Here is a 72,089-nt window from a genome sequence, read left to right as displayed (position 1 = left end):
TATTTCTTTGCGATATTAAGCTGGAAATCTGGAGACTCTAAAAATCTTAAGAAAAATTCATAAACAAGCTGAAGATGAGGCCAGGCTGCCTCTAACGTTGGCTCATCCTCCTCTGGGTCGAATTCTGCTCCCGTAGGATTGGAGGAGGGTGGCAAGGTCCGAAACATGTTAACTGCAAACATGTGGACTACTTCCGGGTAAATGGGCTCTGTGATCACATTCCGATTATGGGTGATATATTCGACCATTTCACTTAAAGCAGCTCGTTTTACTTCCTTCCACTTTAGATCACTCAGTGGGTCAGAAACAAAGTCAAAGAGGAAACAACACTCATGTAACTTCTGGATAAAAAGCTTCTCTTGATCTGCAGGAGGAACATCTCGAATATGGAGAAGGGCCTAGGGCTGGAAAGGCCCATTGGAGCTGGCCGCATCCACCACCATCCCGCTGCCAGCCTTATTACCAGTTCTAAGTATATTTTTGATAGGAGGTCCTTGTCTGTTGTGTGACTAGTGAAGATCTTCCCCAATCTGTGGGCTTTCTTTTTCTTTTTTCTTCTTTCTGCTTTTTTGTTTTGTTTTGTTTTGGTCATGAGGCTTGAACTCTGGGTTTGGGCACTGTCCCCCAGCTCTTCAACTCAAGGCAAGCACTCTATAGCTTGAGCCACAGCGTCACTTTGTGTTTTCTGGTAGCTTATTGGAGATAAAAGTCTCACAGACTTTCCTGCCTGGGCTGGCTTTTAACTGTGATCCTCAGCCACCTGAGTATCTAGGATTACAAGTGTGAGACACCTATTGATCTTGCAAGCTATGATCTTTGCCATGCAGAAGCTCTGCAGTTTAATGCAATCCCAATTATCCAAAATGTCTTTGATTCGTTGTGTTTCTGAGTCTTTATTAAGATGTGCCAGGGAACCCTAGTATACCCTCTATTCCTATACACATACACATGCACATGCACATACACATATACATACATATGCATATACACACAAGATACATATACATACAAGATATGAATAAGCTAAAGCAATTAATGACCACTGCAATCATTGTAGAAGATAGTTAAAGGAACAATACGTAAAAATAGGAAGAAAAATTATAACAGATACAGAAATCTAAGAAATAACAAACTTCAAAAGAGAGCTGAACCAAGACTTGAAAATAGCAACAATATCTCATAGGACTGTTCCAGCAAAGCAGCACAATCTAATGATGAATATTGGTAAAGCAAAGAAAAAATAGTATAATAACCTGGAAACAAAGAAAAACAATAGTACTACAGGAAACAAAACTAATAGTTGTCTATCATAACCCTAGATGTAAATGGACTTAATCTGAAAAGACACAAATTGTCTGATTTCATAAAAAGCAGGATGTCACAATTTATTTTCTCTAAGAAACACACCTCATCACCAAGACACAGACTAAACTAATAGAATTGGAAGATATATCAAGCAAGCACAAATCAAATCAGGCAGATGTGGCTATATTCATACTAGAGAAAACATATTTCAAGCAAAACAACTCAAAACTCACAAAGCACACTATAAATTAATAAGTGAAACAATACATCAAAACTATAATGAATCTATCTACTCTCAAAATAGGTATATTCAAATGAAAAATTAATATTACTGATGATAAATTATAATACCGGTTTAGGTAAAATAATAGTGGGTGGCATTAGCACTACAGCTTCCAACCATAGTTATCATATACAGACATTAAAATGTCAACAAAAATGTCTGAGCCGGGCACCGGTGGCTCACACCTGTAATCCTAGCTACTCAGGAGACTGAGATCTGAGGATCATGGTTCAAAGCCAGCCTAGGCAGGAAAGTCTGTGAAACTCTTATCTCCAATAAACCACTAGAAAACCAGAAGTGGCATTGTGGCTCAAGTGGTAGAGTGCTCACCTTGAGCTGAAGAGTGCAGGGACAGCGCCCAAGCCCAGAGTTCAAGTCCCATGACTGACCAAAAAATCTGAGAACTAAGAAATGCCAGTGATGAATAGTCTATAAAGCAGGTGTTATCATATAAAAAATCATCAAAATAGTTTTATATTCCCTAAAGGACCATGATGAAATAGTGTTATACCTACTTGGGAGAAGAAAAAGAAACACAAAAATTTCTTCAATGCATGCTGAACAACTTTCACTTAAATGATCAATGAGTCATTGAAGTGATTGGCGAAGAAATTTCAAACCTGCTAATTCAAATAAAAATGAGTAACATATAATTCCAGAATATGTGGGGTGCAGCAAATGCAGTACTAAGAGGAAAGTTTATAGTTATGAATGCCTACATCAGAAAGTCAGAGATCCTAAATAACAATGAAAACTTTCCCTATAACTCTTAGAAAACTCCAAGGCTGCTTATTCAAAGAAAGCATAAAAAATAGGACTGGCATTAATATCATGGATCTCAAAATAACTCTATAATGAATCAATAGAAGAAGAGTTATTAGTTACAAAGATAAACATTACTGAGAGATGTACCAAACTAGCTAAAAGAAAAAGAAGTTCCCACGTAATAAAATTAGAGCTGAGAAAGGAACTATGCAGATGTTAATGTTAATGAAAAAAATTAGGGAATATTAAAATACTTATGGTGTAATAGGAAATCAAGAAGAAATAAATCAATTAATTATTTGACCTTAGTAATGCAACAAATTTGAACTAACAGGTATGAAAACCTAAATTAGATCTGTAATTATAAATGAAATGGAATAAATAATAAAAGGTGTCAAACAAAGACTATTCCAGAAATGATTGGATTCATTGAAAAATTCTTCCTGATATTTAGAAAAGCATTAACATCAAAAGTTCTTCAAAGTATTCTAAGAAAAAATCAAAATGGAAACTAGGCACCAGTGGCTCATGCCTGTAATCTGAGCTATTCAGAAGGCTGAGATCTGAGGATCACAGTTCAATACCAGCCTGGCCAAGAAAGTCCATGAAATTCTTATCTCCTATGGACCACCAGAAAACTGGAAGTGGCACTGTGGCCTAAGTAGTAGAGTGCTAGCCTTGAGCTGAATAGCTGAGAGACAACACCCAGACCCAGACCCCCCCCCCAAAAAAAAAGAAAAGGAAAAAATCAAAATGGAAAAAATCTATGAGTCTATGAATCCCATAGCATACTAAATCAAAAACCTCATAAAGACTCAACAAAACAAAGATGTAAATCAATTTCATTGAAGAATATACATGTTTCATAGTGTGTACATATATATGTGCATATAAATGTGGATATATATCTATTCACTGATATCACTAATAAGTTTGAATTTAGCTCATTATGATTTCCTTCAATAACATTCAAGTCATTTGTTTTAAACTGATGATTCTTTGAAAGTACATGTTGTTTTGCTGTTTCAATGTTACTGTGCATATTGTTTGGCATTCAAACATTGCTTGGGGGTTCTAATCACCTGTATTCTTTTAGCTGATGCACTTTTAGTGTTCAGGAAAAAAAAAACAACAGTATAATGACTGTTTTGACTTGCTCTTTCTCACCACTGTGACTCAGAATCCAAGACTTTTCCCAAGGTATCCAAGAACTAAGTGCTAGCACTGCTAAGATTGAGGTAAACTCACTGGACTCCCTTGCAGATGGGTTGGTTCCCTTCTAAATTACTGTCCCTGAGAAGGATTTTTTTCTTTGTGTACTGGGAGACGTTTTTGCTGTTGGGAGTTTTAGAACTTGTGAGACAAACAGATTCCAAACCTAACTCATCTCCGCACACTAGTTTTGTACGTAGGCTAGAAAGCTTCTGAACTTTGGGCCACTGCTGAGTGAGATAGAGGTTTAGGAAAATGAAGAGTGCAGTGAACAGTTGCCCGGGATAGAAGGATGATGGCCCTGCTAGTCACTCTGCTTGCTCATCTCAGTGTTTACATACTCAGTGATTCACTCTTCTTGGGTAGGATTGTAGAAGTTTCATGGAGTCCTGATTTAAATCCTCATCCCTGGTCCACACACACACACACATGCAGAATGTAGCAGGAGGACTCTGTGCTTTAGACCCTTTCTGTCCATTCATTATCCTTGATGGAAGAAGCAGTTGGTCTCAAGTCATTTGTGGGATTAAGAGGCAGGTTCAATGCTCTGATTCACCAATCAGTCAACATGTGGTTCCAGAAGGGGCACTGTACATCAATACTGAGCAGCTACAGGGTAGGTGATGTTTCTGTCTTACCTTCAAGCAGTGAGAATCACTCCTGGCTGGGGAGAGTACAACACCATGCAAGAGGCACCCAAGATGCCATGTTGGGATTCAAGCTGTGCTACATGTCTTTCTTGGTGGTACTTAATCTGATGCCTCATTTTGCTTCTAGCACCTAGCTGCTGATGATGATACTGTAAGCACTCCAGCCTCTGGACTCTAGCTGAAAGTGTGTCAACACTTAGTTTTCTAAAATGCCAAGCTGTCTGAACAGCAATGGAACATTTTAGAGGAGAGAATCGAGAAGGTAAATAAAAAAACAAAGACAAAAAGACAAAAAGGACAAAGACATAAAGGTACTGATCTAATTGAAAACAAAGAGAAATGAAAGAAGGAAAATAGAGGAAGAAGGATTGAAATTTAAATATTTAGAGCCAGGAATAATAGATATTTATATGTCTTGTCTAAAATTGCAGCAACTTGGGAGGCTAAGGTAGAGAGATCATGAGTCTAAGCCAGATCAGATACTCTGGGGAGAACCTTTGCAAACAAAGATCTAAAGAAAACAAGATAAAAATAAGAGAAGTAAAGGGAGAATATGACATGGAAATGAAGAAAAAAATCAAAGGCTGAAAGAAAGAGGAGAGAGCGAGGAAAGGACAAAGGCAATAGAAAAGAAGAAAAGGAAGGAGGGAGAGAAATGGAAGTGAAATGATTAAATTAAAACATGATAAGCTCTAAGATTTCTAAATCTTTGCTTCATAATTAATACTAGACCATTTATTAATGCTTGCTAGGTATTTCTTTCCTAGTAGGGGGTATCTATGATGGCAGTCTTATTTGTTGCTTACTTCTTGTGCTTATTCTGATTGGTCCACTAAATGGATGATGGGGGGGGGTTGTTTTTTTGTTTTTCATGGAGATAATGGTTGAGATGCCAAGACAGAGGAACACTCCCATGCTTTGTATCCCCTGGAACAGATGTTCTTTCCTCTCTCTCCTTCTCTGACCATATAGACTCTTCCCACCTCCCTTGCTACTGTTTTCACTCTCAGTTCTACAGCGCTTGGTGGCCATTATCTGCATCAACACTTTTAGGATGCTGAACTTTCTCTCATCCTTACAGTTGGATATTCCTTTCCTTACTAAACCACTGAGAAGATAGATCCGGAGAATTTTCCCATGTTTTAAATTTTACTGCTAAGATTTACACACGGACACACATGTAACTGTAAAATATTATATTATTATACTCATGAAATATATTAAGCAATTAAGCAATTTTATTGTTTTATTGCTCATAATAGTCTTTAATTGCTTGTGAATACTAACAGCATCTTAAATAATCATACTCTCACTGGTCTTTACTAAAAATAACCAGTTAATCATCACAATTATACAAATTCTTATATTAAGTAAAATATTTCATTTGCTCCATTTCCTTGTCAAAATCAAATGATGGTGTAATGAAATACTCTGCCAATTATCAAATCCCTTATCAGCTCAGCTTCTCAGAATTGATGGATCCTTTGCTAATAACCAAAACAAGGAAATGTTTTAAGTCAATTATTTTGTTAATAAGTACATAACCAAAGAGAATTTAACTGTATCATTGGTATGAAAAAAATCACAGGTACAAAGTTTTAAAGAAGTTAATCTCTCTTTGGGAGTGTAACTGGGGGGTATGAGCTGGGACAGAAATGGAGGGCCTAAAATTTAACAAATATAGTGGTACTCACTAGACTTTATGTTGAAAATAAAATACATAACTTATGGATAAGTATGGCAGGGGAAAACTAGAAAAAAGCAAGGTAAGTTGTAACATTGTCTAAAAAGAAATGTATCTTTTACCTGACATAAGAAACTATAACCCCCTCTCTAAATCACCTTGAAAATAACAGTTAGAAAAATGAAAAGGTTAAATATTTATATGATAAATGTTCAACATAAGGACTAGAGTTCATAAAAGAATATAATAATTAATATCATAAAGGTAAGAATTATCAATGAATGGAATTTCAGTTTTTTCTTGACAAAAATAATATGGGATAAAGACATGATTATCTGCCTAGTTACAATGAATTTGATAAAACCTAAATTAATTCCATAATTTATGTTTAAACCTCAGATACACACAACAAAAATTGTGCTAACATTACAGAATGATTGTGTTGTTAATTTTATTCATAGAAGACAAAGCTGTTTTTGGCAGCCTGAGACTGCTCTGAGACACTAGGTGCACAGGAAATGACCTGCTGGCTCCAGCTCTCTGTCTGACTCCCTGGGGTTTGCTACCATTAAAACTATTACAGGCGCACTGCAGGAGCACCTTCTGCTAAAGAACAAGATAAAGGAACAAACAAGGCCTTGTGTCTCCAGCCATCTCCAGTTCTCCTGGGTTGCAGCTGTCCAGGAGGTAGCCTATTTCCCACACTTCCATAGTTCTCTGACTACCAGGTGCTGAAATTGATCATGTTTTAGGTGTTTTGCCTGGCACATGTTGAGTTTGTTTAATTAAGCAATATATGGAAAACATGTGCCTCAGAGCCACCATGACTATCTGTGGATACACTAGGTGAGAAAGCCAGTTTTATGAAGAAAGCCAGTTTTATGAAGAATATATAAAAGATGTTTTATGGGTATTAAGATGGTTAATATTCTATGTCAAGGATGGTTTCCTGGCTGCTGGTTTGTCCCGGGCCTGTTTTCTATGATGGTCATGCTGACTCTTTTGTGGGATTAATTTGACAAGTTCAGTTTCAGTCATGATGAAGATAATGTCATTGTGACCATTACTACAAGCTACCTGCTAATGTGGAGTTAGAAATAGGATCATGATGTTGGGGATTCGCGTATTATGACACAATGCTTTGAAAATTCAAAGGGCAAAAACAGTTTGTTAAAGCATTAAAAATGACTAAAAAGTAAAATAATGTGTGGATGAGCTGGCTGATTTCAGTAGAAGTATTTTTTTTTTACCACCTCTCAATTACTTATATATATGTCTGTTGCTGAGGATGCCAAAAACTCCTTTCTCTCTTAGAGTGCTGAATGGAAGCAGTTTATCAGTCAACAAGTAAGCAATGTATTTCTGATACTCTTAATTCTGCTGCATTTTTATTTAGTTACTGTAGCTTATCATCCCCTGGTGAGATTTGTCTCCTATTTCTTTGTCTGTAGTGGCTTAAATGCTAATGAACGTATTCAGCAATAAGAATCATACCAATAATTATAGATTCTAATGAAGGTTTCACCTGTGAAATGCTGGTGAGAATTTCACCCCGTCCCCCCCTCCCACCTCCAGGGAGACTCCATGGCATCTTTTGCTTATCTCTCTGGATTTTTTTTCTTTTAATGATTTTGCTTGTAATATCAGCACAATTATCACATCAAGAAAAAATACAATGAGAAAATTAGTACATTTGAACATATAAATGTGTAACAATATCAACAAAATTATCTCAAAACTTAAAGAAATCATTGTATTAATTACTGAAAACCTGAACATAGAAAGGGAACTAATTTAATTATCCTTACTAAAATTAAAGTATATAGTTTAATTTACAATTTCCTATGAAAACCAAATAAAATACTTTAAAATATCTGTGTTTAATGTCATTGGAGAATAGGGATAACATCAATTTAGCAGCATGGTAGAAATATTATGACACATTTGTGCTTATAGGTACAATAATATTTCAGAGCAGGGATGATTTCAGTAGTAACCAGCCATGAATTCTTTTAATCAAAATGAAAATATTAAAACTTAAACAATTCATCAGAAGATCCACTGATATTTTCCAATGCTTGCATCAGTATCATTATTTAATTAATGTTGGAAGCCAAAATGTTCATTTATGAAGAGATAGTTTTAAACTATATTACCACATATGAAATCACTAAATATACATTTTCTAGAAGTCACAAAAGAAGTAAAAGTAAAGTATTTTTATGTTATTATGGATTCTGAATAAATAATACTTTCTTTATTTTTCATTTAAGGTAAAAAAGTTTCTCATAACAAACACAGCCTAAGCAAGATGTTTTCTAATTTCTTTTTAATTTTCATAGGAAAGTGTTAAAAATAATGGTATTCTTTTAGTTTTCACTCACAGGAAACAAAAGAATAACTAGTTCTTTAGGACTTCAGTATTAGTCTTCACATGAGTGCATGGGGCTCATAGCAAAAACAGGGTTTTAGTAGCAGAAGCATCATTGTTCAGTTAACAAGCAAAATTATACAAGATTTTCTTATAGTGCAGTCAGTATAAACCACAAATCTATAGTCACAAAAAAATAATTTGACAATACAAAATGTAACATTTTACCTGATACTTTATCTTCCTATAATTTTTAATGTTCATATACAAGAAATAAAATGATTTGATTTGGAAAAACAAGTAAGTAATCAGTGTGCTGTGCACTATAATTTAACCTCTTATACTCTAAGTGGATACTTACTCAAAGTATCCACAGGTCATTAAACATTTTAAATTAGTTTATTTATTTATTTTTTGGGTCCGGTCATGGGGCCTGAACCCTGGGCCTGGGCGCTGTCCCTCAGCTCTTCAGCTCAAGGTTAGCACTCTATCACTTGAGCCACAGCGCCACTTTCGGCTTTTTTCTTTTTGCTTATGTGGTGCTGAGGAATTGAACCCAGGGCCTCATGCATGCAAGGCAAGTGCTCTACCACTGAGCCCCCTTCCCAGCCCAACATTTTAAATTAGTATCTTAGTTCATACAAGTAAACAGCACACTGTCACAGATACTCCATTCGGAGCTACTAAATTCAGGCAAGCAGATTTGATTATCATGGAAATGATGAGATTTACATATAATGAAGAATTAATGGGTAAATTGTGTATTTTCAACTGAACTAATGTGATATATTCAAAGGGGAGTCAAATTTTAAAACAATTTATCTTTAATTTTTACAACATAAAGTCAGAAAATTGTACTTCCAAAATGAATACAACCTTAAATTGAATTTTAAAAGTATCCAATAGCACTGAAATGTAAATAGGAAATTAATACCCAATTTCACAGGACACATTCATAAAGTACAATTACCAGGATTATGCCTTTTTAATAAAATTACCATACATAAAAATGTAAAATTATCTACAAATATCCAAGCTTTCAGATCATTCAATAGTTGTTTCATGCACATATGTTTATTATTTGGAAAACTTAATAACTTTATGGAAAGGCTTAGTATTTCTATCATAAGCAAATTTAGCAAACCAGATGCCCAGTGATTCTTTTTCTATGATTTGTGTAACCAGGCAACAATGATACTTACAAAACACTATGTTGGATATGAACTTTACACACTTGGAGGGGTGGGGGAAGGAAGGGATAGTGGGAGAAAAACAAAGGAGTGAGAAACAATGTTTTTGACAAGAAACATTAATTGTCTTGCTCATGCAACTATAAACCATCTGTACAGCATCTTTACAATAAAATAACATTTTAAAAAGAAAAAGAATAATAACTAGTTCTTTTACTAATTTTTAAATTTAAGGTGGATAGCAATCTTTTCTGATCAGCCGCAATGTACCCCAATATTGGAGGTGTTTTTTCAATTTTTTAAAAATTTTATTTGATTGTAAAGATGTTGTACAGAGGTATTACAGTTTATTGGAGGTCTTTTTGTGTAGAAAAGAGTAAGTCTAACATCAAGTTAGATTATTATGAGAAAAAACAAGAAACAACATTTGCTTACTTGATATGTTAGGAGTGTTGACCGTAATAAAAGTAATAGTTATGAAAATAATCATGACCAGGAAATCAAGGGTTGGAGTATGAGAATAAGACTTCAGAAGGTAGTACAAGAGTAGACATTCTTGAAATGGTGTCATTTGAGAAAAGACTGGAATTGCTGAAGTTTATGGCATGAATGAGTGGGGCACAGATGTCCATTCAAGATAGGGCATAACAACTATTGTTTATGTAAATTATTATCTTTAAAGCATGTTCCTTTCAAAGACAGATGAAGACACTTTTAATGTGCCTTTAAAATGTGCATCCTTTGTCAGTATAACATGTGGAGGAGATGGGGACAAACAAGTCGTTTAAAGATTCAGGTGGACCTGTTGCAACAATGAGAAGTACAAAATGTCATGTCAAAACCAGCTTTACAATGTCGGTGTGGGGGAGGGATGGAGGTATAATTGGGTGGGGGGAGGGGGGAGGCTGGGAAGGGAGGTGAAGGGTAAACAAAGGAGGAGGCTGCAATGCTTGGTAAGAAATGTATGTATTATCCTGCCCATGTAATTGTAGCCCCTCTGCACAGTATGTTCTCAAATAAAATAAAATTAAATTTAAAAAAATGTGCATCCTTAATTCATGTTATATTATAAATAGGTACTGTATTATAATTATTAAAGCAATTGAAACAACTGGTGTATATATATATATATGTATATGTGTATATATGTATATATGTATATATATACATATATATATATATATATATATATATATATATATATATACTTTCCCATTACTTATGCCATCTTTTTTATTTGTAGCTAAAATTTCATCATGGGACATGGGAATCACACATCCAATAGTGACTTCATACTTGTGGGACTTTTCTCTTCTTCTCAAGCAAGTCTAGCTTTCTTCTCAGGTCTATTTGTCATCTATGTTATGACCTTAACAGAAAATGCACTCATGATCCTCCTTATCCAAGGAGACTCACGACTCCATACACCAATGTACTTCTTGCTCAGCCACCTCTCCTTCATGGATATCTTGCACACTTCCAACATTGTCCCCAAGATGATCACCAACTTTCTGTCTGGCAGCAGAACTATTTCCTTTGTGGGGTGTGGCTTCCAGCTGTTCTGGTCTCTTGGTCTACTGGGTGGTGAGTGCCTCCTCCTGGCTGCCATGTCCTATGATCGCTATGCAGCCATCTGCCACCCACTGCGCTACCCAGTGCTCATGAAGGATGCTGTCAGCAGGCCCATGGCTGCAGGGGCCTGGCTGGTTGGGACCCTCAACTCCATAGTTCACACAGTAAATATCATGCATTTATCCTTCTGTCATTCTAGGGCCATTGATCACTTTTTTTGTGAAATCCCTGCTTTGCTGACACTGTCCTGCATAGACACATCACACTCTGAAAGAATAATATATTTAAGTGGAATTATTTTTCTATTGACCCCTTTCTCTATCATTTCCTTATGTAAAGAAATGAAATCCTCACAGGCACAGAAAAAATCCCTTTCCACCTGTTCCTGTCACATGGGTGTGGTTATAATGTACTATGGATCATGTATCTTCACCTATATGAAGCCAAGGTCCTACCACACTACAGGCCAGGATAATTTTCTGTCCATATTCTACATCATTGGCACACTTATGCTTAACCCCATCATCTATAGCTTTAGGAATATGTATGTTCTGGCATCTATTAAAAATATACTCCAAAGCAACTTACTGAACAAAAAATGAGTAGAAAATTCATATATTTTGTACTGCCTTTTCACATGTAGTAACTTAAGGCTGATTATTGGGCTTGTATTATTTTACATATTTTATGTCAGTACGGTGGCTTAAATTGAAGACCTCAAGCTATCACTAGGCCCTAGGCTGCTCTCTGACATTTAAACCGCAACATCACTGGTAGTTTTTTTTGGGGTGTGTGTGTGTGTCTGTGCTTTTTCTTTTCCCCTCCTGATACTAGGGCTTGAAAAACTAGGGTCTAGTAACTGTGATGTTTTATGCTAAAGACTAACCCTCTACCACTTGAGCCGCAGCTACACTTCTGTCTTTTTGGTGGTTAAACGTAAGTGTCTGATACACTTCCTTGTCACAATGGCTGTGATTATGGTCCTCAGAAAACAGCCTCCTAACTAGATGGAATTACAGGTATGATTACTTGCACCAGCTCACTGCTACTTTGGTTTGCTTAATTTGTGTTTGTTTTGAGCACTTGAGTACTTGGACTGGCTTCAAACAATGATTCTCTGATCTCAGTCTCAGCTTGTGGAGTTATTTGCTATCACACAGGTTTTTATGATGTTTTTTGATAAACCTATTAATATTTTTACAGATAGTGCTTACATTGCTCATTCTGTTCCCTTGCTAGAAATTTCACCCGCTATTAAAGCTTCCTCCAATGCGGCATTTTTATTTATTCAGCTTCGACAGCTAATTCAGGCCAGGAGGCATCCGTTTTTTCTGGGACACATTAGGGCACATTCTGATCTCCCTGGCCCTCTTACACAGGGTAACGTTCAAGCTGATGTGGCCACTTGTTCCATTTTTCCAGTTTTTGTTGGGTTTGTCCAAAAGGCTATAGAATTACATAATCTCCACCATATAAATTCCCAGAGTCTTCGATTGCTTTGTAAAATTACTAGACAACAAGCACGGGAGATAGTAAAGGCATGCCCTGCCTGTGTTGTCTCCCTTCCTGTACAACACCTGGGTGTTAACCCCCGTGGACTGCTACCTAATCAAATCTGGCAAATGGATGTTACCCATTTTCCTGAATTTGGAAAAACAAGATATATACATGTCTCAACAGACACATTTAGGGGGTTCGTTTTTGCTTCACCACAATCAGGAGAAACTGCCAAAGATGTTCTCTCTCACCTTGTTTTAGCCTTTTCTGTAATGGAAAACCAACCCACATAAAGACAGACAATGGCCCAGCCTATACCAGTGCCAAGTTTAAACAGTTTTGTGCTATTTTTCAGATTTGTCATACTACTGGGATTCCCTATAACCCCCAAGGTCAGGGCATCGTGGAACGAGCCCACCACACCCTAAAAACCTGGCTTACTCACCTCAAAGCCTCTGTCTTTTCATTTTCCACTCCTAGGGATTGCCTTAGTCACACATTGTTCGCCCTTAATTTTCTAACTCTGGACAATGAAGGCCACTCGGCAGCTGACAGGCATTGGCACCCATCTTCCAGTTCTGCTTGCCCGTCTGTCATGTGGCGAGACCCCCTTACAGGCAAATGGAAGGGCCTAGATTCTGTTCTTATCTGGGGGCGAGGTTCAGCCTGTATTTTAGATCAAGAACAAGCGGCCCCAAGGTGGCTGCCAGAACGCTTGATAAAACAGGTGAATGGCTTACCACAACCTAGGGGAAACCTTCCCCCTGAGGATGATTCCTTTTCTCTTATAGTTGCAGCTAGAACTCCAGACGTGGACCCTCCTGTTTGAAGTGTTTCTTTTAAAGGGGTTTTGTATACGGTGGCCTTGGCCCTCCAGCTACAAAAAATCTCATGACCACTCTTTTGGTGTCCCCTGCAAATGCAAAAGGGGATTTTATTCGGCCCCCGGTAGCTGGAGCCAAACGGTTGACTGTGGAAACAAAGTGACTTACCTTTGCGCAACAGTACAGACCAACATCAGAGGAATGCTTTAAATAAGCTTGTAACTTTTATTAAACAACAGATTGATCTCTTGGCTTCTAAGTCCATACAGGTTCATCACCATCACCTTGATATGGCAGACCAAGGCATTAAGATCTAGGATTTACCCCAGGCTTTTAATTAGTGTTTTGCCATGAGCTTGTTCCAGGGGGAACCCCCCCCCTTCTTTTTTCTTATTTAGAAAACCCTTCTCCTTATTCATAACTTCTGACCATTCAACGGGCGAGACCTATTGCCATAAGGGATAGGTTCGCCCCTCCTCCTATAGGCCCCTCCGCTTGGGGGAGGATGCACCTATGTGAGGAAGAAAAAATGCTCTAATCAAGGGTGCAGGTAAGACTGCAGGGGGATGGATCCGCGAGATCCCAAAACCCAAGACCCCTGAGTGGCAAGCTGTGGTGCATGATGGTTGGCATGCATACCCACAAGCCGTCTCCTCAAAAAACATGCCAAGGCCTGTAAAATTCCCCTCCCTGAGTGAGGACGCTTGCTCGGGAGCAGAGAAAAACCCTGGGCCCTTAGAGGAACAGAGATTCTGTCACCCCCTTAAAAAGAGCAGCCAACAATTGATGGTCAATTTTCTAAATAAGAAAGGGGGAGATGTCGGGAGCCAAAAGTTGAGTCTCTCAACATAATAGGCTTGACTATCTCACTGGAACATCTTGAGGCTGAGTTTACAGAATCCGACCCTCATCCTGCCCTAAGCAAACATCCTGCAACTGCTAACGACCACCCTTTCCCCCTGCCCTAAGCAAACATCCTGCACTGCTACGGCCAATGAAAAAGCTTCCTTATTCCAAGCATATAAATAACCCTGTGTGAAAAATAAAAATTTGCAGCTTGATTAAAACCCCTGTCTTGCTGTCATTCTTCGTGTCTCTTGTCCCTTCATTTCTTCTCACTTAGGTTCACTGCCCTCGTTGACGTCCTGCGGGTCGGGACACTGATTAGCTATTATTATTGATCAGATTCCTTGGTACCCTGCAAAATATCTCTTGAAAGACATTTTGTGAGGCTGGGAAGGTGACTCAGTGGTAGAGTGCTTGCCTTGCATGCCTGAGGCCCTGGGTTTGATTCCTCGGCACCACATAAGCAAAAAGAAAAAAGCCAGAAGTGGTGCTATGGCTCAAGTGGTAGAGTGCTAGCCTTGAGCTGAAGAGCTGAGGGACAGCACCCAGGCCCAGAGTTCAGGCCCCACGACCAACCCCCCTCCCCACAAAAAAAGAAATTTTGTATTTTTCTTAAGAAAAAAAGTAAGAATTTTTGGATTATTTTGTCTATCTAGGTAAATAACATCCTTGGGATTTTGATGGGGATTTTGTTGAATGAATTATATATATACATATATAATTTTTTGACTGTATGGCCACTGTCACAATATTGATTGTACCTATCTATGAAATGGAACCTTTCGATTTCCTGGTATCCTCTTTGATTGTTTACTTCAGATTTTTATAGTTTCACTATAAACATTTTTACATCTTTGGTTAGGTTTAGTCATCAAAAGGCCTAATATAGCCAAAGCAATGCTAGGCAAAAATAACAATGTGAGTGGTATCACAATACCAGATCTCAAGCTCTAATAAAGACCTATCACAAAAAAAAACAACAGCTTAGTTTTTCACAAAAATAGACCTAAAGATCAATGGAATAGATTAGAACCCATAAATAAAATCACACACATACAGTTATGTGATAATTGGTAAGGAAACCAAAGACATAGAGTGGAAGAAAAATAGCCTCTTCAGTAGTTGGTGTTGGGAAACCTGAGTATCTATACACACACACACACACACAAACAAAAAACCTAAGTGAATCACTAGTGGTCATGATACACTAATATCACATCTAAGTGGATCAAAGATCTCAATGTCAGACCCAAAACATTGTAACTACTGCAAGAGAGCAGGAGAAACATTAGACCTTATAGGTATAGGTAGAAACTTATTCAAAAGGCCCAGGAACAAAACAGATAGGAAAGAGACTTGAAAGTGGGACCACATCAAAATGAAAAGTTCCAGCACAGCTAAAGACATAGTTGCTAAACTAGAAAGACAGCCAACAGAGTAGGAGAAAATCTTTACCAGCCACATATAAGACAAAGGTCTGATATCCAGTATATACAAGGAGCCCAAGAAACTAACCCCTCTCAAATCTAATAAACCAATCACTGAATGGGCAAGGGAGCTGAGGAGAGAACTCTCAGAAGAGCTAAGAATGACAGAGAAACATTTGAGGAACTACTCATCATCCATAAAGGAAATGCAAGAGAATTTAACTGTCATTGGTATGAAAAAAAATCATAGGTAGAAACATTTAAAGAAGGTTAAAGAATGTTAAAGAATATCTCTTTGAGAGTATAACGGGGGAGTCAAAGAAATGGGGGGGACTAAGGAATAAATACAGCAGTGGTCCTCACTTGATATATTGTTGAAAATGACCTATACAACTTACAGATGAGTATGGGAAGGAAAATCTAGGAGAAAGCAAGGGAAAGTGTAACATTGTCCAAAAAGAAATGTACTTTTTACCTGACTTATGTAACTATAACCCCTCTCTACATCATCTTGAAAATAATAATTCAAAAAAGAAAAAAGGCTAAATATTTAGGCAAAATGTACACATGTGGACAAGAGTTCTTAAAATGGTACAATAAATAATATAATAAAGGTAAGACTTATAAATGAATAGAATTTTAGTGTTTTCTTAACAAAAATGACATGTGATGAAGTCATGATTATCTGCGTGTCATAATCAACTTGATAAAATAAAATTAATTCCATAATTTCCATTTTAAACATCAATTATACATAATAAAATTTTGTTAACATTACCAAATGATTGTTGTAATTTTTTTCATAGAAGATAAAACTGTTCATGGTAGCCTGAGACTGCTCTGAGACACCAGATCCACAGGAAATGACTTGCTGGCTCCAGCTCTCTGTCTGACTCCCTGGGGTTTGCTCCCATTGAAACTATTACAGGCACACTGCAGAGCACCCTGTGCTGAAGAACAAGATAAAGGAATAAACAAGGCCTTGAGTCTCCAGCCATCTCCAGTTCTCCTGGGTTGCAGCTGTCCAGGAGGTAGTCTATTTCCCAAATTTCCATAGTCCTCTGACTACCAGGTGCTGAAAATGATCATGTTTTAGGTGTTTTGCCTGGCACACATTGGATTTGTTTAATTGAGGAACATATGGAAAACATGTGCTTCAGAGCCATCATGAACACATGGATACACTAGGTGAGATATAAATTTAGAGAGTCAGTTTACAGGAAGAGTATATACAAACTGTTGCATGAGTATTGAGATGGTTAACACTCTCTGTCAAGGATGGTTTCCTGATTGCTGGTTTGCCTGGGCCTGTTTGCTATGGTGGACATGCTGACTTTTGTAGGATTAAAGTTCCAAGTTCAGTTTCAGTCATGATGGAGATAAAGTCCTGATGAACAACACTTACCACTATTGTAGAGTCAGAAATAGAATTGCAACTCACAGTCATGATGTCCTGATATCATGGATTATATCACAGTGCTTTGAAAAATTGAAAGGACAAAGATAGTTCATTAAAACATTTAAAGGTATTAAGAAGTAAAATATAGATTATATGGCTGATTTAATAAGAATTCATCTTACTACCTTGCCATCTTCTGTATGTTTGTTTGTTGCTAAGGAAGGCAAACATTTCTCAAGTAATATACATCCTTTCTCCTTCACAGAGCTTCAGGGAACAAATTTACCAATCACTATGTAGGCAATATCATTCTGATACTCTTAACTCTGTTGCATTTATTTAATTATCATATCCTATAACATCCTGGTTAGATTTCTCTCTTCTTTTATCCAATAGCTTAAATGCTTAGTAAAAGTTCAGAAATAAGAATCATAGAAATATGATCATAGCAATAGTAGTAAAAATTTAATTAATGTGGTAATAAATATAATAGGGAATACTGCACTGAGTATGCACTATTTAATTAGGCTCTGGCTCCTATGTCTTTTTTTATGTTGGTGTTGTTTTTGATCCTGTCTCATTTAATCTTCAAAATTTTACCATGTGGCATGGATGATAAATATTTATTTCAAAACGAGGAGAGCGCTAGGGAAGAGTTGACATTGTCCAAAAAGAAATGTTACTCTTTACTTGACATATGTAACTATAATCTTTCTCTGTATATCTTTTAAAATAACTAAAAATAAAAAGATATTGCAGATATTATTTCACAAGTGATCACTGTTCCATATACAAGAGATCGAAACTTAAATATTCTCAAAATACATTTTTTCTCTTATATCTTTGAGGAGTATTAGGAAGAATACTGCTTATGTTTCTCTTTTATTATCATACAATTATATAATAATTTGAGTCAATAGCACACTAATTCCTAAGGAAAGTAGAGTTTTATGCATCTCTTATACATATTTTCTGTATGTTGTCTGCTTAAGGTAGTGATTGTACTTCATCTTATTTAGTATTTGATTCAGTCTCCAATATAATTGAGACTTTAGTCAGTGTATTATTATAAGTAACAAATCAGGTTTTGTTTAATCTTCTGGTCACTAACTCAAACTGGAATATGTCTGCTTTTGGAAAAGTATCAATTAGATTAGTGATAAGGTTTTTGTAAAAACCAAAATAATTTTATATTCTCATGTATTATAAAATGTAAGTACACATAGATTCTACTTAAAGTTTAACCAGTGAAACATTGTGAGAATAACTTTTTTTCAGGGAGAATTCACAGAATTTTCCTTATATATTTTGATTTGTTACTTTTATTTTTTTAATGTGTTTTATTGTGAAAATACCATACAGAGGGGTTACAATTACATGAGCAAGGTAATAAGTACATTTCTTATCAAGCATTGTGCTTCCTCCTTTGTTTTTCCATCCCTGCCCTCCCAGCTCCAGGACTGCACTCAGCCCACACCCCTCCACTCCCCCCAAAAAAGTCACCTTATAAATACGTTCGAAACAATAGCAAGCAAGAAAAAAACACTTTTACACGTTTAACCACCATTATTTCTTTATCACTTCGGTAAATAGTGACAGAGAAATTAATGCCAAAACTATATGTATAGACACCAATGTTAACAAAAATAGTCCTGTTATAGCAAAGTTAAAAGAAACAGTTTTTATAAATTATTTTAATTTAAAAAACAGCACAGAAATGGGACTAATTTAATTATAATTACTTAAAATTAATGTAGTTTGGCTTATAATAATATTGGAATTAAAATAAAATAAATAAATAAATCTGTGTTTAAGTCCACTGGTGAAAAAGTATAGATATCAATTTAGCAACTTGGAAGAAAAATCTTTGGACACATCTATGCTAACCGGTATAATGTTATTTCAGAACAGGGATGATTTCAATAGTAAGCAGCTAAGAACACTTCTATTCAAAATTGAAATTAATACATAAATACTGACGTGTTTGTCCAAAAGATCAGAAAGAATGATACCGTCCCATTTGTTAGGACATAATAAAGACTTGGAAAAACTTATATTAAGTGAAGTAAGCCAGGACCAAAGAAACATAGGTCCTATGGTTTCCCATATTTGCAATAACTAGTATATGTCTGGGAAAAGAAGAAGTTCGAAAGCTATGTACATATTATCAGATAAGTTGATGTTAAGGGAAATGAACCCCAGGAAAGAGACACATGTGTTTTTTTTCTTTCTTGCTATCGTGTGTAACCTATTTATAAATGTACCATGTGATATTTTGTTTCTTTGTATGTTCCTCCCCCACAGTATAACCCCTGTTTTCACTGTATTTGATGACGATGCCCTGCATCTTGTATATACATTTCTCTAGCTTGGGGAGGGGAAGGGAAAAAAACAAAATGCTTAAATAGGGATACTGGTTGACTCATTGTAACAATGAGATGTACAAGATACTCTGTTGATAAAAGAACTTTGCAATTTAAACAGTGAAAATAGAGGGAGAATGTAGAGAGCTGCGAGAGGCCGCACCTGGAAGATGGTGCCGGCTTCCGCCCTCCGCCTTCCCGATGGCGAGTGCTCTCGTGGTAAACAACTCCTGATATGGCTAAGGCAAAGAATCTGGCTTGCTTCCGCGCACCTGAACCTAATGGTGGTTCCCACGTGGCGTATCAGGGTTGGCTACCCAGCGGGTATTTAAGGCGGTGGGGAATGCTCCCCGGGGTTGGGGTCACAAGATGTAAAAAAAGGTCCTGAATAAACGGCAGAGAGAAGAGTCCGGTGTCGCGTCTCCTTGCTGGTCGAGGCCGTAGCGACAGGAGAAGAGAGGGGGGAGTGTAGCTGTGGAGGGGGAGGGAAGGGATGGCAGGGGAAAAACAAAGGAAGAGGTAACGATGATTGATAGGAAATGTACCCATTACCTTGCTCATGTAACTGTAACCCCTCTGCACAGTGTTTTTACAATGAAAAAAGAATTTAAAGCAAAAAAGATCCTTTGATTATTTTCTATGCTTAAGTCAGCTAGTATCATTTGTTAAACACTATTAGAAGCCAAAGTGTTCATTTGTGAAGAGATATTTTTAAACTATTTTATCATGTAAGGAATAAATAAACATGTATTTTTTGGAAATCTCAAAATAAGAAGAAGTAAAATATTTTCTTCATCACGGTGGATTCAGAATAAACAATATCTTCATTATTTACATATAAGGTTGAAAATATTTCCAGTAAAACAAAGACTAAGCAAGATATTTGCTAATTACATATTGATATTTGTAGGAAAGTCTTGGAAATAACATGATATTCTTTTAGTTTTTGCTTATGGGAAATGAACTTAAAAGAATATCCAGTTATATTGCAAATTTTTGAATATAAGGTACATAGCAATCATTTCTGGCAGCTTCTATATACATAAAATGTTTTAGAAGAATATAGTATATAGTGATGAATAAATCTAACATTAAGTGAGATCACTATAGGAACAAAAAAGAAACAACAAGATTCTTAGTTGAAACACTAGAAGTGTTAGCTATGCCAAATGAAATATTTATGAGAATAAGAATGATTAGGCAATCAAGGATTAGAGCTCTATATTAGACTTCAAGAGGCAGCACAGGAGTAGGCATTCTTGAGATGCAGTCATTATGGAGAAAACTGGAATTGCTGAAGGGTACGGGATGAATGAGAAGTAGGAGACACACATGCTTTCAAGATAATAAATGACAACGGTTGGTTTGTGGAAATTAATATCCACCTTTAAAGCATGTTCCATTCAAAAACTGATGGAGACACTTTTAATGTGAATTTATAATATGCATCTTTAACTCATTTATACCATAGTGCGGTACTGTATTATAATTATGTAAACTATTGTGCTTGTGATATAAATACTTTCCCATTAGTGTTGCCATTATATATGTTATTCTTTTTTATTTATAGGTAAAATTTCATCATGAGCCATGGAAATCACACATCCAATAGTGACTTCATACTTGTGGGACTCTTCTCTTCTTCTCAAGCAAGTCTAGCTTTCTTCTCATGTCTATTTATCACCTATGTTATGACCTTAGCTGAAAATGCTCTCATGATCCTCCTTATTCGAGGAGACTCGCGACTCCATACCCCAATGTACTTCCTGCTCAGCCACCTCTCCTTCATGGATATCTTGCATACTTCCAACATTGTCCCCAAGATGATCACTGACTTTCTGTCTGGCAGCAGAACAATTTCGTTTGTGGGGTGTGGCTTCCAGCTGTTCTGGTCTCTTGGTCTACTGGGTGGTGAGTGCCTCCTCCTGGCTGCCATGTCCTATGATCGCTATGCAGCCATCTGCCACCCACTGCGCTACCCAGTGCTCATGAAGGATGCTGTCAGCAGGCTCATGGCTGCAGGGGCCTGGCTGGTTGGGACCCTCAACTCCATAGTTCACACAGTAAATATCATGCATTTATCCTTCTGTCATTCTAGGGCCATTGATCACTTTTTTTGTGAAATCCCTGCTTTGCTGACACTGTCCTGTGTAGACACATCAAACTATGAAAGAATAATATATATAAGTGGAATTATGTTTCTATTGACCCCTTTCTTCATCATCTCCTTATCTTACATACAAATTTTGCATGCTGTGTTCCAGATGAAATCCTCACAGGCACAGAAAAAATCCCTTTCCACCTGTTCCTGTCACATGGTTGTGGTTACAATGTACTATGGACCATGTATCTTTACCTATATGAAGCCAAGGTCCTACCACACTGCAGGCAAGGATAAATTCTTGGCCATATTTTACACCTTTGTCACACCCATGCTTAACCCCATCATCTATAGCTTTAGGAATAAAGATGTTCTGGCATCTGTTCAAAATATGCTCCAAAGAAACTTCCTGTACAAAAAATGAATAGAAACATGCATATACATTTTATTCTGCCCTTTGCATATGCTATATGATAGGTCTAATGATTGTTTTCTACTATGAAACTAATAATTATTATTCCTATTGGATATGGGACTTCAACTGAGGGCATAGGCACTATTCCTGTGTTCCTTTTGCTCAAAGTTAGTGATCTACCACTTTGATCCACAAGACTACTTCTGCTTTCCTGGAAGTTATGTGAAGAGGAGTTACAGTCACATAAGTAAGGTAATCGGTACATTTCTTGTCAAACTTGTTACCCCCTCCCTCATTTTTCTCCCACTTAGCTCATCTTCCAATTTGTACAGACCATTTCCTACCCAGTGTCTTGTGATACAGTGTCTGTTGTATTGGTTGCTCCTTTGTCCTTTGTCTCACCATTTTGTTGTTCCCATTCCCTTCCCTGATTCACACAAATGTGTAAACAATATCTAGGGTACCAAAATCAAACACAGTGACAAAAGGGGTAAGCCATAGAGGAAAAAACACAAAAGAAGAAAGAAATCATGTACTCCATTAAAAATAACAACAACAAAGAAAAACTTATTGTGTCCATGTCTTTGAGTTCATTTTGTTTAGTGTCATCCTGTATGGTCATGTATACCTAGCTACTGAGCTGTTCTGCTCATCTGCTAAGATTATACTAGATGCATACTAATTATTACAAATAAGGGAAACTGTGGCAGTTACATTAGTTTTATTTTTTGTTTGTTTGTTTTGTTTTTCGGGTTGATAGTAGTTTGAACTCTGGGCTTGGGCGCTGTCTCTCAGTTCTTCATCTCCAGGTGAAGCACTATACCACTTGAGATTTAGTACCACTTCCTGTTTCCTAGTGGTTTCTGTTGGAGAAAAGAGTCTCACAGACTTTCCTGCCAGGATTGGCTTTGAACAGTATCCTCAGATCTCAGCCTCCTAAGTAGATAGGATTATAGGTATGAGCCACTAATGACCAGCAGTTGCATTAGTTATGAAAGTTTGTCTATTTGAACTGGGTTCAAGAATAATCTTTATTATCCAAATGACTAAAAAATTATAGTAATAAAATCAAAATGGATTTTTCCATGAATAAATTTTAATTAGTACACAATAACATTTGTACATCTAGTCCATGTTCAGTTCAACCACTTAAAAGATGCTATAAAATATATTATTTTAGTTGAAAATGTATAAAAATATACTGGCATAAGAAATGTAGTTATTAAGAACACAAATTAAAATTTTTATACAGCCTCTTGTGTCCATATCTTAATGTACCACGTGATTTCTTCTTTCTTTTGTATGTTCTTCCCACTATGGTATGACTCCTCTTTTCACTGTATATGGTTTTGGTTCCCTGCTATTGCATATACATTTCTGAATTAGGGAAGGGAAGGGGAACAACAGAATGGTGAGACAAAGGACAAGGGGGAACCAATGCAACAGCGATACTCACAAGACAGTATGTTGGAAATGATCTGTACAACTTGGAGATGGGGAGGGAAAATGGGAGAAAAATGAGGGAGGGAGTAACCAGTTTAACAAGAAATGTACTTATTGCCTTACTTATGTAAATATAACCCCTTTGTATGTAACCTTGACAAGTAAAAATTTAAAAATATTTAACCCATCTAACCCACAAAAAGTTAGCAATATCCTGATTCAGGTGACTCACATGTGTAATCTTCACTACATAGACCCCTGATTTCTGATGACTATGGTTCAACTCATTATGGACAGCAAAGTTTATGACTCTTAAACACGATAAAGCTTAAACTGTGGTTCTGGGCATTGTCCCTTTTTTATTTATTTATTTATTTATTTATTTATTTATTTAATGCTTGTACTCTCCCAGAGAAGCCACAGTTCACTTCTGGCTTTTTGGTGGAAAATTGGAATAAGAGCCTCACAGACTTTTCTAACCCTGCTGGCTTTGAATCACAATCCTCAGATTTCAGCCTTCTGAGTAGCTAGGACTGTAGCTGTAAGCCACAGTCACAGCTCAAAACTACTAGTTTATTTTATTATCGTTGTGTGCGTGCATGCATGTGTGCGTGTGTATGTGTGTGTGTGTGTGTGTGTGTGTGTGTGTGTGTGTGTGTGTTATGTATTATGTGCAGGTCCTGGGGCTTGAATTCAGGGTCTGGGCATTGTCCCAAAGTTTTTGTGCTCAAGTCTAGTGCTCTACCACTTGTGCTTACATTTACAGGTTTTAAGACATTAATTGACAAGTATCTTAAGGACTTATTGTCCAGACAGACTTCAAAAATGTTACTTTAATCTCATCCTCCTGATTAGTTAGGATTACAGGCATGAACCACTGATGCCTGGCTTTTCTTAGCTTTTGAAAAAATACATGTATCATAAAAGTTGCACTACAACTTGAGCCATGACTCACTCTGGCATTTTGCTCATTGGTTGGTCATACAGACTTGAGGACAATCCTGCTTGAGTTCACTTTTGACAAGATCCTCTAAATCTCAGACTCCAGAATAGCTAGGATTACTGGCATGAGAAACAAATCCCCACCACACTTAGCACTTTTAAATGAGCAAAGCATTAATAGTGTACAATATTATATAATATTAAAGCACTATCAAAAATATTTCTTCACATCATAGCATTTACCTATCTGCTGAAACACATTAAATATCCGTAAAATAGAACCAGAAGCTTTTGGATTTTTTTGGTCTGGATTTGACATATGTGAATTGCCTATTTTGGAAAACACATTGACAGGAACTAAATTATATATGAAATAAAATATGTTTCATTTATACATCTACACATAACCTGCAGGTTATTGTATACAATGATTTGAAATTTTTGTTGAGGAAATGAAATTTATGTGCAATGAAACCCAAGAAGAACATCACTATGCCAGCCACCTTGGGGACAATCTGTGCTTGTTGATACCATTATTTTTCCTGTGAATTTGCACACTGTTAGAAAGTACTTATTTATGTTTTACATTTACTCACATTCATGTACTTACAAATTGAAGTATTTCATATCATCAATGCTGTGAGAGTCATGTTCTCACGGTAAGGAACTTGTACAAAATCCTCAACACAGATCTGTGTAAGCCGCTAAACTCCAGAAGTGAAAAACAATGGCAACCTTTACCTCCTCCACCTCTCAGCTGCATCCGGGCATTATATTGTACTAACTTTGCTACAAAAACGCAAGAAACAGTTGACAGACATGAAATAGGTCTAATTGGTTTGAGGAGTCATTCCATTTCATCAATTTTTTCCTTAAAGTCATTTATATTACCAACAATTGATTTTCTGTTAAAATCTGCTCATTTACTTTCATAAACAATTATTTTTTCTGTTCTGAAAAATTCATTTCATTCTAAAATGTTCATATGTGGACACATCATGTCATAACATGAAATTTATGTATATCTACAGAACTTTGTCTACTAATTAGCTGAGAGGCATAAGCCACCTTGCCAGAAAACCTTTTTCATTTTTCATATTTTGTTTTGAATTGATAAAAAATAAGCAACTCCAATTTTAGATTCTTTAATTAAAACCATTTGACAGATAGTGTATACACTTTAAGTATTTCATAAATAAATACACACAACAGAAAATGACAACTACAATAATTTTATTGGCAATTTCAAATATTAATTCTACTCAAATAATTAAAAATAATTATTGGAAAGAGAGGTTCATATAATTGTCCTTTTTAGATTCTACAGGGAAAACAAAATATATATGTACATATGTGTATTTACACAACTCATTGTACAATCTGAATACAAAATATTTATAAAATTTAGAAAAAATGTTGTGTAATATTTATTATGTTGAGAAATATTATTATTGTTCAAGTTTTCTTCCTGATGGATATTAAGTCTAGCTTACTTTCATAAACTTCTTATTGTCATTAGCTGAAAAAAACAAAATTATTATATTTCAGTTTCTTTATATTGAGTCAAATATCACCTTTACTATAATCTCTGCCTTCTTTTCTTTCTTTTTTTTTATTGTGAAAATACTGTACAGAGGGGTTACAATTACATGGGCAAGATAATGAGTACATTTCTTTTCTTTCTTTCTTTCTTTCTTTCTTTCTTTCTTTCTTTCTTTCTTTCTTTCTTTCTTTTTTTTTTTGGTACTAGGGATCAAACCCAGGACATTGCACTTGCTAGGCAAGCGCTTTGCCACTGAGCTACATCCCAGCCCATGAATACATTTCTTATCAAGCATTGTAGCCTCCTCCTTTGTTTCCCCTTCCCCTCCCATCCTCCTCCCCCCGCCCCCCCAACCTTTCTCCCCCCCACCAAAGTTGTAAAGTTCTTTTTTGACATAATGACTTGTACATTGTTGCAGTGGGACAACCTGTAACCCTATTTAAACGATTTGTTTTTCTCTTCCCTTCCACAAATTATAACAACATCAAATAACCCCTGTATTTCACTGTATTTGATGCCTTCTTTTCTAAATCAAATAACCAAGCAATAAAATATCCTCCAATCTACCATACCATGTACTACTCAAGTTTAACTAAACTGGATGAATGTTTGCTATTAGCACCTTCTTCAAAACTAAGGAAATGTTTATAACTCAATTACTTGTAAAAGCAAGGCCATTATCAGAAAATTCACTTTTTTAGGAAATGTTGAAAGAGGTGATAGAAAATTATAAAGAAGTATGAATAAATGTATAGAATACTTCTATACTTTTATATGTATGTGTATATATATATATATATATATATATATATATATATATATACCACATGAGGATATATATATATATATATAAATATCACAGGACAAATATACAAAAGGATATATATTTCACATGAGGATATATATATATATATATATATATATATATATATCATGTATCAGGAATGTATGTGTCCTATGGGGAAAATGTTCATGAAATTGGACTGTGTAATATGCTGTTTATTAAATAAACTATAATTTTTAATTCACCAAAACTCTATCATAAGCACAAACAGGCATCTTTATTTGTCTTGCTGTGATAACCTTTAAAATATTTACATTCATCTCATAGATTATGCTTGAATTTCAAATGTATACTATATAGTTTGCTCTTAACAAGCAGAAATAACACGTTCAATTGTTCATAGGTTCAAGTCTCAAATATATACAGTATGATTTGCTTTGAATAAACAGAAATAACGTGTTCAATGCTAGGGCTGACTTTAGCAGGCTGAACTTCTTATGCAGCTCATAATCCATAGGAAATGTGCTGGCAATTGTAGCTTTCTGTCTGAATCCCTGGGGGTTGGTCTCAGTGGAACCATTATAGCCATACAGCATGAACCTATGTCATCATACTCTGTGCTGAACAGAGAGATAAAGAGAAGAAAGTTCATTGTTTCAGTCATCTTAACTCCTGTGTTACAGTTGATCAGGAGTTAGCCGGTTTGCCATACTCTCACATTCCACTGGCTGCAAAGGTGCTGAGCATGATAATATTTTAGGTATGTTTCTCTGAATGCATACAGATTCTATTTGTTTGTTTTATAGGCAGAATATGACAAAGATGTCTTGCATATGGGATATTTTATGTGAAATTCAATAATCACTGTTTTAGGAGATTTAATTGAGAAAGATTTTTTAAAAATATGTTGAAGATCATCTCACTGTGAGACCCTGCATTTATAAAATGGAAGGGTAGCAATGGTTGAACAAACTATGGCTACTCATGCAATGATTTTATGGACTGTGACAGTGCTCTACAAAACAGAAGAAAGGTGTGAAAATAATTTGTTTGGACACTGAAAGGCTAGTGTGATATGAATGTGTGAGCAGATCAGTTGTCAGATTTCATACAACAAAGCAATGAGCTTTGCCCTCTCACAAATAACTATTTATGCCTGTTGTTGGTGAAGATAAAGAGTTCTCATTATCTGCATGAGGACCTTTCTCACTCAGAGTATCATGGGCCAATTTTATCCATCAAGGAGTATAAAATATAATTATGATACCTTTGGTCTGGTTACATTTTATTTGTGTAGTTATATTCTATCATATTATGTATATATCTCTCCTCTTTCTGGCTTATAATGGTTTAAAGACTTACTTTAAATGTGCAGAAATAAGAGTAATTGTTCTATTTTAGTAGTTTAATATAAATGTTAACATAGAGAAACAGAACAATAGTAATGATCATTGTCTCTGAGTACTATGTGCCAGGATTTAGTCTCTATGCGTATGATGTTTGTATGAGTGCTGTGTATTTTTTTGTGTGTGTCCTTTAATCTTCAAAGAAGCATTGTAAGATACCAGATTGAAGCAAATGCAAAACAAAGTTGGTTTTTTTTCAAATATTGGGAAAATCACTGTCGGTGTTGCTATTTTGTTAATTATTTGAGCAATAGATCATATACATGAATATAGGAAATTTATACATATATATAGTATCCATTTGCTATAATGTATGCAAAAAATGTAAAGTAAAAATTTTTCTCAGGAATTGCTGGTGATGCTCAATGAGCAAAACTTTTGACTTTAAATGTAAGATAAAAGATGTTTCAAATAAAAACTTAGATGAAGTCCATTTCTCTTTATTTGCATTGGAAAGCTTTAGAAATAATGCATGTCATTCTCTTTAGGTTTATCTCAAGAAATGTCAAGTTCCTCAGCTCACTCTGAATTCAGGTGGGTAACAAACTTCAAAACTGGTGATAGTGGAGGCCTTTGTCTATACAAGTGAGCAAATCTAACACCAAGCATCAAGTTAGATTCTTCTGTTAGGAATAGCAACAAAGAACACTTTTGTAAATCTGCTAGAAAATTAAGCATCAGCAATCCAAAAGTAACTTGAGCTAGGGTGCCCAAGAAATCCAAAAAATCAGGCAGAAATTAAGCTCACATAAGAGTATGCAGGTAGAGGCTTCCTCAGAAGTAGCCACTTGAGAGAAGTCTGGATTGGTAAAGTGTATGAAATGAATTAAAATAATGAGCCAGTGAGTGATATGGCCACTTGATTTGAAGAAATAACTTTCCAGATTTTTAAAGAATATTCACTTCCTGAAGTAGAGAAATCTTATGTGTTGATCGCGTGTTATCCATTGTTTTCATTCCATTTTACTATGACATTTCATTTCTTTAATAACTAAGTGATTAATGATGTATTTGCTTATCTAGTTATAGATAACAAAGGAGGTTTATGATGGGACATAAAAATTCCACCTTCAACTTTGGTAGTGACTTTATACTTGCAGGACTTTTCTCATCTTCCCAAGCAAGTCGAGCCTTCTCCTCATGTGTATTTGTCATTTTTATAATGAGTGTGACTGAAAATGTGCTCATGATGCTCCTTATCCGAGGAGACTCACGACTCCATACCCCAATGTACTTCCTGCTCAGCCACCTCTCCTTCATGGATATCTTGCACATTTCCAACATTGTCCCCAAGATGATGGCTAACTTTCTGTCTGGCAGCAGAACTATTTCCTTTGTGGGTTGTGGCTTTCAGTTGTTTCTGTCTATCATCCTGCTGGGCAGTGAGTGCCTCCTCCTGGCTGCCATGTCCTATGATCGCTATGCAGCCATCTGCCACCCACTGCGCTACCCAGTGCTCATGAAGGATGCTGTCAGCAGGCTCATGGCTGCAGGGTCCTGGCTGGTTGGAACCCTCAATGCCATAGTTCACACAGCTATTGTGATGCACCTTCCATTCTGTAACTCCAATGTTATTGATCACTATTTCTGTGAATTCCCAGCCTTGCTGAAATTGTCCTGTGTTGACACATCTCACTATGAAAGGGGAGTTGATGTTAGTGCCATTATTTTTGTGCTGATCCCTTTCTCCATGATCTCTGTGTCTTACGTACAAATTCTACACACTGTGTTCCAAATGAAATCCTCAGAGGCGGAGAAGAAGTCCCTTTCTACCTGTTCATTCCACATGGTTGTGGTCATAATGTACTATGCACCATTTATTTTCACATATGTGATACCTAGACCATACCACACTCCAGGTCTGGATAAATTCCTGGCCATATTCTATACCATCCTCACACCCACACTGAACCCCATCATTTACAGCTTTAGGAATAAAGATGTTCTGGCTGCTGCCAGAAGTATGTTCCAAAGTAACTTTCTGAACAAAAATTGAATAGAGGGAAATGAACATATTTTGTGCTTCCTCTTTTTCTATATGAACTACCCACCATTGACTCTCTTAAACATATATTTCTTTTTTTTTGCAAACAAGGATTTGAAAATAATCACAACTTTTTCTGTAAGTTAGTTTGGTTTGTACATGCCTCCAAAAATCCTTCTTCCCTGTTACCTATTAAAATCAACCCTTGCACTTATAGAAAGTTAAAGATCACCAGTGCCTTCTACCTTCTCCTCCAAAATTAGGAGAAGGTTAACAATTTATTTATTCATTTCAATTATATATACAGCATGGATTCTTGCAATACTTGTATTTTCATGTAATTTCCTCAATTTGTTGGAAATGAGGCAGCTTATAATTTTATCAAAAAATCCACAAATGTCAGTTCAAATCCACGTTATTCAGATTTACATTCTTGTTTAATTCAGTGATCAATTTATAGACATATTCAAAAGTGTTTACATATTCCAAAATGTAATAAGCCATATAATTCATATTGCATTGCATAATATTCTAGGTAAGAATGGTCTGAACATTTGGTATTATTTCATACATACATACATACTTATCGATGTTCATAATATACACTTTTAAGATTATTACCAAACATCTTGTAATGAAAAATATCTAATGAAATTTTGCTTAAATAGTTTCTTAATGAAAATATGTAAACTATTTTATTGTACTAAAAGTTAAATTATAACTGCATTTTCTTATACATATATATATATACACATATACTTTATTATAAAGAAACTGTACAAGAGGTTACAGTTACATGAGTAATGAGCACATTTCCTATTGAGCATCATTGTCTCCTCCTTTGATTTCCCCCAACATAACTTCCCTCCCCACCTTCCCAACTCCTCCCACCCCCCTACATTGTTACGTTCCTTTTCAACAAAGTGTCCTCTATATCTCATCATCACACTGGGTCAACATGTGTCCCCATTTAAGCATTCCATTATACCCCTTCGCCTCCACACATTACAAAAATATATACAAAATGCAGAACATCATAATCAAATACAATGAAAACAGGGGTTATACCATGGGAAAGAACTTACAAAAGATATAAAGAATCACATAGTGCATTATAAGTACATTAAAAACAATAGCAAGGAAGAAAAAAACCTGTGTCCCTGTATTGGGGTACATTCCTGTTTATATCATCACATATGGTCATATGTACATAGTGTTTGACCTCCTCTGCTTGTTGTAGACATGTACTTGTCATTGCAAACAAGGGAAACCATGGGACCTATGTTTCTTTGTGCCTGGCTTACTTCACTTAATATAATTTTTTCCAAGTCTTTCCATTTCCTAACAATTGAGGTGATGTCTTTCTTTCTGATGGAGGCACAGAATTCCATTATATATATATATATATATATATATATATATATATATATATATATATATCACATTTTCTTACTTCATTCATCTACTGAGAGGCATCTGTATTGGTTCCATATCTTAGCTATGGTGAATAGTGTTACTATCAACATGGTTGTGCTGGTAGCTTTGGTATTACCTTGTTTGTGATCTTTTGGGTAGATGCCCAAAAGTGGGATTCCTGGGTCATAGGGGAACGCTATATGGAGTCTTTTGAGGAACCTTCATACTGCCTTCCAAAGTGGTCGAACAAGTTTATACTTCCACCAACAATGCAGTAATGTTCCCTTCTGTCCACATCCCTTCCAGCATCTGTTGTTATTAGAATTCTTGATTATAGCCATTCAGACTAGGGTGAGGTGGAATCTCAATATTGTCTTGTTTTGCAATTTTTTATTGCTAGAGAAGTTGAGCACTTTTCATGTGTCTATTGGCCAGATTTCTCTTCAGAGAAGTCTCTCTTTAAGTCTTAACCCAATTATTTATTGGGCAGTTGTGTCTTTGAGCATTTGTTGTTGTGGGATTTTGTTTTTTGAGTTCTAATTATAGTTTAAATATGAGACTCTTGTAGGTTGTATGGCTATTGAAGATTTATCCCAGTCCATGGGCTTTCTATTGATCTTACTAGCTATGTCCTTTGCCTTGCAGAAGCTCTGAAGTTTCATGCAATCCCATTTGTCCAACCTTTTTTTTTTTTTTTTGATTTGTTGTGGTTCTGGGTCTCTATTAAGAAAATTTCAGCCTGTGCCAAGGAGTGCTAGAGTTTCTCCTATTCCTTCTTGTAATGTTTTCATGTAATCTGCTTTTATTTCAAGGTCTTTGATCCATTTGGAGGTGATACTGGTGCGGGGTGAACTATACGATCTAGGTTTAGTTTTCTACAAGGGTTTAACCAATTTTGCCAGGACCATTTACTGAAAAGGCTGTCTTTCTTCCATCCTATTTCTTTTCTTCTTTTAATATGTTTTTAAATGTAACAATACTGTATAGAGGGGTCACAGTTACATGAGCAATGTAATAAATACATTTCTTATTAAGCATTGTTGCCTCCTCAGTTTTTCCCCTACCGTCCCTTCTCTCCCACCTCCACACCTACACTTCTCCCCATCCTCACCCCCACCTAAATTGTAAAGTTCATTTCAGCATAGTGTCTTGTACATCTCATTGTTACAATGAGTCAACCTGTATCCCTATTTAGGCATTTTGTTTTATCCCTTCTCTTCCCCAAATTAGAGAATTGTATATACAAGATGCAGGGCACCAAGATCAAATACAGTGAAATTAGGGATTTTACCATGCAGGATGAACATAAAAAGAAGCAAAAAAATCACAAGGTACATCATAAATATTTTAGGAATAATTGTAAGAAAGGAAACATCACTTGTGTCCCTATCTTGCGGTTCCTTTTGTTTAAGATCATCTTATCTGGTCATATGTACCTTCTTCTCAGCAGTACATGGAATATTTTCCAAAATAGACCACATTTTAGGTCACAAAGCAAACTTGTCTAAATTCATTAACATTGAAGTTATGCCCTGCATTCTCTCAGACCACCAGGGAATAAAATTAGAACTCAACACCAAAAGTGACCAAAGAAAGTCTTGTAACACATGGAGGTTGAACAACACACTTTTAAATCACCAGTGTGTCAGAGAAGAGATTAAAAAGGAAATTCAAATGTTCATGATTTTCAACCAAGATGAACACACAAAATATCAGTTCCTCTGGGACACAGCTCTGTGTTCCTACATCTAAAAATTGAAGAGATCTGAAACCAACAATTTAATGAGACATCTGAACTTCCTTGAAAAAGAGCAGCAAGCTATACCCCAGTCCATTAGATGGAAAGAAATAATTAAAAATAAATCAGAATTAAATGAATTAGAATAAAAAACATAGAACGAATCAACAAAACAAAGAGTTGGTTCTTCTAAAATATTAACAAAATTGACAGACCCTTAGCAAATCTTATCAGAAAAAGAAGAGAACACACTCAAATAAAAAAACTCAGAGATGAGAATGGAAACATCACCACAGAAACAAGCAGGATTCAGAATATTAAAAGGGAATACTTCTCAAACCTTCATGCTAATAAGTTTTGAGAATCTGAAAAAAATGGACAATTTCTTTGCAAATATCAACATACTGAAACTAATCCAATCTATTTCTTTAGCTCCTTTGTCAAAGATTAGGTGGCTATAGGTCTATGGGTTCATTTCTGGGTCTTCAGTCTTATTCCATTGGTCCTCAGGTCTGTTCTTGTCCCAGTACCAAGAAGATGCAGAAGAGAAGGGTTGTGATTGGAGAGATAAAAATTTAAGTTCAGAAGATAAATTGGTTATAGTGATAGTAGAGGGGTAAGAATAGCTTAGGGAAGGAGTATATGTAGTAGGAGGAGAATAGAGAACTTGTTTTTGAGTGTAAGAGGTAGAAAAGAATTCAAAGAAAGATTATGAAGGGAATAGCTTAGAGATCTAGATGAAGATAAGAAAAGAAGTTATATACAAGTGTATTTGAGAGACTGCTGAGATTAGAAAAAGTTTTATTCACATATTATTGGAAAGTCACTTAATCTAAGATAGCTCCTGTAATTATTGTTTACACACATAGAAGTAGGCCTTACTTTGTGTATAGAACTAGACAGGGTAGCTCTGATGGCATAGTACTACAATGTGGAGAAAACAAGAAGGGGAGAATGAGAGGAAAAGAAAACAATTACAAATTAGGAAATTGGAAAGTGGAAAAAAATAATAATGAAAAACAGGAGATTGAATTGAAATAGCAAATCCTAAACACAATACACAAAAAGAACACACAGAAATAAAAACAAACAACAAATGATCAGACCCAAAACCAAACCAAGCCAAACAAAAATAAACAAAGAAAACTAAAGAGTGGGTTTTTCGGGCTGTTTTGGGGAGCTTGAGTCTCCACGTAGTCCTCAAAGCCGATTCCTGATAGAAGCTTGAATGCCTTGCAGTAGTCCACTTTCCTTGTGGCTTGGTTGGGAACTGATGGCCTTTTGATGAGGGAGGGTCCCTGCTATCTACAGTCCTACTCTCAGGCTTGGTGGCAGGATGTTTGGGGATTTGAGGTTTGTAGACGCTGTCATAGTCCTGGAGCTGTGTCCTATCCTTTCCCAGGTAGCCACAGGAGCCTTAAGAACAGAGCTTATGTTCTGCTCTGATGTGTATGATCCCTCCCTTTTGGCAGGGGGTTTGAGTCAGAGGGCTTTGGGATCAAACAGTGTTGCCACCCCCAGGGAGTTTACCCAATTCGATTACCCACAATGTCTGTGGTAATGGTGCACTGGACCATAGAGCCTGTGCTGTGGCGGCCAGGATTGCATTTTCTTTTGTTGAATGAATGCCACAGAGTAACTTGAAACAGAATATTGTTATATTGTTCTGTTTCATAATAAGCCATTTGTTTGGATTTCAGTGTTGAATATTAAAAACAATCATAAATAGTTGGAAAATATTTATAAGATGATGTCTTTGTTGCTTTGTATGTACCTCCCCCATGGTATAAGCCCTGCTTTCACTGTACTTGATGGAGGGGAAGGGAAAAACCAAATTGTTTAAACAGGGATACATGTGGACCCATTACAACAATGAGATGTACACAATGTTATGTCAATAAACGAACTTTACAACTTTGATGGTGGAAGGGGGGAGGGAGGAGAGGGGAAGGGATGGAAGGGGAAACAAAGGAGGAGGCAACAATGCTTGATAAGAAATGTACTCACTATCTTGCCCATGTAATTGTAACCCCTCTGTGCATATTTTCATAGTAAAAATTAATAAATAAATAGTTGGATAGTTTGGGTAAATTTTGATATACTGTTTATTGACACAGAAAATGATGCAAAATATGCCCAAAAAAACTTTCTGGAAGTATATTCAATGAATTTTCAGTCTGTTATTAAATTTTCAAAAGCAAACTCTTCCATGTTGATGAAAAAGATATAAAAGTGAATTATTGTATATTGTATATATTATTATTGTTGTAATAAAATTATTGTATAGAATTGTCTTCCTTTTCTTTTCTCCGTCCTTGAAATGCTTGATTGCTCCAACTTGATGCAAATTCATACCATTCATGCTTCACTAGCCACATCCCTCTATTCCACTCAGTGTCACTATATACACTGGGATCTTTTTAAAGCTTTCTCTTCTCTGATAACTCTCTTGAACAACTTCATCAAGCCTACTTTGGCTTAAACTTCAGTTATATGAATGGACAAAGCACAACAATATGAAAACACATAGAAAGAAGTTCAAATTCACTTGGAAATATAAAGAACATATCTATTGTCATTCCAATTAAAATGTCAACATATCTTATTTTGATATCTGCTTTATTACTTGCTAAACTTAATGAGTAATAGATGTTTTAATGGAATTTCATCCTGGTGTTTTCCACTCTCTAGGAAAGAATCAGGATTAATAAAGGATTGTGATTCACCTATAGAGGCTTATAAAAAGTCAGATGTATTTCTTGTAGTACACCAGTTCCACTAGATACATATAATACATCACTGGGAATGGTGATATTTCTAGAAGGAGTTTGTGGAGTCAGAATCTTTTCTATCGAAGAGATTGCTTTCCTAAGTCAGGCGTCGGTGACTCATGCCTCAGGAGGCTGAGATATGAGGATCACGGTTCAAGCCAGCCTGGCCAGGAAAGTCCGTGACACCCTTATCTCCAATAAACTACTAGAAAACCAGAAGTGGCGCTGTGGCTCAAGTGCTAGAGCTCTCACCTTGAGCTGAAGAGCTGTGGGATAGCTCCCAAGCCCAGAGTTCAAGCCCCATGACTGACCAAAAAAAAGAGAGAGAGATTGCTTTCCATAAAGGACTACCATTTTAAATAGCCAACATCTTACAGGAAGCTATTTTGATTAAGTCACATTTTGTTAAAAGAGTTGTTTTTTTAGATCCTGGAAATTATGATGTACTAGAAGAGAATCAGCTTAGTAAGGCTTGTTTTTTTCTTATGAATTCCTGTTTGGCCAGGTAACTTGACTTCAAGTAGTCATACTTTAATTGAGGACTTCTGATAAAATGTAATCACCTATTCCTATTAAGCAACCTGCTTAAATTAAGAATGGGAAACCATGGAGCCTAGGCTTCTTTGGGTCTGGCTTGTTTCAGGTAATATAATTTTTTTTCCAAGTCTTTCTATTTCCTTATGAATAGGGCAATGCCATTATTTCTGATGGAAGCATGGAGTTCCATTGTGTATTTATACCACATTTTCTTTCCTAAAATTTAAATTTAAATTTTATTGTCAAGAGTATGTAATAGGGGTTAAATTTATATAAGTAAGGTAGTGAGTGCATTTTTTTTCTTGATCCACTGATCTACTGAGTGGCCTCTGGGTTGATTCCATATCTTAGTTATAGTAAATAATGCTGCAATGAACATAGTTGTACTGGTAGATTTATTGTGGCCCTGTTTGTGGCCATTTTAGGTTGAACCAATACAATAGTAATATTCAGACACTATTTGAAAAATGAACTTTGCAATTTGGGTTGGAGGGGAACTGGAGGGGAGAGAAAATGGAGAAAAAGAGGGAAAGGGTAACACTGTTTAAAAAGATGTACTCATTACATTATTTATGTAACTGTAACACCTCTGTACATCACCTTTACAATATATTTTTTTGAAAAGACTGTAAAGCCAGCAATTGGAAAAGAGTGGTATATCTTTATGGATATAAACTGGGGGTACTGCCCACCTACTAATCTTTGTCACTTGACTTTCTTTTTTTGGGGTCCAGTCATGGGGCCTGAACTCTGGGCCTGGGTGCTGTCCCTCAGCTCTTCAGCTCAAGGCTAGTGTTCTACCACTTGAGCCATAGCGCCACTTCCGGCTTTTTTCTTTTTGCTTATGTGGTGCTGAGGAATTGAACCCTGGGCCTCAGGCATGCAAGGCAAGTGCTCTACTACTGAGCAGACCCCACTTGACTTTCTTTAAGCAGGTATACCTTCTACAGGATTATACTTTGCCTTAGCAAGTTTGTCAGCTCCTCTTAAGCATTCCAAGAAAAAAGTTCACTGATTTAGAAAGAAAAGCCTTATATTGTTTGCTTGTGGAAGGGATCCAAAACTTTTCATTCTTAAATCAAAAGAGAACTAGAAATCAGAAAAAATTGGGAATAATCAGGATCCCTCAAAAATCTTTCTCTAGCTTACCAAATTGAAGCTTTGTCTTTAGAATTCTCTGCAGAAATTTCACTGTAAAAGTATTTCTCAAAAGGGAGAAGAAAAAAATACTTTGAGGGATCAAGGGAGGGAAGAGGGGAAAGTGGGGGCCAAGGGTTCAAAGACAAAGGTGGGTTAAGGAAAATTATCTGTGTCAACTTCTTCAGTATATCCTTCACCAGATCTCTTCTCAGGGCTGAAAAGGGAATTCCAGCATTATAAGAGGCCCTCTAGGTTGCCACACTATGGAAACCAGAGGAAAATTCACAAAGGTGGGAAGTGGAAAAAGAAAAAGGGATGCAGCTGGAGAGAAAGGAGTGATTAGGTAGTCAGGAACAAGGGGTTTGTGTGTCCTTGTGGGGAAGTACCTTGAGCCACTTTCAGCCATCCTTCTAGCACAAAAGACTCCGGGATGGAAAGGACCCGGGTCCAAAGTTCAAGTCCCAGGACTGGTTAAAAAAAAAGACTGATATGGAGATAATAATGTTTCTGAGGAATCTATTAAATAAATCTACACACTAAATCAAAGAAAAGCTGGTGTGGCAGAGAGGTAGAAGCTGAAGAAGTCCCATTCCTACTGCGATTGACCTGACACCCTAGGGGCATGGAGTGAATGATGTACAAAGTAAACATCCCTGTGGATGGATCATGCAAGACCCTATCACTGCAGTTCCTGATGATTAAGGTTTGAAAGAAACTTCTACCCCTGTCTAAGTCTGCCCAGCTCTCTTGTCACACTGCCAAAAGTGCCCCTTGCCTTTTTATGTGTATGTGTGTGTGTGGGGAGGGGAGATTGGTATTTCTGGGATTCCTTGTCTGGATGCAGTGAAGCCTGATCCTTTAGAGGAATAATCTGTCAGCAGTATTCATAGCCAAGGGGGATAGCTGATGGTATTGAGGATGACCACTACTAGGACCATACTGGCTAACTGGAATATAAGCAGTGCTTTAGTTCAATTGGCCATCCCATTTTCTCTAGCATCCTGTCAATCTGACCAGTCTCCAGTGCCTTATAGATACCTCATTACTAAGAAATTATTTTGACCAGCATATTTATGTTATTGGAGGCTGTGGATAATATTTTAATGAGTATAGTAACAAACTTTGAGAACATTCAGTTCTGAGTCACTGGACGAATGTCATCTCTTTATCAAAGATTTACAAAAATTGACCACTCTGACAGTCTTGATAAACAGTATTATAGTGGAAAGGAATTATGCTGTCTATATTTAGAACCTCCTTTCCAGTTGCTTTGGAAATAATGACTATTTTTTAATAGGAGTTGCTGCTTAAGAGATAGAATGAAAGAGCCCTCACCAAACATGCTTCTTATGAAGGGATTTTTTTATTTTTGTCAAACCGTTGTTTGACATAACCACCATCATTTTTAGAGCAGCTACCATTTTTAAGAAATCTTTTCTAAACCTATAGCCATCTAATCTTCAATAAGGGAGCTAAAAAAATAGGATGGAAGAAAGACAGCCTGTTCAGTAAATTGTGCTGGCAAAATTGGTTAATCACATTTTTCTTTTAACTATTAGTTTTCTAGCCAGGTGCCAGTAGCTCACGCCTATAATCCTAGCTACTCAAAAGGCTGAGATCTGAGGATAGCAGAACAAAGACAGTCTGGGCAGGAAAGCCCATGAACTACTGGAAAACCAGAAGTGCCACTGTGGCTCAAGTGGTAGAATGCTCGCCTTGAGCTGAATAACTAAGGTGCAGCACATAGGCCCAGAGTTCAAGCCCCACAATCGACAAAAAAAAAAAAAAAAAAAAGAGAGAGAGAGAAAGAAAAAAGAATCAGAATTGGTTTTCTAGAGACTGGTGGAGTTCCTCTTATTAAAGAGCATCAGGTGGATAATTTTCTGACAATTTCTGATTTTGGCTAGATGGCTCAACTTTAATTGTACTTTAATTGAAAAGATTCTGTGACAACTTCTTGATACTATTACGAATCCTGCTGGAGCCAACTTAGTTAAGTTTGTGAAACCGCCAAATGGAAAAATGGGGCAATACGTTAGGGATATAAACTGGGATTTTGCCCATTCAACATATTCTTACCTGACTTTCAGAAACAAGACCTTCAGCAGGATTACAGTGCCTGAGCAAGTTTGTCAGCTCCTCTTAGGTGTGTCAAGGATAAAAGTTTACTGAGTTAGGAAGATATGGTTTGTACTGTTCACTTGTGGAAGAAATCTCTGACGCTATTCTAAGATATTGAAAATGAGAAAAAAATTCAGAAGAAAACATTTGGGATCCCCTCAGTTGTCTTTGTCTACATTCTGAACCTGAAAATCTGTCTAGATTATCTTATCTGCAGAAATTTAGGAGAAAAAGTGTTTCTCAAAAAGAGGGCAGAGAAAACTTTCAATGGATGAAGTGAGGAATAAGGGGAAGGATGGGGCCAGGGGTGCAGAGAGAAGGGTGAGGTATGGGGGAATTTTGGGGGGGGAGTGGTTTCAACACCTTCCTTACCTCCTTTACCACGTAACTTTCATTGACTAGAAATGAATTAAAACAATATAAAGGAAGATCATCTGGGTCCCTGAACCATGGGAGCCCAAAGGAAAATTCTCAAAAGTGGGGTAAATAGAGGGAAAAAAAAACAAAGGATGAAGCTGGAGACCAGAAACAGAAGTGAGTAGGGTAGGGAAAAAAGATGGTTGGGTGTAGGTGTGGTATAGTACTACAAGCCATTCTTCTAACAGATAGGTTCTATCATGGCATACAAGGGAGATAAAGCAATAAATGTTATAAAATCTTACCTTTCCCAACTTTGCTTCTGAATAAAGCTAACCCCAAGCCCTATACCTTCTTTGGAAAGTTCCTTTAGGATAAAAGGTACTGGATTAGTAACTGTTTTCTTTGGATACTCTACTTCTCATCAGAACCACTCCCAATCGCTAAAACCTTTGGGTCCATATCTTTAAAGAGAAAGAGCTTATAGCTTTGTAAATTCACTCTGACTAGCTCACAGGAGAGGAATGTAAAGAAGTACCAAAATCTCCAAAAAAAGTCACATAACTTTGCAAGAGTGGCCAAATTTCTGGTTCATAAGTATATATGTGGGTTGAACTCTTAGTGGTAGTTTAATTGAAAATTCTGTTACAACTTAAGTTCTTGTTAACTGTAAAAGGAGCCAGCTAAAGCCAATTGTATTAAAAATGTGAACCAAGCAATTGGAACAAGGGACATAAACTGTGGTTTTGCCCACACAGCACATTCTTGATTTTTATTTTATTTTTTCTGATAGTAGTAAGACCAGCAGGAGTTTACTTTGCCTTTACCAACTTCTGTCAGTTCCTTTTAAATATGTCAAGAATAAAAGTTCATTAAATTAAGAAGAAGCGGATTATTCTCCTTGCTTGTTGGAGGATCTTGTGAATCTTTTGTGTCTTAAGATATCTAAAGGGAAATTAGAATTTAATAAAAATATGCAACCATTGGTATACCCTCAGTAGTTTAGATTATGGGCCTAAAGATGGGCCTGAAGGATCTTGTCTAGGGAAATGTCTGAACCAAAGCCTCAAAATGGGAAGAAAAATCAAGGAATGAAGAGAGAGAGGAGGGGAGGTGTGGGCAAAGGTGGGAGAAGCATGGGGAAGGGAAGATCAGTGGGAACATGTCAACATCTGCAGTTGTTCCTTTCCCAGACCCTTGCTTCTCAGGACTATGAAGGGAATTCAAGTAACATGAGATCCCCCAAACCATGGGAACCAATGGATCATTCTCAAGAGAAGGGGGATGTAGAAGAAAGCAAACCCAGGGTTAAGTGGGAGGGGAAGGAAAGGAGAAGAAAGGTTAGGTGTTAAGGAAAGAAGAGGAGTTGTGTGTGGGTGTGAGACAGTACCATCAGCCACTCCTCTACCAGATATCTCCTACTCAAGACTTAAAATGAATAAAGGCTTCCATTTCTATCCAAGGCTGCTACTGATCTGACTTTCTCTCTATTATAGGTGTTGTAGTTGTTTTATAATTTTATTGTAAAAATGATGTACAGAGGCGTTACAGTTATATAAGGTAATGAGTACATTTCTTTTTGCACAGGGTTATCCCCTTCTTCATTTTCCTCCACTCCCTGCCCTCAGACTCACCTCTCCCAAGTTGTAAAGTTCATTTCCAACATAGTGTCTAGTGAGTATCCCTGTTACATTGGTTCACCCTTTGTCACATTATTTCTGTGATTTCTTTTCTCTTATTCAAATCAGATAAACTGACATACACGGCAGAAATAAAGAATAGTAACAACAAGAAATAAATCAAAGGGGGAAAAGAAGAAATAACTGGAAAAGTTGGATAGGGAAAATGTTCTACAACTGGATTGTGTGGAAGATTGGACAGGTATGTTGGTTTATACTAAAATGGGTGATCTTTATGATCTGTAATTATGTTACAATAAAACCTGCTTTTCTGTCCTGAGAGGAAGGTGAGTGCCATCTTGTGCTCAGTGGTGGAGATGTCTGTGAGAGAAAGCTGGCTGAGGAGGAAGTTCATGGGGTGTGGAGACAGCAATTCATATCTATGAGAGAGGTCACTGTTGAATTTCCAATCAAAGTAAGAGAGAACATGAACACATAAAGAAGCAGGAGAAGTAGACCAGTTTTTTTAGGAGGCAACAAGCCCAATAAAATGAAGTCAGTGAGAGTTTGGTTCCATTTCTCCATGAAAACGTAGGCCTTTATCTTTGAAACAAACATAAAAATACCTAAAAACAAGTTAGAGAACCCAAAATTAGCTAGCCTTCTAATGGTTGATTAGAATAAAGATCTATTCTTCCTAAATTATAGCTGCTGTAGATTTTTTTTTTCTCTGAATTGAATGTTCTCTTTCAAACTTTTTCCTGGTACTGTCTCAGCAAGGAGATGTGTTCTTTTTCTTTATGTCATGGCACCAATCATAAATACTTTAGATAAGAGATTAAGGCATTCCAACTCAGACATAACTCCTAGCCAAGCACATTATTTAACATAAGTAAAAAATAATATAATCTATGGAAATTCAGGTTCTGTTATGCAATATTTCAGAAAAGTACATGGTTAGGAAAATGGCTGATACACCATACTATTGAACACAGGATCACAAGCATCCTCTGCTCATTATAAACTTCAAGAAATAAACTCTTCACCTGACAAAATAATTACTTTATACAAGTATAAATCAATGCTCATGATTTTTAGAATATATTAACTCCTTTAAAAGATTTCCCTTGCTGGGCGGCAGTGGCTCACGCCTGTAATCCTAGCTACTCAGAAGGCTGAGATCTGAGAATCGCGGTTCAAAGCCAGCCCGGGCAGGAAAGACCGTTAGACTCCTATCTCCAATAAACCACTAGAAAACCAGAAGTGGCGTTGTAGCTCAAGTGGTAGAGCTCTCGACTTGAGCTAAAGAGCTGAGGGACAGCGCCCAAGCCCAGAGTTCAAGCCTCATGACCGACAAAAAAAAAAAAAAAGATTTCCCTTTTGTTCTAACAAAGGACTAGAAGATCCTTTTCTTTGGTCATTTAAATAGACAAGAACCTGTAATGTAGCCTGGCATCAGAGACTCACACCTGTAATCCTAGCTACTCAGGAGGCTGAGAACTGAGTTGAGGAACATGGTTCAGAGCCAGCCTGGGCAGAAAAGTCTGTGAGACTTTTCTCTCCAATAAACCACCCAGAAAACTGGAAGTGGTGCTGTGGCACTGTGGCTCGCAGTAGAGCGCTTGCCTTGAGCTGAAGAGCACAAGGACAGCACAATTCCAGAGTTCAAGCCTCACGACCGACCTAAAAAACAAAAAAACAAAAAAGAACCTGCAGTGTTAAGTACAACTTAGGTACTAGATACAGATAATAGAACTACAAAGACAAATACATCAATTTATTTTCATGTTAGATTTCCTCAATATGAGGAATAAACTAGGCATGTTTAAAGGTTTAAACTTTTTCTTTCTCAAAGATTAATGTTTGTACGATTCCTCTACATATTTTATTTATGTATAATTTATTCTTTTAAATCAAAAGAATAAATAAGACATAAATTTTATATTATATAGTATATATAAATTATATAATATAATATAATTTATATGATATAAATATTATATTATATTATATATTATAATATATTATAAGCCGGGCGCTGGTGGCTCACGCCTGTAATCCTAGCTACTCAGGAGGCTGAGATCTGAGGATCGTGGTTCAAAGCCAGCCCGGGCAGGAAAGACCGTGAGACTCCTATCTCCAATAAACCACCAGAAAACCAGAAGTGGCGCTGTAGCTCAAGTGGTAGAGCCCTTGCCTTGAGCTGAAGAGCTGAGGGACAGGGCTCAGGCCCAGAGTTCAAGCCTCCCGACCGACAAAAAAAAAAAAAAAAAAAAAAAAGTATAATATATTATATTATTATATAATTTATATTTATACTATATGTATATTTTATAATTTATATAATATATTATATTACTATATAATATATATAATATAAATATTATATTATATATTACATATTATAATGTATGATAATATAGACCATAATTATATAATTTATATTATATAATATATAATCATTATTATATACAATTATATATTGTTATATTACATTATATATAATTACATATTATGTTATATTATAATATATATTATGTTATATTATATATGTTATTATATAATTTATTATTATATAATTTATATTATATAATATATAATACATTTATATTATATAATAAATTAGATAAATGAATTATATATAATAAATTATATTATATAATATGATGTATATTATATAATATATAATATAAGATAAGATAAGTTACATTATATATAAATTATATAATATATTTATATATATTTTATATATAAATTATATAATAATATAAATTATATAATATAAATATTATATTATATTATATATTATATCTCTTCCAATATCACCATCTGTTTAATCACTTTTGGTTGATGGACTACTTATGGTTTGAGTGTTAACTCCTTTCAGATTAAGTTTGTTTATATTTTTCTGAGTAGATTTTTTTTAATTGTATTTTATTTTATTTGAGAACATAATGTACAGAGGGGCTACAATTACATGGGCAGGATAATGCATACTTTTCTTACCAAGCATTGCAGCCTCCTCCTTTGTTTACCCTTCACTTCCCTTCCCCGCCTCCCCCCTCCCCCCACCCAATTTTACCCCCCTCCCCCCCCTCACACCGACATTGTAAAGCTGGTTTTGACATGACATTTTGTACTTCTCATTGTTGCAACAGGTCCACCTGAATCCTTAAACGACTTGTTTGTCCCCATCTCCTCCACATATTATACTGACATCAAATATAGTGAAAGCGGGGGTTACACTGTGGGGGAGGGACATACAAAGCAACAAAGAAATAATCTTATAAATGCATTAGAAACACATGTATGAAAGAAACGAAAACATTAAAATACATATTTAAGGGTTCATTTTCCTAACATCACATTATCTGACCTTTTCCGCTTGACTCATACCTATACTAGATATTGCAAATAAGGGAAACCATGGGACCTATGCTTCTTTGGGCCTGGCTTACTTCACTTAATATAATTTTTTCCAAACCTTTCCATTTCCTAACAAATGGGGAAATGTCATTCTTTCTGATGGAGGCATAGAATTCCATTGTGTATATATACCACATTTTCTTGATCCATTCATCTACTGAGGGGCATCTGGGTTGGTTCCATATCTTAGCTATGGTAAATAATGCTGCAATAAACATAGTTGTGCTGGTAGCTTTAGTGTGGTCTTGTTTGTAAACATTTGGGTAAATGCCCAAAAGTGGGATTGCTGGATCATAGGGGAGATCTATGTGAAGTCTTTTGAGGAACCTCCATACTGCTTTCCAAAGTGGTTGTCTGAGTAGATTTTTGATGAAGAGCATATCCAATCATTCTTTGAAAGTAGCTCTCAGATTTCATATTTTGACTAGTAATTCTAATAAGGTCTAGTTACTCCAAATATTATCAGGCTTTTTATTTTAATAATTCCCATGAGAAAATCAGTAAGTACTTTTCCATTGTTATTGTATTTCCCTGATGGCTGAGTATTGCTGCTGAGTATTTTTGTGTGTGTCATACTTTATAAATTCTGTATTTTTTGTCTTAGAATACATAAAGACAAATCCTGCTAAGTCTCTTTTGAGATAATGGGGAAGGAGGAGGAGTAGTGTAACACAGGGCTTTATCTGGTCAAAGTGCATGCTATTGCTATCTGTACATTTCAAAATAACTCCCTGCACCACTGTAAAACTAATTGATACTAATAAAAATGGAGAAAGAAATCTAAACATGCAGTTTTTCCCATAACAAACCCAGTTTAGTTATTTACTCACAAGCAGTGTAAGACATTGAAATGCCTATTTTGGGTTTTGGAAGTAAGATTATATAGTGATTTTCTGGTTGTTATAACTTTCTAGCATGTCTGTATTGAGTGTGAAAAGATTAATTCTCTGCATTTATGTAATATCACTGCCAATTTTTCCATTTCATTTAAATCATAAATGTTATCTGTTTGACTGGAGTATACATTATCACACAATACTATAATTCACTTTGAGTAAATAGTCCATTAAAAGATAAACTTTTTCTAGGAACTATTTTTTTTTACTCAGCAATAAAACTTGAGATGTAGAAAACAAAAAACAAACAAAACAAAACAGAATGAGATATAGAGGTTCAGATTATGTCTCTTATAATTTCCTGGTAAATTCAAAGCCTAAAATAATTTAAGGTAACAAATAAGGTACATGTGAAGAATATTGCATATACAAGGGAATTAATTATAAATATTATATATACAACATCATTCTAAAAAACATGCATGCACTTTATGTCCTCAAAGCAATTACCTATAAAATATAAGCATTTACAAATTATTCAATCAGGATATTTAGAGATTGAATTTTATTTTTTTTCTATTTGCTAATTTTGCTATCCATTCTTTCCTCCTCGTGTGTGTGTGTGTGTGTGTGTGTGTGTGTGTGTGTGTGTGTGTCTGTGTACTTAAAGATTCCTTTTGGAATGATTTTTTTAAATCTTAAAGTTAATGAACTGGGATTAGAGCTAGATACATTTCTTTTTGAATATTGTTATCCACTCCCTTATTTTCTCCTGCTTTTCCCTCTTACCCCTCACTCCTGGCCAAGTTGTAAAGATTATTCCCAACATAGTGTCTAGGGAGTATCATTGTGGCCTTAGGTCATCTGTTGTACTGCACTTTCTGTGATTCCTTTTCCTTTTGTGGATCAGACAAACTTACATTCTAAATATATTTTAAATATGAGGTCCTTGTCTGTTGTGTGGTTAATGAAGGTCTCCTCCCAATCTGTGGTTTTCCTAGTGATCTTGCTAGCTATGTTCTTTACTGTGCAGATGCTCTGCAGTTTAATGCAATCCCATTTATCCAAATTTTTTAAATTTTTTTGTGTTTCTGGTCCTTATTAAAATGTGCCAGGGAACCCTAGCATATTATCTATTCATACACATACATATGTCCATACACATGCACATGCATATACACATATACGCATGTACTTAGACATGTAGGATACATATACATATATAAAGGATATGAATAAGCTAAAGCAATTAATGACTACTATGTACATTGTAGAAGATAGTTAAGGGAACAATAAATAAAAATAGGAAGAAAAATGATCACAGATACAGAAATCCCAGAAAGAAAAAATTTCAAAAGAGACCTGGACCAATACTTTAAAATTGCAACAATATCCACCAGGCCTGTTCCAGCAAAGTAGCACAATCTAATGATGAATATTGGTAAAGCAAAGAAAAAAACAGTATAATAAACCTGGAACCAAACAAACCATAGTACTACAGGAAACAAAACTAATAGTTGTCTATGATAACCCTAGATGTAAATGGACCTAAATCTGAAAAGACACAGATTATCTGATTTCATAAAAAGCAGCATATAACATTTTGTTTTCTATAAAAAACACCCCTTATCACCAAGACACAGACTAAACTAATAGAACTGGAAGATATATCAAGCACACACAAATCAAAATCAGGCAGAGGTGGCTATACAAGACAAAACATATTTCAAGCAAAAGAACTCAAAACCCACAAAGTACACTATGAATTAATGAATGAAACAATACCTGAAAAATATAATGAATCTACTTATCTACTCTCAAAATAGGTATACCCAAATGAAAAAATTAATATTATTGATTATAAATTATAATACCAGTTTAGATAAAATAATAGTAGGTGGCATTAGCACTACAGGCTCCAACCATAGTTGTCATATACAGACATAAAAAGTCAACAAAAATATCTGAGAATTAAGAAAAGCCATTGAGGGAATGGACATAACAGACATCTCTAGAGTATTGCTGCTCTACAACAGAACATTCTACATTCTTCTCAACATCCCATTGAACATTCTCTAAGTAAACGATTATCTTAGTCTATAAAGCAGGTGTAAGCAAATAAAAAAATCATCAAGGGCTGGGAAGGTGGCTCAGTGGTAGAATGCTTGCCTTGCATGCATGAGGCCCTGAGTTCAATTCCTCAGCACCACATAAGCAGAAAAAGCCAGAAGTGGCCCTGTGTCTCATGTGGTAGAGCACTAGCCTTGACCTGAAGAACTGAGGGACAGCACATAGGCTCAGAGTTCCAGCCCCAGGACCAACAACAACAAAAAAAATCATCAAATTTTTTTGTGTTCCCTAAAGGAGCATAATGAAATAGTGTTATACCTGATTAGGGGGAGAGAAAATCACAAAAAAATTCTTCAATGAATGCAGAAAAACTTTCACTTAAATGATCAATAAGTCATTGAAGAAATTGGCAAAGAAATTTCAAACCTGCTAATTCAAATGAAAATGAGTAACATATCATTCCAGAATATGTGGGATGCAGCAAATGCAGTATTAAGAGGAAGGTTCATAGTATGAAGGCCTATATCAGAAAGTCATGGATTCTAAAGAAACAATGAAAACATTCCCAATAGCTCTCAGAAAATGATAAAGCCAATCTCCAAGTCTGTTTTTTGAAAAACAGCATAAAAATTAGAAATGACATTAATATCATGGAGATCAAAAATAATATAATGAATCAATAGAACAAGAGTTTATTCTTCACAAAGATAAACATGACTGAGAAATGTACCAAACTAACCCAAAGAAAAAGAAGTAAGTTCTCAAGTAAAAAATTAGAACTGATAAGGATCTATATAGAAGATATTAATGACATTCAGGAAAAGAAATTTAGGAATTTTTTTTAAAAACATAGTATAATAGGAAAACCAAGAAGAAATATATCAATTTTTTCACATTAATGATGCAACAAATTTGAACCAACAGGATATGAAGAACCGATCCTAATCTGTTAATATAATGATGCCTATATATTTTTAGAATAATATTTTATTTATTTATTTTTTTGGTCGGTCGTGGGGCTTGAACTCTGGGCCTGGGCGCTGTCCCTCAGTTCTTCAGCTCAAGGCGAGTGCTCTACCACTTGAGCTACAGCACTACTTCCTAGAATGTTATTTTTATATATAATATTGATAATTAATTCACTTGTATATTTAATACCCTTTACATGTGCCTGATTTGTTACCTTAAATTACTCTAGGCTTTTAATTTACCAGAAAGTTATGAGACATAATCTGAACCCCTAAATCTCATTTTGGAAATCCTGTTTGTTTTCTTCATCTCAAGTTTTATTGCTCAGTTTAAAAAAGTTTCTGGAAAAAGTTCATGTTTTAATAGACTATTTACTCAAAGGTAATTACAGTATTGTGTTATAATGTATACTCAAGTCATTGAATTCAGACATGCTAGAAAATATATAATAGCAACCAGCAATTCAAATAATCTTACTTCAAAAACCCCAAATAGTCATTTGAATGTCATACACTGCCTGTGAGTAAATGACTAAATGGTGTTTGTTGGGGGAAGAGCTGCATGTTTAGATTTCTTTTCCATTTTTATTAGCATCAATTAGTTTTACAAGGCTGAGGGGAGTTATTTTGAAATGTACAGACAGGCATAGTATGCACTTTGATCTCCCTGTGCTACCCCTCCTTCTTCCCCATTCAGCTCAAAATAGACTTAGCAGGATTTGTCTTTATATGTTCTAAGACAAAATTACATAATTTATAAAGCATGACACACACAAAAATACTTGGCAGCAATTGCCACCAGGGAAATGCAGCAAAAATGGAAAATTAGTTACTGATTCTCTCATGAGAATTATCAAAATGAAAAGGCTGATAATATTCAGAGTAACTAGACCTTATTATAATTACTAGTCAATATATAAAATCTGGTAGCTACTTTCAAAATATGATTTGATGTGCAGTTCATCAAACCTCTACTTATCAATGTATTGCATCACAGTCTAGATGAACCCAGGCACAAACAAAAGACCCTATGTTTAACAGAGCTAAAACAAATAGAACTTGGGCATGGCTCAAGTGGCAAAATGTCTGTGGGGCTATCATGAAATTCTGAATGTAAAGGCTATTCTCAACCATAAAGAAAAAAATGAATTAACTACTGTGGGTGTTCCATGGATAGGAATAATTAGAACAGGATAAAGCATAAGATGAACATATAAAATCTAAAGAGCAGTTGTGACTGTGAAGAATGTTTTTATTTAGAAGAATTTTTGGAGCTCCTTTTGTAGATTGTAATATATCTCCTGATAGTGAATGTAAGTTAAGTACAAGTATTTGATGAGAAAAAAAATTTGGTCTGGAGTATTCTCATACCCCAAAACCTATACTATATCTTTATTTGAAGCAAATGATAATATCCTCACAATTGCTTGAGTAGTTGGTTTACTCCTTGAGTAAAAGTTCATTGTGAGACATGGTAGAGAAATATTTGACTGAAATTTTAGGAAAATTTAAGTATTTATGAAAACACAATTTGACTTGCAAGGGCCCCTCTGTAATAAACACTACAGTTTGAAGTGAAACAGAAAAAAATACTAATAGCCAGAAAACAAAAACAAACCAAAATGACAAATTCAGATATGTCTATCCTCACAACGAGCCAGTGTCTTTACCTATTTTTTTTAATCCACAGCTACAGTTACCTGAATCCCATTTCAGACAAAAAATGAAGATGAAAACTCCAAAAGTGAACAAGTTATTAGTTTAAAATCAATGTCTTTGAGGGGAAGGAGGAGTCGGGGAGAAGGGGAGGAAAGGGATGGGAGGGAAAAAATAAAGGAGGGTGTAACAATGCTCCATAGAAAATGCACTCATTACCTTGCTCATGTAATTGTATCCCCTCTGGACAGTATCTTTACAATAAAAATATTTATTGAAAAATTAAATCAATGTCTTTAGAAAAGAACAGTGGAAGTGGAGAAAATTCTGGTTCTTCAATTGAGATGTGTGCTGACATTTTTGTAGCATCTCCATTCTATACACTCAATACATCAGCCAATCGCTTACTAGACAGGGAAGATATCAGTTCTGCTGACATAGTCTCACAGTGATTATATTCAATCAAATTTGGTTTACTCCTTAATGGCCACAAAGTCTAAAAGTAATGATGCTAGCATGGTAGTTCAGATATGTCCAAGAGGGAAGTAAAGTGCTTACTTAAAGCCAAACATGAAAATTGACCACTTAATAAGGAGCAGGGGACTAAACTTATGCAATGACTTGTAAAATATGCATGTATCCATGAGGTTAGAAACTAGGAAAAAGCAGTTTGTGCTGCTTTCGCTAGGTCACTTCAACTTAGAGAGGTCCTAGCCACAGGGCAGATAGGCAGTGTCTGCAAATATAAAAGGTTTCATAGTGAGGATGTGATATTTAGAGGTTTTGAGTACCCAGCAGCCATATTGAAAATTTTTCCCATGGATAAGGGAAAGACTACTCTGTAACTTTCGACTAAAACACAATATATGTGTGTGTGTGTGTGTGTGTGTGTGTGTGTGTGTGTGTGTGTGTGTGTGTGTGTAATATTTATATATAACCATATATAATACATATGTAGTATTATAAAATTGTATATACTAATTATGTAATACTATATAATAATATACTAATAAATAATATAATAATTAGGTAATACTATATAATAATTTTAACAATATTATATTATATAATATCTAATACATAATACAGTATAATATTCGAATATATGGTATATAGTATAGGTAATATTATATATATAATATTAGTACACCAAGGAAAGATAAGAATTTCAGGGGAGTTCTTATTGACAGTACACCACATATTTTCTCAGGGCACCTTTGACCTCATTATTCCTCAGACTGTAGATGAGGGGGTTCAACATGGGCGTCAGGATAGTGTAGAACACTGACACAACCTTGTCATGAACAGCTGTCCTGTAGGACTTGGGTCTCATGTAGATGAAAATGGCAGCTCCATAAAATAGGCCCACCACGGCCAGGTGTGAAGAGCAGGTGGCAAAGGCCTTCTTGCGGGCATCTGTGGAAGGCATGCGGAGCACAGCAGCGAGGATGAGACCGTAGGAAGTCAGGATGAGGGAAAGGGGAATCAGGAGCATCAACACACAGCAGATGTACATGAGATACCCAAAGACAGATGTATTAACACAGGCCAAACGCAGTACTGCGGGAGCCTCACAGAAGAAATGATCTATCTCACGTCTACCACAGAATGGGTAGCTCAGAGTAGCCACAGCCTGCATGAGGCCATCAGCTGCCCCCAAGAGCAAGGACCCCAAAGTCATTCTCAGACACAATGGCCAGCTCATGAGAACAGAGTATCTCAGTGGGTGGCACACAGCCACATAGCGATCATAGGACATGGCTGCCAGGAGGAAGCACTCTCCACCACTCAAAGTGAGGTGGATGAAGATCTGCAAACCACAACCAAAGAAAGGGATGGACTTTTTGCCAGTCAAATGGTCAACTGCCATTTTTGGCACAATGGTGGAAATGAGCAACAGGTCCATGAGTGAGAGCTGGCTGAGGAAGAAGTACATGGGCGTGTGGAGCCGGTAGTCCCGGTGGATGAGAAGAATCAAGAGGGCATTGCCTGCTAGGGAGGTGAAGGAGATAGTTAGAATCATCCCAAAGAGGACTTGGTGTGCTCTGGTGTGGTTAAGCAGGCCCAGCAAAATGAAATCAGATGTGGTGTTCCCATTGTCCATGATTTCTACCAGAAGGAATCCTGGAAATGGAGAAAAGGAGACTGGTTCCAACATCAGTGAGGCTTTATATGATTGACCAATCAATTTCTAGAAAATCACTCATGTGAAAATGATGATACCACTGCCAAATTCCTCATTTGACATGGAAAGTATTCTAACAAGGACATAATATTGTTTCAACTTCTTCTTGTTATACATGTGATATAATATATATATGATAATAAATATCTCCATTAGGGTAGTATTTACTTATTTTGTTTTATTTTTATTTTTGGCAATTTTTTTTTTATTTTCCTAGGTAGTTTTTTAAAGGACTTGACATTCAACAGCAGTTTATGAAAACAGTGCCTTTTGATTAATGTCATCCCTTTAAACATTCTCAACCACTCCTTCCATCCTAAGCCATCCTTAAATTTTCATAATTTTCAGGAAATATGTCGAGATTTTTTATATTTATTAAGAAATATAATGATCCAAATTGCTAAAATTTTACAATTTGCAAACATAAATAGATTAGGAAGAAATGGTTCATATATTTTCACTTGAATTACATCACCCGTAATCAATAGTCTATGAAGCTGAGATAAGTTTGCATGTATAAGCAAAATAATCATAAATATTCACCTAAACTTGGTATTAACATTTACCAAACCACCAATTTTAATTAATTATCTTCAAAATGGAATAAACCATGAAGATCATTCTAAACAAAAGAAATTACATTTTCAGACATAGTAAAATAAAACAGACAACACATAGGAAGCATAACTTAATTTGGGGTTAACTGATGTACATGAAATTTTTCACAGAGCTTTAAACAAAGTAATACTGACTTTCTGAGAGTTTTTGGTTTTTACAAAAAGAAACTATAAAGTTAAACAATTTCTTTAATTGTTGAAAATTGTGCTTTTCCTCTCACTCACAAAATTACACAACTTATTGGGTAAATGAAGGAATCTATTCCCTATACAAGAGCAGCAATAAAATAATCTCTTCTTCAGTCCCAAGTGAATTTAAAATTTAAAAGACATTTTTGTGTTTGACTGGACCTCACCTCATCTACTAAATCCAAGTATACAGATATAAGAACATTCATTTCTTCTCAAGCATCTTGTCTGACATAATACATCTCCAAGAGAGATAGAGTCCATCTCTTTGGAAGCACTTGCTTCCCCTATTTTGTTCATTCTCCTCTGACTAAATATAATTCTGGCTGAGAAACATAATGCAATGGGCTCTGCCAGACTCTACTAACTATGGTATATTACAGTTTTAGTTGGTTGTTTAAAAATTAAGGGTATTGGGGCTGGGAAGGTGGCTCAGTGGTAGAGTGCTTGCCTTGCAGGCATGAGGCCCTGGGTTTGATTCCTCAGCATCGTATAAGCAGAAAAAGCCAGAAGTTGTGCTGTGGCTCAAGTGGTAGAGTGCTAGCATTGAGCTGAAGAGCTGAGGGACAGTGCCCAGGCCCAGAGTTCAGGCCCACGACCTACAAAAATAAATAAATAGTTATTTGTTAGAATTACTTGAATTTTTTGCAATTTTCACTTTACATCTAAATAGTTTGCATCTGAAATTCAGGACACAAATATATCCTTTCTTACACACACACACACACAATCCTTGAGAAATTTCAGGATATTCAGAATATAATACCTTTCCTTCCATATTTTTCCATATTAATTGCCACAATATAACTTCAAACTTTTGATGAACTTACCTAGGATATTAGGATGGAAATCAGTATTGTCCTGCATAATATATCACAGTAACAAATCATTTATTTGGCAGAATTGAAAAATCCTCATTTGAATTAGGCTAATATCAACAATGACTAGAGTATTCTCTTTCTTCAAACACTAAGATGTAGAATCAAGATAATTTTTCAAAGAACTAGTTAACAAGATAACCTGTAGTTCAAAATTTACAAGCAATGATCGGTTATTAAGAGATCTCCTGGAAGATGATGCTGTGAAGAAAGTGCTAGGGCAAAATGAATGTGACCTAATCTAAAAAAAAAAAAAAGAAAACAAAAGGGGCCTAATTCCTAACTCCAATAGTACAACAATTCCTACCTGAAAACGTAGTTGGATGGGGGGGGGGGGACAAGTGAGAGAGAGAAGAAAAGAGAGAAACAAAAGAGAGAGATGAAAAGAAATAGAGACAGAGACAGAGACAGGGACAGAGACATGTGTCTTACCTAAAAGAAATTAAAATAATGATTTAAGAGTCTGGATCTACATCCTCTGCTTCAATGCTCCATTTTTTGTTGGGAAAAGTCATTCTAATTGTGTCTTCTTCCTTATATATCAGTAATCGCCATGAACTATTACTGGGACTGGCACACTGCCAATCTAGGCTGAAATCACCATGTGTTAATTACCAGAGCTGCTAAATGTGAAATTCAGGTGCCCAAGATGCATAATGTTTATAGATATATTATATATACTTAGAGTATTGATATACACTCTATTACATTTTTATCCAATTTTTATCTTTATTGAATGATACATTTATTGAATGATACATTTTTATCTTTATTGAATGAAAACTTATCAGCCAGAACAAAAAAGTCAATTCATAAACATATTTAACTAATAGTTCATACTTTCCTTTTTTTATAGGTTGAATTTTTATTGTGGCATATAACCAATACTTAAATGAACAAATACATAAAATCATTAATAATGAAGGAAATAACCACAAGAAAAAATAAGTAACTTTTCTACATACCAACAATGACTAGGCTGAGAAATAAAGTAGGAAAAAGATTCCATTCACAATAGTCTAAAAGTCAATAAAATACTTGGTTGTAAACAAGAATTTGCAAGACCTCAAAAAAAACAGCCCTATACAATCTTGAATAAAAGAAAAACTGAAGGTAGCAGAAAAGAATTCTTGCTCTCATGCTCATGAATTTACAAAATCAGTAAATAGAAAATGACCCTTCTGTCAAAAGCAATATACAGAATCCATGAAATGCTTATCATAATTCCAATGCCGCTCTCCATGGAAATTTAAAAAAAATTACACCAGGAATTGATGCCTCAATCCTTGCTAATACGGAGACTGAGCTCTGAGTATTACAGTTCAAAATTAGCCTGGACAAGAAAGTTTGTGAGACTCTAATCTCCAATTAACAAGCAAAAAGTCAGAAATGAAGCTATGGCTGAAGTGGTAAAGTAACAGCATTGAGTCGAAAAGCTAAAGGACTGAGCCCAGGTCCTGAATTCAAGCCCCAGTACTCACATACACACACATACACACACACACACACACACACACACACACACACACACACTATAATTGCTCAAATATTTATATGGAAGCATAACAAGTCCAAAAAATAGCATAGGGCAAAAAGCAAAAATAGCAATAGAAACAAAATCAGTTTGGAAATTGAATGAAAACAGATGAGAAGACCAATGGAAAAGAATAGAATTTTGTGCATATGTCAGTCCTGGGTCTTAAACTTAGGGCCAAGGTGCAATCCCTGAGCTCTTTTTGGTCAAGGCTAGTGCTCTACCTCTTGAACCACAGTTCTACTTCAGGCTTTCTTGGTCACTTTCTACTGCCATCCTCAGATCTTCACCTCCTGAGAAGCTAGGATACAGGCATGAGCCACTGATGCCCAACAAAATAGAATTCCATATACTTTATTTAAAGTATAGTTTTTTTGTCTAACTACTAATCTCTCAATATAATTGTTTTCTTATGGGTTTTAGTTGATTTTTTGTTTTGTTTTGTTTTGTTTTGTTTGGCAGTACTGATATTTGAACTTAAGGCATTGGCCCTTAAGCCACTTTTGACTTTAGATACATCTCCATCACTCGGGTCATACTTGTTGTTGTTGATTGTCAATGTCTAGTGCTTTGGGGTCCCTGGGTAAGGGTCATGAAATCACCAGGACACAGGGGATGCAGAGTGCAAACAGCAATTGCCACTGCATGCTGTGCTTTATTGTTAGTGGGTATTTAAAGACAAGCAAGCATAATCTTTGCCAAGATTTGGTCAGAAGACATTCACACAAAAAATTTTCACAGATACATTTTTACTTGACCTATGAGACAATGTCTAGGTATATTATTATCTAAACTATTTTAGAGCAAGCTCAAACCACTTCTCCAATCTCAGGAAAATGCTTGACCAGCTTTTCATCTATGCTTAAGCAAGCAGAAGAACTACTTCCTCAGCTCCCAGGAGTCTGTGACATGTGTCTGGAGATAGGGAGAGAGAACATTTTCCCTCTCTAGCCTGGCGTTCCAAGAGCTTTCCTAATCCCAAACACAGTCCTCAGATAATCCTGAGGCTGGAGCCTGCATCATTCTGCCCCCTCAACATAGACCCCGAGTCTTCACAATTTCCTTCTTTTTTCTTTTGTTTTAAAAGTAAAGCTTTCCACAGGGTTATCATAGAAGCTTGCATTGGTTTCATAAAAATCAAATATAACAGCACAAGTGTAAACAGAATAATAACAATCATAATTCCCATACCACTAGCAGTATGTGAAATGCTTTGTAGTATTCCTTTCTGATCCAACCCTTCCAACTGTTTAATAAATGTATCAGCAATATTAGAAGCATCATCATTTGCAAATTGTTTACCAAAAATATCGTGTACACTAAATTGTAACTGAGCAATCAATTGAGCAGCAGCAGAATTTCCAGATAAATATTGTTGTATTATATTCCAATCGTGTAGAGATTTATTATATTTTACATTAGTAATGTAAAAGTTAGTCGAATTTTAATCACATTTTAACAATAACTGTTTTTCCACAACCAATAACTTTTTTCCTAACCATCCCACTGTCTGTTTAAGAACATTGATCTGTGTTTGTAATCTAGCATCAATTTCTACCTGTGAGACCCACAATTCATGTGAATCCCAGTGTCATTTTTCCACAAAGTGTTTAGTTTGTAAGGAAGTGTGCAGGGCAATTTCAGACACCGCAGCAACAGTGGTAATAGCAATTAAGCTTAAAATCACAGCCACAATGGCTCCAATCATACGTTTTGTACATTTTAGTAGTTTGGTAAAAAATTTAATAACAACACTATCCAAAGGATTTTGGGACCATTCTCTTCCTAATTTAACAGGTAGCCAAATATAAGTTCTTTGTTGTAAAATCATAATACTATCTATCACTGTCATTAAAATTAAGAGAGGAATTAACACAAGAATACAGGCGACAATTGAAACAAGAAATAATAGGAGAAAATGTAAAGTTTCCCACCAAAAATACGAAAGGCAGGGGTACACAAGCAGTTACATTATAAGATTTATACAAAGTAAAATTATAAGTGGACGCAGAGTTCGCCGTCGCCGAAAATGATCCATTTGATAGCATCACGGGTTTTAGCACCGCTGCGACCTTCCAAAGATGAGTCTGAACAGCAATAGGTTCAGCCAGGAAAGCCCATCGAGCATCTGCAATGCCTCCATCTCCCCAGGCCATGCGATCCATTAATGGCATCCGGCATCCTAGTAACATTTGATAAATCACATCTGGTAATATTCCATTCTGAACATGTGTTAATAAACTGTCCAAAAGGTCCCCAATTAATAAAATTATTGAACATTTTTCCAAATGTTCCTCAACACTCTTGCCACACAAAAGGCTGATATTTTAAAACAATATAAGTAAAATCAGGGCACATAGGTAAGGATAACTGGCCATCAAAGGTGACACTTTCCCAGCTACTATTAATGGACCAAGTAGTTAATCGCTGTAGCTGTGTTCTAGAACTGGAAGTGCGTTTCTCAGGTAAAACCCAATGTTGCCAGTTCATAACCAAACATGAGGAGGCCCCAGACAAACAGGCAAGGAATAGGTATAGTAAGTAAAATTTAAAAAGCTACCATCATCCTTATTGTAAAATGTCAAATTATTCCAAGAAGGAGCTAAAACAGCAGGAACAGTATAGACGGTTATATCCACATCTCCCCAAACAACAGGTTCCAATAAAGGAGGGTTAGGAACAAAGGCCCAATAACTTACATTAGCATTAGCATGGACAGAGTTTACAGTAAGCAGGGCACACATGGCCAGGAACATGTTCTCAGCCGTGACAGGTTTACCAGTACTTTGTAACATCTTTTGTCCTTCTCCAGTCAACTTCTTAACCTGCCCACAGGTGGGCAGCAGGGCTTTTTTCTTTCTCATCTGGTGGCTGATTCCTTGTAGGATATGGTGCTGTCCTCCCTGGGCCGCTTCTGTATCCATCGGGCAGGAAGCCAGTATTGTTTGCCATCCTGTGTAGACACAAAACCCTATCCTCTCCTCTTATGTAATAATGTTCCTAGTTGTCATTTTGTGTTCAATGTAATCTTAATCCATATGGGAACATTTAAATAAGGTTTTTCTGATATTTGTTCAAAATGGCCCTCAGCTCTAGTTAAAATATCTCCTTGTGGTAAGTTAAAAAAATTAAGAACAAAAAGAGCTTGATGTAAAATTATTTTAGGATTTTGCATGGAAAACCACCAAATATCCATACCTTCATCCAACCTTTTCCTCCTTTTTAATTTTTTAATTTGTTGTTTTAGTGTGCCATGAACTCGTTTAATAATGGCTTGTCCTTTGGGGTTATATTTTATTTTTGTAATATGGACCACATCATAAAGTTTACAAAATCTTTATAAATTTAATATTTTTATAGGCTGGTCCATTATCAGTCTTTATTTTGGCAGGCACTCCCATAATGGCAAAAACTTTTAATAAGTGTTCTATTACATGGTTAACAGTATTTCCCATAAGGGCAGAAGCCCAAAAAAATTTAGAATAAGTATTTATTGTAACATGTACGAAGGAAAAACGGCCAAAGGCTTGTACATGGGTTATATCCATTTGTCAGAGCTCCTTAGGTTGTAATCCTCGAGGATTTACTCCAGCAGGTACAACTCTCAAATGCATTGGTCTGCAGATAGGACACCTTTTTATAATTTGTTTAGCTTGAGAATAAGGTTTTTTGTAATGCATATGTAAATAGCCAGCATTTGTATGTAAATAAGCATGATCCTGTTTAGCAGAAGCAAAACTAACTAATTTATCAACCTGATTATTGCCATATACAAGGTACCCAGGTAACGAAGAGTGAGCCCTAATGTGAGTTGCAAACACTTCGGAATTACGTTGTTGTAGTAATGCTTGTAATTGTTCAAATAATTGGTTTAGCTGGGGTTTAAATGAATAAGTAACAGCAGTGACTATATTAGTCACAACTCCTACAGCATAGGCAGAATCAGTAACAATATTAATATCTCCCACAAAATCTTGTAACACCTTAATAATGGCAAAAAGTTCATTTTGTTGAACTGATGTTAAAGTAATTGTTTGTACCCAATATTTATTTGTTGTCCAATAAGCACTTTTTGTTTTGGAGCTATCTGTAAAAACGGTAAGAGCAGTGGGAATAGGGGCCTTGGTAATTATATCATTAATGACAAATTGTTGTTTATGCAAGCAATCCCACAATCTACCGTTGGGAAAATGATAGGAAAATTGCCCAGTAAAATTTACTAATGCTATTTGTAGCATTTCAGACATGTTTAACAAATAGTCTACTTGGTCTTTTGGCAAAGGAAAAATAATTTTAAATAAATCATACCCCAATAGGGTAAATACCCGTTGCCTGGCCTGTTGAATAATAATTGCCAACTGTTGTTCATAAGGCATAATATTTTTTGTAAATCTATGCCAAGTATAAATCCATTTTAATGGTAGCTCATTTTGTCCTATAATTTCTGTTGGGTATTTTTATGTATCTAAAATATATGAATTTATGGGTTGATTTAGCGTTACTCGATGTAAAAACATTTCTTTTATTTTCTGTTCTACAAATTGTAATTTTTTTAGCTTCCTTAGTTAAAGTTCTTTTGCTATGTAAATCAGGCTCCCCTTGTAACAAAGAAAACAAATTATGTAACTGATAAGTAGGAATTCCTAAGGCCGGTCGCATCCAATTAATATCTTCTAATAGCTTTTGAATATCATTTAACGTATGTAATTGATCATGTCGTAAAGACATTTTTTGAGGTGCTACTGTTTGTCTAGAAACAACATATCCTAAATATTTTACCACCGTATCTTTTTGTATTTTTTCAGGTGCTATTATTAATTCAGAATTTTTAAATATAGAGGGAAAACATCTTTTATAGGAATTTTTTAATTGTCTATTTTTGATCTATACTCCCTTGCCTAGTGCTCCCTTTTTTACATTTAGGGCAAATTTTCAGTCCTCTCTTGTTAACATCAGTAGCCTTTTTACAATTTTTTTTATATGTCCCATTTGACCATATCCAAAACACTTTAGATTAGAGGGTTTTGTTTGCAAAGCATGCCAGGTAGTGGCCATACTTTTAGCAAACACCTGCATACACCTGGATTTAGATGCAATGTCTTTGCAGGCCTTTAAATATGTATTCACATCCCCAGATTCTTGAATAGGCAATAGGGCTCATCTACAGTCCTCATTAGCATTCTCATAAGCCAACATACACGGCAGTTGTTGCCTTGCAGCCTCTCCCACTACAGTACAAGGTCAATTTCAATCGCGATAAAAATTCAACATAGGGTTCATTATGTTTTTGAATTACTTTAGTCCAAGAGCCATAATGCTCTCCTACCGGTCGAATCCTTTTCCATGCCTCAATACCTATGTCTCTTAACTGCTCATGGATCTCTTTAGGAGAGTTCACTTGCATATGAGCATCTGCATATAGTTCTGTTTCACTCAACATGGGAAAGGTTATGACCTGCAGGTGTGGGTTACTGCTCTGTGCATTTTGTCTAGCCCTTTCTGTACATAACTCAGCAAACCACATTTGCCATTGTAGGTATTTAGGTTCTTTAAGCAAGGCTCTACAATGCATCTTCCAATCCTCAGGAGCAAAATTATTGTAATGTCGAGCAAGCCCATTAAGCAATTCCTTAACATAATGAGACTGAGGACCATGCAATGTCACTGCCTTCTTAAGTGTATCAATATCATCAACAGCAGCACCTTCATAACTGGTTGGTTGAGCTATACCATTCATAGGGGGTGGTCGAATTACAGGATAAGAAAAAATAGGCATTTCATCATCAAACTCACTGTCGGAGCCCTCTGTTTTGTGAGGGAGTGACGCTGTAAAGATTGCATCCGCCAGCGGAGGAGCCGAAGGCTGCTTTACTTTCACTTTCTCAGGTTCGCCTTTCACTCTGCTAATTTCCAACTCCATATGTTGTAATTTGATAAAATCAATTCCATTTGCTCAGACATTTTATTTACACTTTCAGTTTGTTTCTTTTCAGCCTTTTTTACCTCTTGTTTGTTTCTCTGTTAATTGCAATGCATCCTTATCTATTGCGTCCTTAACCTCAGAGTCCAATTGTAAATCTACAATAGAAGGGGTGGCCTCTTTCTTTAAGTCCTCTATTAATCTTTCCTCATTTAAAGCTTTTAAAAGGGTATGTAAAATAGCCCAAATGGACCAAAATCTAATCTTTTTCCCTTCTCGAACAGCTCTTCTTACATTATTCTTTACCCGTTTCCAATTCTCAACACCTAATGTTTCTTTATCGGGGAACCAAGGATTCCATTCCCTAACTACATTCTATGTCAGAAGAAGAAATATTTTCACCATAAGCAGCAAGTAAATGTTTAAGTTATATAAGTACGGAGTAGACCTAACTTGTCCCATCACCCGGTAATTAAAAGTACTTACCTGAATATCCCTTCCTGAATTCAACAATGCAGGGTCCCTGTTTGGGCGCCAATTGTCAACGTCTAGTGCGTTTTCCTGCTACCGAAACAGTAATTATATTAACTTACTTATACCACTCCAAATCTTTGAACAGGCCTACTTTATTGGCACATGAAAGTGCTGTTTGGCAGGACTGATAGAATAGGTCAGTTTTGGTACAGCAAAAAGATTTGGTAGAGCAGGAAGATTAAGAAGCTGCGGTCCTCCTCCAAGAGGCTAAAAAAACAGGCTGGTGAAGGTGTGTTGATTTCCATTTGAGGGTTCATCTGGCTGGAGACCTTACAATTTTCCATGCTGGCTTCTTCACAAGCTTTTGGAGCACATTAGAGCATGGTGACTGGGTTCTACAGTTAGTAAGATAGGAAGATGAGTAGATAGTTGTCCATGGCATTTTCATGATACAATCTAGGAATTAATATAGATTCATAAATCTGTAATTAAAATTGTACAAGACACTATGTTGAAAACGAACTTTACAACTTGCGCAGGGGTGGGGGGGGTGGGGAGGCATTGATGAGAAGTTGTCGTCGAAGTGGGAGGAAGGAAGGACTGGTAGGGGAAAAACAAAGGAGGTAACAATGCTAGATAGGAAATGGGGGGGTGGGAGATGGGAATGGATAGGAAGGGGAAAGAAAGGAGGAAGCAACAATGCTTGATAAGAAATGTACTCGTTATCTTGTAATTCCTCGGTACGGTATTTTCACAATAAAAAATAAATCAAATAAAAATTAAAAAAAAGAAATTTACTCATTACCTTACTCATGTAACTGTACCCCTCTCTACAGAATAAAGCTGTAAAAAAGGAAGGAAAAAATAAAAAAAAAACAATTCTTTCCAGATTTCAAAGAAAGGTTTGCAGACCTTGATTCTTTTTTGTTTGTTTTTTTATTGTAAAAATACTGTACAGAGAGGTTACAGTTACATGAGCAAGGTAATGAGTACATTTCCTATCCAGCATTGTTGCCTCCTCCTTTGTTTTTCCCCTACCATCCCTTCCCTCCCACCTCCACAACTAGCCCCCCACCCCAAGTTGTAAATTTCATGTTCAACATAGTGTCTTGTATATCTCGTTGTTACAATGGTATCCCTATTTAAACATTTTGTTTTTTCTAATTTGGGGCCAAATTAGAAAAGTATATATACAAGATGCAGGACAGCAGAATCAAATATAGTGAAAACGGGGGTTATACCATGGGGGAGGAACATATAAAGAAACAAACAAAAAAAACCTCACAGAGTACATTATAAATACATTAAAAACAATAGCAAGCAAGAAAAAAAATGTGTCCCTATCTTGTGGTTCATTTCGCTTAAATAGAGATACAGATTGATCCACTGTAACAATGAGATGCACAAGACACTATGCTGAAAAAAGGAACTTCAAAATTTAGGTGGGGAAGGGGAGAGAGGGAGGAGTATAGTTGTGGAGGTGGGAGGGAAGGGATGGTAGGGGAAAAACAAAGGAGGAGGTAAGAATGCTTGGTAGGAAATGTACTCATTACCTTGCTCATGTAACTGTAACCCCTCTGTACATTATTTTTACAATAAAAAACGTATTTTAAAAAAAAACAGAACCTCAAGAACTGCTCATAAGGAAAAACTATTTTTTTCTCACACAAACTCTCAGAAGGCTGTAATTCTTCATCTCTCTAGCCATGTTTGCTTGGGTTTTACTCTCCTTTGCAACATACCATTGGTCTTTGCTCATGGCTAATGTTTCTACTTTCTTTCACAACTCTGAGACAAAATATTTATGTTCATTGCCACCAGCCCACTTAGGATATTCTAGGCTGTGCTGGGCTCTGTTTAAGGACATGACTTACTTGTGGAACACAGAAGACATATACTCTTTAAACCTTGCCATCCGTGAAGCTTTCATACGCATATACATGCCTTTATTTAAAGAATATGGCCTAGGATACAATCATTCACTTTACCTGAGTAAGTAGATTCTCCCAGCTCTAGCATTGCCTTAGCATGCAAAAGTGCTAAAATTATATTCACTAATAAATATTATATTCACTAATAAATATAACACTTGTATCATGGGAATATTTCAATTGAACTCTATTGTTAAAGATTAAGAAAATCATTAATTTCAGAGTGCTGCAGATGAACTAATAGGAATCCATTTATCTTATTACTGGGTATTCTTGCAGAAAGTCTTCATCTCTATGGTTCTTGGTCTTGATTTCTATCTTGAGGTTAGCAAAGGAACTTGCTAATACTCAGGATATTGTTGTAGGTATACTTTTGTTTTGGTTATCTATCACCACAGTGAAGTTTTAAATATATGACAAGAAAACAATTTCTGTTACAATATACAATACAATATTACAATTAAATAAAATGATCACAATAACATTATTTAATATATGTAGAACATTATAATTTCCTTATTGAAGTATGTGTACATTTCATGTTACTGGGGCATAAGAGGGCAAGGCAAAAATGAAAGAATGGTTAATAGAACATGAAGAAAAAGAACACCCACACGTACGAGATCAAAACTGGTCACTGTTATAGCCATAAACATGCTATACTGAAGGAGAACATATTTCCCATGGAAATCTGTGCAGTGTGACTCATCAGGATGTCTGCTTGTAAGGATTTAACCTTAGTGCCCATCAGCTAAACAAACATCATTTTACAAAATCTGGATGAGGTAAGAAGAATTAAAGCTCAAACAGCACTGCGTCATAGTGTATGAAAGAGGGAAAAACCTTAGAAGGAAAAGTTTTTCAGAGAATCCTCAGTCAGAAAGAGATTCCTATGGCCACATCTGTGTATAAATACCCATCATGCCAACTGCCTCCTGAGAGCCACAAGAACCTCCTTATTTCTGAAGCAATAAACAAATGAACAATGAAATGAAACACTGCTACCACCTTGTTCTGGGAAGGAGAATGCAAGCTGTGTGGCTGGGTGTAGGTAGACAGACCAATTGCGTCGAACATGCTTGTCACGATGAGGTGGGAGTAGCAAGTGGAAAGAGCTTAAAAAAATTCAGTCCACACAGAAAGGAACCTTACTTCATTGTTGGTGGGAATGCAAACTTGTTCAACCACTTTGGAAAGCAGTATGGAGGTTCCTCAAAAGACTTCACATAGATCTCCCCCTATGACCCAGCAATCCCACTTTTGGGTATTTACCCAAATGTTTACAAACAAGACCACACTAAAGCTACCAGCACAACAATGTTTATTGCAGCATTATTTACCATAGCTAAGATATGGAACCAACCCAGATGTCCCTCAGCAGATGAATGGATCAAGAAAATGTGGTATATATACACAATAGAATTCTATACCTCCATCAGAAAGAATGACATTTCCCCATTTGTTAGGAAATGGAAAGGTTTGGAAAAAATTATATTAAGTGAAGTAAGCCAGGCCCAAAGAAACATAGGTCCCGGGCTGGGAAGGTGGCTCAGCGGTAGAGCGCTCGCCTTGCATGCTTGAGGCCCTGGGTTCGATTCCTCAGCACCACATAAGCAAAAAGAAAAAAAGCCAGAAGTGGTGCTGTGGCTCAAGTGGTAGAGCGCTAGCCTTGAGCTGAAGAGCTGAGGGACAGCGCCCAGGCCCTGAGTTCAGGCCCCACAACCGGACCCAAAAAAAAAAAAAAAAAGAAACATAGGTCCCATGGTTTCCCTTATTTGCAATATCTAGTATATGTATGAGTCAAGCGGAAAAGGTCAGATAATGTGAGGTCAGGAAAATGAACCCTTAGATATGTATTTTAATGTTTTTTTTCCTTCATGCAGGTGTTTCTAACGCATTTATAAGATTATCTCTTTGTTGCTTTGTATGTCCCTCCCCCACAGTATAATCCCTGCTTTCACTATATTTGATGTCAGTATAACTTGTGGAGGAGATGGGGAAAAACCAGTTGTTTAAGGATTCAGTTGGACCTGTTGCAACAATGAGAAGTACAAGTTGTCATGTCCAAAACGAGCTTTACAACGTCGGTGCGGGAGGGGGGGGGAAGGGGGGGGGAGGAGAAGGATTGGGATTGGGGGGGAGGGGGGAGGCTGGGAAGGGATGTGAAGGGTAAACCAAAGGAGGAGGGTGCAATGCTTGGTAAGAAATGTACGCATTATCCTGCCCATGTAATTGTAACCCCTCTGTACAGTATGTTCACAAATAAAATAAAATTAAATTAAAAAAAAAATTCAGTCCACAAACATCAAATGCAGTGAAAGCAGAGTAATTTGTGAAGAGGAAGGAAAAAACAAATTGTTTAAATAGGGATACAAGTGGACCCATTGCAACAATGAGATGTACAAGTCGTTATGTCAAAAAACGAACTTTACATTTGGCTGGAAGGGGGTGGAAAGAGGGGCAGCGAGGAGGCGGGGAGGGACGGGGGAGCGCGGGGGGGGGGGGAGTGATAGGAAGGGATGGGAAGGGGAAACAAAGGAGGAGGAAACAATGCTTGATAAGAAATGTACTCATTACCTTGCCCATGTAATTGGAACCCCTCTGTACGGTATTTTCACACACACACACACACACACACACACACACACATAAAAATTCAGTCTACAAAATAATACAAAAACAAAGGTATATCTTTAAGTAGCAAGTATTCTTCTTTTTATTATTTCAAGAATATCTGGAGAAAAATAGATAAGGGAATTCTAATTTACACCTGTTATCTGATGACCAAACGTGATTTGATAACTAAGTGATTGTACAATGTATGTATCTTCTGGCCTTGACCAAACCTTGGCTTTGAAAGCAATAAGAAGTAGCCGTGAAGGTGCATAGTTTTTCCCTACATACAAGGCAAATAAGTTTTCTCTCATTTTATAAAATGAGTACTTATAATGCTAAAAAATAATTTCAATTATTGCTTCTTATTTATTTATTTATTTTGGTCAATTGTGGGGCTTGAACTCAGCCTGGGCGCTGTCCCTCAGCTCTTCAGCTCAAGGCTAGCACTCTACCACTTGAGCCACAGCAGCACCTCTGGTTTTCTGGTGGTTTTTATTGGAGATAAGAGTCTCACGGACTTTCCTTCCTGGGCTGGCTTTGAACCGGGATCCTCAGATCTCAGCCTCCTGAGTAGCTAGGATTACAGGCGGGAGCCACTGGCTCCCAGTTCAATTATTGCTTCTTTTTAAACAGATAACTCTTTTTCTCAAACTTAAATGTGAAATCCTAAGACAAAAGGAAATCTATCTAAATACAGAAGGATTCACTGACAAGATGCTAAGAAGCAGAAAATATAAAGTCACAATCCTTTTGATTAACTTATAGATAAAAGTTACAATACATGTTGATTATTTAGAACACAGAGATAAAAAGTTAAACAATATGAGTAAAGCTACTCAAGACCTGGCTTTTGAAAAGGAATTCAGACTGAAACTGCCTATTTTTCTAATTTGATACACATATTCAAAACTGGTATCATACTAGTAAGTTGTAAGATTTTTTTAGTTTGTTGCTTCAGATAACAAACCTACACTGCACCCATTCAAATAGTCAATGGAAAATAGAATTTAAAGAGAAATGTAGTTTTCCTCATCTTGTGAAGGACTGTTTTAGTGCTATAATTTAAACGGACTGACTGCCTAATGAAGCTTTGACTTCATAGTCTTTCTCTCAGAGTCTTTCTGGGAAAACTTGGTCTCTAGGCCACAATTACATGTACTCTATTCAAAGAACATAATATTTTATTCAACAGGCATTTTCATTTCATTTCCTCTCCTCCTTGGCCTTGGCCGGCTACTTTTAACATATATATTTTGTCACAGTTTTCATTAGTATGTATTGGTTGTACAATAGAATTTAATTTTGTTAGGTCTATATATGCGTACACTATAACTAGTTCAGTCTTATACCATCAATCCATCAATCATGTCTTGTCATCACCCTGCCTACAACTCAAACAATTCACAATGCTCTGTTCTATTTTCACAATGTATTTTGACCTTATTCAGCCTCTTTCACTCTCAGTTACCGAATGTCCTATTGTCCCATAGAATTAATCTGTTTAAATTTCCTGTCCAAGTGGATGTGTTGTTCCAAGGGGTTTCACTACAGAAATTTTAATCAAACTCACTATGTATTAAGTGGAATAAAACAGAAACAGAAAGATGAAGCCAAATAAGCCCTCTTGTCCGTAAAAGCTAAAATCATCGAATAGTAGAATTGGAAACTAGAATGGTGGCTATGAGGCATGGGAGAGGGAGGAGAAGAAGAGATGTTGGTCCAGGGTATAAAGTTTAGTTAGGCAAAATTAATTGTGGAGCTCTATTTTGCAGTAAGATGAAAATGACTGTAGCCAAAATTATCTCAACATATACTTCAAACATCTACAAAAAGGTTTTAACTATCAACACAAGGAAGAAAAAAAAATGACATGGTAATGGCCTTGATTTGATCACTGCACAATTTGTACTTATATTGAAATATCACATTATATCATTTAAGCATCTGACTATAAGGTATTAACAAGTATAAATGTTTGCAATTTTTTAAAAATTAAATCCCTTTAAGAGCTAAAACACGACAATAGAAGAAAGACAGCCTCTTCAGTAAATGGTGCTAGCGAAATTGGTTAAACACCTGTATAAATCTAAAGCTAAAACCTTATATATCACCCTGCACCAGAATCAACTCCAAATGGATCAAAGACCTCAGGGTCAAAGCAGAAACCCTGAAAACATTACAGGAAGGAATAGGAAAAACTCTAGGGCTCTTTGGCACAGGCTGAAATTTTCTTAATACAGACCCAGAAACACAACAAATCAAAGAAAGGTTGTACAAATGAGATTGCATGAAACCGCAGAGCTTCTGCATAGCAAAGGATATAGCTAGTAAGATAATAGAAAGCTCAGGGATTGGGAGAAGATCTTCACTAGCCATACAACAAACAAGGGCCTCATATCTAAAGACATTTAGCACTCAAAAAATTAAATCCCCTAACACAAATCCTAAAAAAAAAAAACAACAAAAAAACCCGCCTGATTAATAAGTGGGCTAAAGACTTAAAGAGAGACTTCTCTGAAGAAAAAATAAGAATGGACAATAGGCACATGCAGAAATGCTCAACTTCTCTAGCCATAAAAGAAATGCAAATCAAAACAAAACTGAGATTCTACCTCATTCCACTTAGAATAGCTGTAATCAAGAACTCTAATAACGAATTGTTTTTTTCCAAAACAAATCGTTAAGGGATACAGGTGGACCCAGTGCAAAAATGAGATGTACAAGTCGTTATGTCAGAAAAACGGACTTAACAACTTTGGTGGGGGGTCGGGGGAGAATCGGGTGGGGGAAAGGGATGGGAAGGGGAAACAACGAGGAGGCAATGCTTGTTAAGAAATGTACTCGTTATCTTGCCCATGTAATCATCACTCCTCTGTACGGTATTCTCACAATAAAAAAAAAAAGAAAAAAGAAAGAAATCTAATACCACAAGATGCTTGAGGGGGTGTGGCCAAAAGGAACCCTACTGCATTGTTGGTGGAAGTGTAAACTTGTTCAACCACTTTGGAAAGCAGTATGGACGTTACTCAAAAGATTACACATAGAGTTCCCCTATGACCCAGCAATCCCACTTTTGGGTGTTTATCCAAATGATCACAAACAAGACAATACTAAAGCTACCAGCACAACAATGTTTATTGCAGTATTATTTACCATAGCTAAGATATGGAACCAACCCAGATGTCCCTCAATAAAAGAACAGTTCAAGAAAACATGGTATATATATATATATATATATATATATATATATATATATATATATATATATATATCTTAGCTATGGTGTAAATATATATATATATATATATACATATGTATATATTAAATGGAATTCTATGCCTCCATCAGAATGACACTGCCCCATTTGTTAGGAAATGGAAAGACCTAGAAAAAAATCATATTAAGTGAAGTAAGCCAGACCCAAAGAAACATAGGTCCCATGGTATCACTTATTTGCAATAACTAGTATACGTCTAGGATAATCTTAACAGACAGACAGAAAAGGTCAAAAGCTAGGTACATATGACCATATAAGATGATGCTGAGCAAAATGAACCCCAGGATAGGGACAAATAGGTTTTTTACTTTATCACTGTTGTTTTTAATGTACTATGTTAGTTTTTGTTTCTTTTCTATGTTCTTCCTTCTGTGGTATAACCCATGTTGTCACTGTATTTGATTCTAGTACCCTGCATCTTGTATATACTTTTTTCTAATTTGGGGAAGAGAAGGGAAATAACAAAATGTTGAAACAAGGATACAGGTTGATGCATTGTATGAGATGTACAAGACACTATGTTGAAAGTGAGCTTTACAACTTCAAGGGGGAGGGAGGATGTGGGGAGGTGGGGAGGGGTGGGATGGTAGGGGAAAAACAAAGGAGGAGGTAACAATGCTCCATAGGAAATAGACTCATTATCTTACTCACGTAAATGTAACCCCTTTGTTCATCATCTTTACAATAAAAAAAGAACTAAAAAAAACAGTTCTGTAGAGAATAAAAAGTAGTAATGCTTAAAAAATAAATCCCTTTAAAACAAAAACAAAATGTTTAAAACACTGAAACCAAGGCTAAAAAAGTCATCGCCCATTAAACCAAAAGGCCATATGTTTGGTTAGTGGTGTCCATTCTAGATAATAAATTTTGAAGAAGTTTCTGAGGAACATATTATAGTCCTTGAAGACTTTTTTATTTTTCTTATTTTCTTTTATTTCTTACAATTTAAATTTGTATTTTTCTTCCTTGTAAACACTGCCAAATTTAACATAAAAACAAATGGTTCAAAACATAATATTAAATTAGGAACTCATACCTAATTAAACCAAAGGCTTCAACCATTTGGTTGTTAAATGTAAGAAACAGACTACAATGTTGATTAATGTTATGAGCTGGGACAGGTTTTGATGATATGGTCAAAAGATGTAAAATTTATAAGACAAGAGTCAAGGTATCTATTGTCAAATTTAGTGATATAATAATGTATTTTACATGTAAAAATTAATAAATGGAGAGTATTAATGCTCTCATCACAAAAGAAAATTATGTGTGGTGGTTTATGTTTATTTGCTTAATAGAAACAATTTTTAATGTATGCATGATTCAAAGGCATCATATTTACATTACTATATATACATTAAACATATATATAATTGCATATTTGCCAATTTAAAAGTTATAAGTACAACATTCTACCAAAATAAAGGGGGGAAGAGGTTATGTTGAAGTTTTATAGTCAATTGGTTATGCAAGTGCCCTTTAAAATGCATTTGATAAATTTTCAAGAATAAAAACATTACAATACAAAAAAAATAGGCTTCACAAGAAATATTTAATTTTATGAGACTTCTTCAACATATCCTGTATTGCTTCTGAGTATTATTTTTTACAAAGTTTAAACAGATTTCTGAAAATGTATTTTTGTTTATTCTTATATTAACATTGATTAAAATGGTATGAAAGTTGAATTGCTAAACAATTCGTTGACTTAAAGTCACAATGAGAAATCTACATTTTTCTCTGTAAGGGATGAAGTACATTCATGGTAAATGTTTGAGTAGATTTTAATTCTTACAGTATACACTGA

At 35.9% G+C, this 72,089-nt stretch overlaps 4 protein-coding genes and 1 pseudogene across 5 annotated transcripts in view; 3 read left to right on the top strand and 2 right to left on the bottom strand.

Moving 5' to 3' along the window:
- The window catches only part of LOC138835503 (serine/threonine-protein phosphatase 2A 56 kDa regulatory subunit gamma isoform pseudogene), a 957-nt pseudogene extending 514 nt beyond the window's left edge, over positions 1–443 (bottom strand). Inside the window, exon 1 of the transcript XR_011374644.1 lies at positions 1–443. This exon is cut by the window's left edge and continues 514 nt beyond it. The product of XR_011374644.1 is annotated as a serine/threonine-protein phosphatase 2A 56 kDa regulatory subunit gamma isoform pseudogene (transcript).
- Positions 444–10,716: 10,273 nt separating this feature from the next.
- On the top strand, positions 10,717–11,634 carry LOC138835612 (olfactory receptor 2AJ1-like). Its single transcript, XM_070034082.1, has one exon. It carries the CDS (start codon positions 10,717–10,719, stop codon positions 11,632–11,634), a length of 918 nt encoding a protein of 305 aa, XP_069890183.1.
- A 9,337-nt stretch (positions 11,635–20,971) lies between these two features.
- Positions 20,972–21,913, top strand: LOC138835611 (olfactory receptor 2AJ1-like). The gene has a single exon (XM_070034081.1). The coding sequence runs from the start codon at positions 20,972–20,974 to the stop codon at positions 21,911–21,913; it is 942 nt and encodes a 313-aa protein (XP_069890182.1).
- A 7,154-nt stretch (positions 21,914–29,067) lies between these two features.
- LOC138835610 (olfactory receptor 2AJ1-like) lies at positions 29,068–30,018 on the top strand. The gene has a single exon (XM_070034080.1). The coding sequence runs from the start codon at positions 29,068–29,070 to the stop codon at positions 30,016–30,018; it is 951 nt and encodes a 316-aa protein (XP_069890181.1).
- A 21,823-nt stretch (positions 30,019–51,841) lies between these two features.
- Positions 51,842–52,819, bottom strand: LOC138835502 (olfactory receptor 2T8-like). The gene has a single exon (XM_070033998.1). It carries the CDS (start codon positions 52,817–52,819, stop codon positions 51,842–51,844), a length of 978 nt encoding a protein of 325 aa, XP_069890099.1.
- Between the last annotated feature and the right edge of the window lie 19,270 nt (positions 52,820–72,089).

This window comes from Dipodomys merriami, unplaced genomic scaffold, assembly GCF_024711535.1.
Source record: "Dipodomys merriami isolate MVZ:Mamm:240054 unplaced genomic scaffold, mDipMer1.0.p SCAF_24, whole genome shotgun sequence".
In the NCBI taxonomy this organism is placed as follows: domain Eukaryota; kingdom Metazoa; phylum Chordata; class Mammalia; order Rodentia; family Heteromyidae; genus Dipodomys; species Dipodomys merriami.
This window is presented reverse-complemented; position numbering and strand designations above follow the sequence as displayed.

Bases quoted from the DNA above. Each gene is read 5' to 3' on its own strand.
- LOC138835610 (XM_070034080.1), top strand. From the start codon at position 29,068: ATGATGGGACATAAAAATTCCACCTTCAACTTTGGTAGTGACTTTATA.
- LOC138835502 (XM_070033998.1), bottom strand. From the start codon at position 52,819: ATGTTGGAACCAGTCTCCTTTTCTCCATTTCCAGGATTCCTTCTGGTA.
- LOC138835612 (XM_070034082.1), top strand. From the start codon at position 10,717: ATGGGACATGGGAATCACACATCCAATAGTGACTTCATACTTGTGGGA.
- LOC138835611 (XM_070034081.1), top strand. From the start codon at position 20,972: ATGAGCCATGGAAATCACACATCCAATAGTGACTTCATACTTGTGGGA.